We start from the raw sequence: 64,049 nt of genomic DNA on the forward strand, positions 1-64,049 counted from the left end.
TGTGTGTGTGTGTGTGTGTGTGTGTAATCTTAAAGTATAGTATATCTCTATAGAGATTCTAGAGAATGAGAAAAGAGAAAGACCTAAAAATTAAGTGATATTGAAGGAAGAATATGTCTCTGTGAGTCCCCAAATGAAGCAGGGGACTTTGGAGTGAGTGAGAGCCGGGATCGTGTCTCGTGAGACCGAAGAATGGAAACACGGACCCAGGAGAGACAAAGAGTTTTAAAAAGAGGATAGTTTATTGAAAGCAAAGTGTCAGAGATCCCGAGTGGGAGGGGGTCCAGAATGGGGGTGCCCCGGGACTGAGGAAAAAGCTCTTACTTTTATACCTTCCCTTGCCTGTTTGGGGAAGGGGAGCTGTTTGAAGAAGGGAGCTGGCCCTCCTAATGAAATTCGTCTACCAGGTTTGTTCTGCTTGCCCAGCCTGAAGGAATTAGCAAAATAACCCACTCTTATCTATCAGATCTCCTCCGTTTGTCAGGCCAAAAGGAATTTTATGATTAACCTCAAGGCCTTGTTACATTATGTCCTGGAGCTAAGGAGTGATTTCAAAACCTGGAGTTTCAGGATGTGGCTGCCTTTGTGTATTCCACCAGGGACCTCCCAGTCTACCTAGGGACATGCTAGCTAACCTGTCTCAATATGAGATTTTGTTGACATCCAAGAAAGAGCTATCAAAATAACATTAAGAGAAAAAAGGATATAAAATTGTATTAATACAAACAGCAAAAACATTAAACACATATATGTAGACGAAGAGTGGAAGGAAAAAACGTTACTCGACTGTCTCTGGTGAGTTATGGATGATTTTTATTTTCTCTAATTAAAAAATCTTTATCAAATATAAATGAAGCCTAAGCTATTTAAAAGGGGTGGAGCTTCTATAACGAGATAAATGCCAGGTTACAGCAAATTAAAAATGAGAAGGTTGGAGAAGACAGAATGGAATATAGCAAAGACCCTGGTGTAAAGATCAGATGGTCTCCACCCAAGGTAGAAGGGAATCGTACTCCTATAAGATCCAAAATCAGAATCATAGTTTCTCTGAACTTCCTCATTCTGGCTTATTCTTCATCCCTTTTATCTTGGTATCTTACCCTCTTTTCTAGAATAATATAGTTAACCCTTGAACAACACTGGTTTTACAACTCTACCTTTAATTCCAGCCTGCATCTCTCCCACGGCCTTTAGGCTAATAGCTCCTGCTATAGATAAGCTAATTGCCAGGAGGAGTTCTGCCTAAGAAGAATATTCTTTAAAAACAGCCCCTTATCAGAAGGTGCCTTTGCTGAAAAGGTGGGGAAATGCGGGTAAAGCAATGGCTGTTTATCAAACATTTACTGGAACTTCAGGCCTGACCAGCTGGGAACAGATTTGGAGATTTCTGCTCTACCTTGGATCCCATCTCTTCCTCCGCCCCTCCTCCCTTCCCTTGTGATAAAAGATGCTTGAACTTGAAGGGCCCTTACGATGGATTTGAGGTACCACTAGGGCTCCCATCTTCTCATTTGGAATCTTCTCGATAAATAAATCTTTCCTTATTACAAACCCTCATCTACTGAATATTGGACATTTGAAGTGCCAAGCACAGGAACCTTGTGAAGGCAACAGTTTGAATTGTGTGAGTCCACTTATCTGCAGATTTTTTTTTTCAATAAATACACGCAGCCTTCCATATCCACAACTTTCACATCTGTGGATTCAACCAATCATGGAAGAAAAAGAGAATTTCCCCCCCTTTCTTCTGCCTCTCCCCCTGCACCCAGTCCCATTCAAAGCTTTGCTTCTCATTCTAGTTGTGCAGGACACAGCTCCTTGCGTCCTACACAGGAAGCCCTGCGCTCCCCCCGCCCCCAGGCAGTAGGTCGCCGGTTGTCAGGTTGTCAGTCGGCAGTTCACAGCAGCTACCTCCAGCTCTCGGCCACTCATGCTGGCCACCAGCCACTCATGGCAGCACATGGTAGCACGCGGCAGCACACAGCAGCCCGCAGCAGCACATGCCAACCTCCAGCGACTCACGGCAGCCCAGCTCCAGGGAGAACTGTTTTCACAATCCTAGCTGTAGAGGGTGCAGCTCACTGACCCATGTGGGAATCGAACCTGCGACCTGGGCATTAGGGGCACGGCGCTCCAACCATCTGAGCCACCCAGCCAGCCCGAAAAAGAGAATTTTTTATTCAAGATTGGGATCTGCGGGTGCAGAGGGCTGACTGGATGTATTGTTCGACACCATTTTACACTTGAGGATCCTCGGATTTTGGTATCCACAGGAATACCAAATCCTGGAACCAATCCTTCAAGGATGCCAAGAACTGTAGTTAAGTTTTGGGGGCGTCAAAGGTTATACATGGATTTTTGACTGTGTGGGGTTCAGTGTTGTTCAAGGGTCAACTGTATATATACAGAGGGTGCCAAAAAAATGTATACACGTTCTAAGAAAGGAAAAAAACTGTATTAAAATTTTAATACTCAATATATACCGATAACAAAAGATGACTACAAGTCATGTTTGACTTCCGCAATTACAAGTGGTGCCCCAAGTGGTTACTATCAGCGTAATTTTAATAGAGATTTTTTTCTTTCATAAAATGTGTATACATTTTTTTTGGCACCCTCTGTATGTAGCAGGAGAGGAAACTCTGTCTGCCTCTCTTCATTTTCATGCTTGGAACTTTCAGGGACAATGTTTCTAGAGCAAGAGTGTATCTCGGTTACGCTATGAGATGAGCTCATTATAAGCAAGAGAGATTGGTTTTGGTTTTTTATTTTTACTTGTAGGTGCTACAGAGTGAGGAATGGAAGATACAGGATGAAGTGGGACTTTTGAAAATATATTCAAGTCTCAACAGCTTGGAAAAGAAAGAAGGGTGGTAGGAAAGAGAAAAAGGAAGATGGAAGAAAGGCCCCCTGCAGGCCAGCCTGGGCATGGACTGAAAGGGCAGTGGAAGGGGAACAGAGAAGAAATGTTAAAGCACCATCTAGACTGTGAACACGTTTGCAAAACTAAATATCGAGTCTTTTTGAAAATTGTAAAGTACCCTGTTTTCTTATATCATTTCATAGGCCCTACTTTTAAATTTTAACAGAGATTTAATTACAGTAGTACCTCGGTTTTCTAACATCTCCATTGATGAACATTTCGGTTTACGAAACTGCCGTAAATTTTATGGATCTATGGTATCGTTAGATAGTAAAATTCATGCTAAATTTGCAGTTTTAGGTGTTGATTTTAAAGGTCTGGAATGGATTAATCCATTTTGCATTGCTTTCTGTGGGGAAACTGTTCCTCGGTTTTCGAACATTTCAGAACTCAAACGGTCTTCCGGAATGGATTACATTTGAAAACCGAAGTACAACTGTAACTCCTACAAATGGGAGTATACCTGGAGAAGAGCATGAGAGAGCCATGCCCTTCACCATCACACTTTGGTCAGAGAAACATTTTAATGGTGTGGTTAAGCATTGGTCCCGGGGGTGTTGAAGCCACTGCTTTTCTCCCAAAGTCAGCTCCAGCCTGAAGCATCAGTGCTTCAGAGTCCAGCATTCTGCCCCACTGGAAGGCAGATCAGACTTGAACACATAGGAAACACACAGGAACAAATACAGAAAACCAAACTTGGAAAGAAAGTGGCACAGGAAGACTGCTCCATTGCACAAATCTAAACTCAATGTCACTTAGCAATAAAAGACATAATGCTGGGGAAATACTGCTAGGCCTCTGCGAATATTCCACTTTCAAAGACAAGTTTAAGCCAAAGAAAATGAGTCTCAATACATTCAGCTAGGATGCTTAATGCTTTGGCACAACGAACAATTCCCTCTACAGAGAACCAGAAACCAAAAAGGTCAGGCCATCCTGTGTGCCAGGAATCTTCTCACAGATCAATGGAAACTTTCTGTTTCCAGAGAGATCTGATTCAAGCCAAAATCCCTTGGTTAGAAACAGCCTAGAAAGCCAGGTATAGCTAAGGTGATCTCACATTCTGACTCTCCGTGAAACTCAGATCCTATCCATTAGCAGGGAGGATATATCACAAAGAACAGGTCCCAGAGGAGAATCAAGACCTAGGAGAGATTTTAGGAAGAATCCAGGTTCGGTAATTAAAACTGGACCCAAATTGAGCTGTGTAAAGAGGAACGAGCATTCTCCCCTTCAAAGTGAACAAAGCAGAGGCTGGAGGTGTAGGTAAAACTCCTGAGCAAGATGGAGATAAGTAGTAGTCTAGCGATGACTTTATAAGGTCCCTTCATTACAGTGTCCCTCACCCCAACCTTTACCTTTCTCATCACAAGTTTAAGGTAGCACGGCAGAGTGGGAACTTCCGAGTTAGGCAAATCTGAATTTGAATTCCAGTTCTGTCCTGTACTGATTCTGTGAACTTGAGCGAGTTTCTAACCCTCTTGCCTCTAAATCTCCTTACCTGTGAAGTGGGAGAATGCCCCCTGTACACTGCAGGGTGTCGTGATGAATAGATACAGCACGTATCAAGTGGTTGCTCCTAAATGTAGCGACGGGCATTAGGCAGATGAAGAGATACGAGGATTCTGACTGGAAGAGACCCTGGAGATCATCTAGCCTGTCTTCCTAACTTTATACTGGAGGAAATCAAAGTCTAAGTGTACGTAATAATCCCCAAATCTGACGATAAGTTAGAGGTTGAGCCAATATGAATAACCAGTTTGTTTTCTACCCACAAATACCATGCTTTCTTCCCACACCCAGTTTAACATGCTACCTAGAAACCCCATTCCAACAAAAACCACCCCCCAAGCTCTGGATGTGACATTATCAACCAGCACTTTCTGTACAAATCAGTGTGCCAGACACACAGCCATGACACGAGTCATACCCATAAGAGGCTCACAGACCGTTTCCATGGGAACCAGAGATGGTTATAATAGTCTCTAGAGGTGAAGAAGTGACACATGGGAAAGACAGCCAGAAGCCCACCTGGGAAAGACAGCAAGTCTCCCACCCCAAAGGCTGAAGGAAACAGGAAGCTGGGACTGAAGTGGTGTTAGTTTATTTGAAGCCTAGACATTGCTCTTCCTTCGAGCCCAGGATCTCACAGCAAATGCTTATGATGTTGGCCACAGCCCTGGGACATTCCAATTGGCAGAGGCCTCCTGCAGCCTAGGAGGTGTCTATAAAAAGATGGAATCAATTCTAAAATTCGGTGCTTACGTCATTTTTTGTTTGGTCCAACATTTTTCCTTCATCTCTCGGGGGCCCAACCATGGGTATCAAAGCTACATGCCCTCATGTCAGCCACTTGAATTATTTTTAAGATCCGTCCTTGACCCTTCAAATAACCCTCCAAAAAAGAAATTCAGTTCCTTGACCAACTGAATCTAGGTAGGCATAATCAGAGCTTTGGGAGAGGGAACTTCACCACATATTAACATCGAGGAGAGATCTTAAGCCTCAGTTGTCACTATTCGTGTGATGGCACTTGGATGAGTCATTTTAAACTCTTGGGCCTCAATTTCCTCATTTGCAAGCAGAGAGAAGAAGACTAAGTGAGTAATTGTGAAATGGTGCTCCAAATAGCCCTAGCATTTTTACAAACGTGCCTCAGATCACAGCTCAGAGCTGGAAGGTATAGGAAGATGGGATTCATGTCTCTAGTTCCCCCTCCTTTCCCCATTAATCTCATTTCTGCTCTCATTTTTTAAATATTGGTTTTCCATATAAGATTTTTAACAGAAGAGAGGGTTTCACTGCTTTAAAAAGACCTACTGTTCCCTAAACATTCTTCCAATCTGAAAATTTTCTTACTTTCTGATTTTTTACAAAGGACGTGAACACACACTGGTGGCTACTCTGATCCAAGCCCAGCATAAGAAGCCTTTTTACTTGTGAAGGTAAGTTCAAAAGACTGATTGATTGTTTGTTTGTTTGTTTGTTTGGCAACATGGGTTGGAGTGAATCAAAGCTTACAAATGCTAGCATTCTTACAAGACTGTAATGGTCGCCTTCCCTTTTTAAAGACCTTGGAGAGTGTTCTCCAAATTGGAAGCTCCTACTTACCAAACAGTAACAATGCCATCTTTTATAGCCTTACCAGCAGAACATCTTATAGGAAATCCTTTTATCTGATTCTAACATCCATAGCACCTTCTTTGATCTTTCCAAGTTCTCCCCCTCTTCTTTCTTCCCTTATCCATTTTTGGTGCTCCACTTTTTTCCAGAATATAAACTTGAAATGTTTTATTGTTTCTATTCAGAGAGAAAGATTTCAAATGGAAAGTCTTGTCTTTGATTTCAGGTAGTGTGTTTTGTTGTTATTTACAAAAAAAAGCTTAAAGTTCCTCTATACCTACTGTGAGTCATTTGTTCTTCTTAAGTTGAATGTAATTTGAACAAGTTCTTGTTGAGATTCCCTGCCCCTCCCCTCTAATCTTAGGACCACTGACTACCTAGCCATATGCCAAAATGTTAATGGTTGAAGGGAGCGATGATGGAGTCTCTTGGAGTGGAAAGAGTTGGTGGAAGATAGGCAACTGATGAGACAGGAAGACTTGAGTATATCCTTGAGACTAAAACAATGTCCTATTCATCTTGCTATCTGTGTCCTGCAGGGTACTTAGAACAGGGTCTTGATGCTACTGAACATCATAATTGTATAGCAAAGGTAGGTTAAACTTTCTCCTTCGTACATTAACAGGAGGTGTAGACACTTCTTGAGGATGGAAAGTTGGTACAAAGTTTAGTTGCATGAACTTGAATGAAGTTCTTGATTTTTCTGCCATGCAAACATTTGCTTTCATTCCTATGATTTCCTCACTTTTCTCTCCTGAAAATACAATATTCTCTCTCATTTTGAGTTGATATTTATTCAAGTACTCAATAATTGTCTCCTTATAGAGTATGATACTAAGTTTGAGTCCCTCTTGATACATTTCTTTGCTATCCAAATATGAGTACATTGCAGGGGTTATATTTACATAAGAGGCATAAACAAATTACTTTGGTTATAAATTGGGGATGGGTGGGTGGGTTTTGCAAGATTTACATTTTAAAAAGTACACTAGCTGCGGTATAAACAATAGGTTGGAGGGAAGTAAAAGGGCTACAGGAGATGAAGTTAGGAATTTATTGTAGTAGTCTAGGTAAGAAATTATCGTTTAGGTTAAGTGGGTGGCAGCAAAGAATGAGAAGATGGATGAAATTAGAGCGTATTTAGGAAGTAAAAATAATGTAAGTTGATGATGAAACATGAAAAAATGAAGGAAAAGGAAGTATCAAGATTGCTTCTTAGATTTCAGGCTGGTGCAACAGTATGCACAATAGTGCCATTCTCAGGGACCGTTAGAGTAGACTGTGTATGAGAGGACGAAGAAAAGATCAAGAGTTTTTGTTAAGGCTGGGTGGTGCGAATGGCATCTGATGGATAGGGACCAGGGTGCTCTGAACATCCCACAATGCACAGGGAGCCCCCACAACAGAGAATCATTCGGCCCTGAAGTCCATGGTTCCAGGGCTGAGAAACCTTTCTAAAAAGAACGAAAAGCAACAGAAATGATAACTGTGAGACAAATGCATAATTTTTTTTATTAGTATTTAACATCCTTCAAGATAACTGTTTAAAAAATAATATGGATTGCAGTATGGGTTTTATAACACAAGGAAGTGAAATGAATGATAATAACAGCACAGAAACTCAGAGGGGAGAAACTGAAGTGCTCTGTTGCAGGGTTTTTACATTAAACATGCAGGGGTATTATGTTACTAGGTGACAGACGGAGATAAGATTAAAATTTATACTATAAACCCAAAGCTACCACTGAAAAACAAAAGATTATTGCTAATAAGTCATCAAAGTAGAAAGGTTATTGCAAATTAACTAACATACTATAAAATGGAATAAAAATAATACATAATCCAAAAGAAGAAATAAAAAAGAGAATAATATAATTTAATAATATCATATTTAATTGTAAAAGACTGACTGCTTCCCCACTAAGATCAGGAAGATGGCAAGGGTGCCTATTCTTACCGTTTCTATTCACTACTGCACTGGAAGTTCAAGTCAATGCAATAAGGGAAAAAAAATGTTCTTTATATTGTAATGAAAGAAGTCAACCTGTCTTTACTGAGAGACGACATGGTCATCTATAAAGAAAATCCAGTGAAATCTACAAAAGGCTACCAACACTAATACATGTGCTTATCAAAGTTGCAGGATATGAGATCAAAACACAAAAACCAATTGTGTTTCCATGTATTATCAATGAGCAATTAAAATGAAATATAAAACACATCCTTTAAAACATATCAAAAAAATAAGGAATACTTAGGGATAAATCTGACAAAATGTGTGCAAGAAGTTTATACTGAAAACTGCTTGCTGGGAGAAATTAAAACCCAAAAAAATGGAGACACATACTGTGTTCATGGATCAGAAGACCCAATATTGTTAAGATGTCAATTCTCCCCAAGTTGATCTATATATTCAACACAATCCCAAGCAAAATCCCATGACATTTTTGTGGAAATTGAAAAACAGATTATAAAATGCTACAGAAATGCTGACAACCTAGAACAGCAAAAACAACTTTGAGAAAGCAGGACAAAGTTGGAGAATTAACACTACCTGATTTCAAGAATTATTATCAAGTTACACGTATCAATACAGTGTGATACTAGCAACCAGATAGACAAATAGATCAGTGGAACAGAATAGAGTCCAGAAATAAACCCATCCACGTACAATTAACTTTCAACAAAGGTGCGAAGGCAATTAATTCATTGGGAAAAGAATAATCCTTACAACAAATGGTGCTGGAACAATTGAATATCCACATACAAAACAGTTTCAATCCAAACCTTATGCCATATGTAAAATTTTACTCAAAATGGGTCACAGATCTAACTATAAAACTCAAAACTCTAAAACTTCCAAAAGAAAACAAATTTTTTATGAAGCCACGTTAATAAACCTACAGTGAATAACCTTGTACATATGTATTTTGTATTGTTGATGTGTACCACTTTGCATTCCCACCAGCAATGTATCCAAACATCTGTTTTACTTGGATATTTTAATATATATGATTTTTATGTAAGGATGGCTGGGCTTTACCACCAGAGATTCATTTTGAAACAGTCGGTAGTAAGGACGAGGCCTCAGTAGTTACTAAAACCTCCCAGATGACTTTGTCGTATAACCAAAATTGAACACAAAGGGCTTTCATGAACTCCAAAATGTAGAAGCAGCAGGGAAGAAAAAGGAGATCCTGAAAAAGAGACAGAGAAGATACACATGGAGAGATAGGACAAAGAGAAGAGAGTATCAGAGAGGCAAGGGCAAGAGAAAACAAGAATAGTTAGTGGCAACAAATGTCTGTTATATTGTGACTTATAATAAGAAATATACATTTGGTCTTTGACTCTGTTCCTGATACAAAATTTCCAAAACCCTTAGGACTTCCTGAGTATTGAGACCAATAAAGGTGTCTTTGTTAAATTAATGAGGTGATTTTTCAAAAACAACTAAGGATGGGGGGTGGTGACCAGTGGAGGCAATCATGTGATCAGAAGGTTGGAACTTTCCACACCACCCCTTGACCTCAGGGGAAGGGAGAGGGGCTGGAGATTGAGTTCAATCACCAATGTCCAATTACTCAATCAATCGTGCCTATAAAATGAGGCCTCCATGAAAATCCTGAAAGGATGGTGTTGGGAGACCTGGGTTGGTGAACAGCAGAGATGTGAGGAGAATGGTGTACTGGGAGACACCATGGAAGCACCCCAGGTTCCATATACTTTGCCATGTGTAACCACTTCCATCTGGCTGTTCCTGAGTTGTATCATTCTATAACAAACCAGCCGTCTAGTAAGTAAAATGTTTCTCTGAGTTCTGAGACCCTCTAGCAAATTAATCAAACCCAAAGAGGAAGTCCTGGGAACGTCTAATCTATACAGCCAGTCGGTCAGGTCAGAAGCCCAGACGCCAACGTGGATTTGCAACTGGCATCTGAAGGAAGGGCAGTCTTATAAGACTGAGCCCTTAGCTTGTGGAATCCAATGCCATCTCTGGGCAGATAATGTCAGAATTGAGTTGAATTGTAGGACATGTGGCTTATGTCTGAGAATTGTTTGGTGGCCTGGGGGAATAAGCCCACATGTTGGAATTGGGAGCAGAATCCTAATGTCACTTAGAAGTAGAATGGGTTTTAAAAAGCGCCATGCGATCTAATACCATGGAAGTTACTAGTGACATTATAAGAGTAGTCATAGTGAAGGGATGGGACCAGAAGCCAGGTTGAAGTGAGTTGAGAAGTGAATGGGAGGTCAGTCAGTCAAGATAGTAAGTTCAGAAAACTCCCAACAGAATCTGGAGGCAAGATGATTCTTTTAAGAGAATGGATTTTCTTTTCTGTTTTTTTTTTTTTTTATATATAACATAGATTTTTATTTTTATTTTATTTTTAATTTTTTTTTAAGGAGGGCCCAGCTCACAGTGGCCCACGCAGGATGGAACCAGCAGCCCTCATGTTATCAGCACTATGCTCTAATCAACTGAGCTAACCGGTCACTCCTGGATTTTTGTTTTTAATGTTTACAATTTGAGGCAATTGTTTGAGGTTGAGAAGAAGAGATTGGATGTTCAGGAGAAACAAAAGGCAATCCGTACTATAAATTTCCCAAGAAGGAGGAAGGGGACAGGGTCCAAAGCCCACTTAAGGAATTGGCTTCCATAAGGAAGAGAAACAGCTCCTCCATGTAAAAGGCAGGAAGGAAGACCAGACAGGTACAAATGTGGCTATATTGGTGGGTTAGTAGCAGGATTGTTGAGGATTTTTTAATCTAATAATGTTTATGCTTTGTAAAACATGGAATAAGGGCATCTGCTGAGAGATGGTAGGGTGGAAGGAAAGTTGAGCATTTGAGAAGGCAGGGAAAAGTTTGGAATAGCCACTGTGAAGAGTGGGACTAGGAGTTGACCAGAGATACTTGAAGGATTGTCTAGCACTTTTGTATCCAATAAAGACTGACTTTCATGAAATTATGATGGTACAATCTGCCCTGTTGTGTGTTTCTGCAGCTGCTCAAATACAGAGGGAGAAAGAAAGCATATAGTGGGTTGCTCTGGGATTGGATTTCTGCCTGATGGAGTATGACAAAAGCCCAAGGAGGCAAGGGAGGTGACAGTATCAGCAGCAGTATCACTGAAATAATGGCCCCTCCAATCTCCAATCTCAGCGAGATTAAGGTTGCAAAGTGAAGGATGGAGAAGGCTGAAGGGAAAATAGACAAAAGGGCTAGAGGTCACCGTGAGATCCCAAACTGCTTTAGTGATTATAATTTAAAAACAGAGCTGGAAAGGGAGACAGTTATAGTCAGAACTAGGGCACTTGCATTAATGACATTGGAAATGATCCTAAGATTCAGGAAGTATGAGTCACAGAAGTCCCTGGAGATGGAAGATTAAAGACCAAAAATGTCAACATGTTTGATGACTATGTTTGATATGTGAAATTTGTTTTCTTTGCCCATCTCTTTTGTAATTTGGAAAGTATGCATACTGTCTTTATCTCAACGAGTTCTTGTTTTAAGGTTTAAAACTACATCCTGGAACATCTATTTCTTTAGTTATCCTTATTAAGAATGAAATAATACCCTCCTTATGAATAATGCAGAAATTGTATTTTCTGCAGTTGGTCTCAGTTTTTGTTTTCATATGACAACACATGAGACCCACATTATTATAGTTAAAATGTTATTTTTTCAAGAGTTGTTTTTTCACATTTTCATTCTGTTCTATAACCACATATAAAACAATCATCTAGACCTAATCTTCTTTGCATTTGTCTCAATGTGGTAGTTGTAATGATTCTCACATTCTAGAGTTCCGTATTTTGATTTAATTTCATCATCAGTTAAAACAGATCTTCAAGTAACTTTGCTTAGTTTAGTAGGTTGCACATTTAATAGTATTTTTTTCATTGCGTTTTCACTTGAACAAGTTTCCTGAATATAGATTCATTAGAATGCAGTCTCTTTTTTTTTTTTCTTTTTGCCTCCAAGCTCTTCTTGATGTCATTTTATTTCCTTTACCATTAGGTGTTGCACAGGTGAATTTGGAAAGCAGTTCAATTTTTGTTCCTATGTAGTCAACAGGTTTTCTATCCAAATGCCTTTTTAATTTTTTTTTTCTTGAAAGACAAGAGGCAGAGCCTTTTACATACAACTCCCTCCGCTTCCTGGATGCACGTAGGCATTAAAGTGGGCAAATGCTTGCTGCTTTGGAGAAAGGAGACAGCAGGCCCTGGAGGTGAGAGACCATAAACACACCCAGAAACTCCAGCAGAGCTACAGCTCAAGTCAGAGTTGGGTACCGAGTGTGGTGCAGGACTCCAACAGCATCTGCCACCGGGCTCCTCCTATGAGCTAAGCAGTAGTTAAATGACTGTGCATGAATTTACTCCTTTACACCTTATAATAACTGTATGAGGCAGGTAGAAAAACAACGGTTTTTTCAAGTTGTCTTTATACAAAGTCCTCTGAGTTATCATCCCTTTTTCAAAAAGGGTCCTAGGACCCTCTATGCCCCTAAGACAGTTTCCTTTACTTCTCAACCTTGCCTAGATGATACTATTGACCATCTGAAACTTTGTTTCACCATCACTTGTAGCGCCTTGCACCCCTGATCTTGTACTAAACACCATACATCAAGGCCACAAATCTCACAACTGGCCATTATTGAGGCTGCTGAGCATTGCAACCAACCATTCCCATATCTGCACTCCCAGTTCCAATGGATATTCAGCATAATCCAATACGCCATTGACTCATCCTTGGATAGTTGTCTTCTGTTTCCATTAGCAATCTACGAAACTTACATTCATCCCAGGCCCCCTACTAAAACCTAACTTTCTACTTGAAGAAGATCATTTTTCCACCTTCAGCAATACAATTGAGGCTATCAACCTCAACTATCTGTCCTCATCTGGCAAGCAAATCTACACATTCAGATTCCCTCCACATTCAGAGAATGACATGTCCCTTCTCCCCATCAAAGCAATACCCCTCCCCATCTTCCTAACTGTGTCTCTTCTCTATACTGTCTGATCTCCTTCATTAATTATCCCCTTCTATCTATATCTTCAACTCTCCCTATTTTTTCTTTTCCTAATACTATAAATACTCTCAATTCTCTCGAGCTTATTAAAATCTACACCAAGTCTCCCTTGAGATATCATCCTAAGTATCTCCTCCTTTCAGCCAGCTCTTTGAAAAATAATCTGTATTTAGACATAATTCAGATCTGGACACTGGCCTCTGTATTCCACTGAAACAGCTCTCAATAAATATGTCTACATTACCAGATCATGAAACACTTCTCTTTTGGCTTCAATGACACTGAACCCCTCTGGTTGTCATCCTATACCATTGACTATTCTTCCTCCTCAGGACCCTTTGCCAGTTCCCTCCTTGCCCAACTTCTAAATATTTGAAAGCCCTAAAACTTGACCTTCAGCCCTCTCCCACTCCTTCTAGATATGACCAGTTTTTTTGACCGGGATAATCCACACTCCATTAAAGCTCAATAAACTCCATGAAGCACAAGAAACAAGAAAAAGTATACCAAGGCAAAGGATAATCAATTTTCTCAGTACCAATGATAAGTAGAATATCTTAAAAACATTTTTTTAAAGGCATGTTATATACAGGAAAAAAGGAAAGGGCAGTGGAACAATCCATTTCTACATAGTAGCCAAAACAATCTTTTAAAACATAAATCAAAGTTCCATTGGTTTTCCATCATTCTTAGAATAACATCTAAGTATTTAATATCTCATAGACACTATATCATGGCCCCCGTCTCCTCCTAGACTTCATCTCATATTATTTTGTACTATTCTCTCTGTTCTAGCACATTGGTCTTCTTCATCTCCCTTAAATCCCCAAGCTCATCCCATCGCTCTCCAGCCTTTACAGTTATTGTTCCTGATCTCCAGCACTGGAGCAGCAGCTCAACAGGTGCCAGCGACATACAAAAAGTAATTGAACTATCTGGCTTCAGGGTGAGGGATGGACGGGGCAGCTTTCTTCCAAACAGAAGTGTTGTAAGAATACATTGTTTCTTTGTTGAGCCCTCCTCCCACTCAGCATACAAACACAGGGGGGTGCCACATCTGAGTCTCCATCCACCTGATTAACCCTGGTGATTATCTGAGACACTGCCCCACCAAAACTGTGGACCCATCCAAGCTGTGTCCAGTGGCTTTTCCATACAGCCTGTCTTGGCTCAAGCTGCAGAAATTTCCTAAAATTTCTCAAAGGTTCACAACTCCAAACAAGCAGGATCTGGCCTCAGTGTGTCCCACACTTCTTGTTGAGCAGCCCCAAGCTAAAACATATGAATAATAAAATGGTAATAACTATGTACCTATCAATAATTACTTTAAATGTAAATGTATTAAATGTTCCAATCAAAAGAGATATGGTGGCTGAATGGATAAGAAAATAAAATCTTTACATATGTTGCCTACAAGAGTCTCACTTCAGATGGAAAGACACACCTAGACTGAAAGTAAAGAGATGAAAAAAGATAACCATAATCACGAAAATGAAAACAAACACAAAAGTTGGGATAACAATACTTATACCACACAAAATAGACTTTAAAACAAAGCCTATAACAAGAGACAAAAAAGGACCTACTAACCCCATCTGGGTATTTACCGGACAAACCCAAAACACTCCTTTGAAGGGACATGTACATCCGGATGTTCATTTCAGCCTTACTTACAACAGCCAAGATATGGAGGCAGCCTGGGTGTCCATTAGTGGATGAATAGTTAAAGAAAAGGTGATATACACACACACACTCACACATACACACACACAATGTAACATTCCATTGTGTGTGTGTTTATATATACATATATACACAATGGAATGTTACTCAGCCATAAAAAAGAATGAAATCTTACCATCTGCAACAACATGGATGAACCTAGAGGGTATTGTGCTGCATGGAGTAAACCAGACAGAGAAAGACAAATACCATATGATTTCACTTATATGCGGAATCTAAAGAACAAAATAAATGAACGAACAAAACAGAAACAAACTTACAGATACAGAGAACATTTTGATGGTTGACAGACAGGAGGGTGGTTGGGAGGGTGGGTGAGAAAGGGGAAGGGATTAAGAAGTACAAATTGGTAGTGACAAAATGGTCATGGGGATGTAAAGTGTACATAAAGAATATAGTCAATAATATTGTCATAACTATATATGGTGTTAGATGGATACTAGATTTATCAGGGTGATCACTTTATAAGTTATATAAATGTCTAATTATTATTTGTACACCTGAAATTAATATAATATTGTATGTCAACTGGAATCGAATTTTTTTTTCTTTTTTTTTAATTAAAGTTTATTGAGGTGACAATTATTAGTAAAGTTACATAGGTTTCAGGTGTACAATTCTGTAATATGTCATCTATATATCACCTTGTGTGTTCACCACCCAGAGTCAGTTCTCTTTCCATTATTTTTAAAAACTGTAGTGTTCACTTATTGGTTTCCTTTTGATTTTCTATCTTCCCTACCTCAGGGTATAAGTTCCAATAACCCAAAACTTTGCCTTTCTTCAGATATTGCAAGTTCCTTAATATCTTTGCTAAATTGTGGTCCCTCAAATTACAAAAATGAAAAGAAATAGACAATGTAGTCAAACCCTAAGTATTTCTGCACCAGATGTAGTAAAGGGATAATTTCAGTATTTAAAATTGAGAAAGAAAATAAGTGAGAGTTTGCAAATAAAAATTAAATGAGAAATGTCAAGTAGAGCCTTGTCATAAAAGACCAACAAGTTCTTCAGACATTTTGTGGGTTCTTGGTCCTCATTTGATATACCCAATTTTTGTGCACCCCAAAAATCAAGGGAAATATGGACATACACCCCACAAGTGTTCATTAAATAAAAGAAATACAAATGTCAATATCAAAAAGCTAAGTTCCTCCAAGACTCTCATCAGATGGGTTATGGTTTCTCTCTTTTGCTGTTGTTTCCCAAATAAAATATAACCTCCTTGAGCCCTCCTACCTCCTCTTACAGGTAAGTGGTACTATGATTGCCATGACCACAAGACTGTTAGCCATCACTCACTCCATTAGCATTTCTTATCTTCCCTTGAAACTGAATGACTCTTTGGCCTACAATGAAAGTATTTTAACTGATTTTATAATATTATAAGTTATCTTAGCCCTCAGCTAAAGGAACTTTAATATTTTTTCTCTTTTCTGAATATTTTAAAATATCATATAGTATAATATAAATATAATATAATATAAATATAATATAAACTATACTATATATATTATATATATATAAAATATACTATAGCATAGTATAATATAAACATAATATAACAAGAGTAGACTAGTTAAAATCCTATGACTTTGTATTTGTTCACAAAAAAGACCTGGATTGCTCACTGGAGCTGTGAGGCTGACTTACAACATATGTGACTCTAAGGCAGCACTTTCAAAATCCTTGGTGATAAACTAAGAATTATGAGAAATTCAGGTTGACTGCTAACACGAGGGAAATAAAAATTAGAAATCTTTTTCTATCATGTATAATAAATATACATTATGATGTGCTGGCTGAGAAGTATCTCCTAAATTCAAAGTACAGACATAACTATAAGAGTAATAACATTGACTTTTCATGACAAACACACCAGAATTTATTTTTCTAAATAAATGTTTTCATAGTTTTGCACTACTTGTTAGCCTTTCCCTCACTGGTAAAATATTAGGAATCACCTTTGAAAATAGTCTCAAAACACGCAAGAAAATCATTCTCTTCTATAACAGCACATGGTTTTAAACCAAAATTATGTTATCCACGTTATTTACCATACTTAGCGCTAAATGATTTTTCCAGCTTCCAAAAGTCAAATCTATCCTTCAAAGATGAAAATCTGCTTTGAATGAGGTTATTCCAAAGAAAGGACCACAGACTGAAGTTCACAAAGAAAACCAGGTTTCAGTAATTTTTCCACAGGAGGGGGCATGTATTTCACAGTGTTTTTTAAGTTTGCTGGGGCAGCAGGAAGCAAAAAAGAGAGAATATCTAGCTAGGGAAAGTGAGGAGCAGAAAGGCCATCAAGGTCGACAACTGCTCTTCCTCTGTCTGATATTTAAATATATTGCTTTTAAAGATGTTTCTATATTTTAAAAGATAGAGAAACATCTTTAAAATGTTGTATTTTGCATCATCACATCCTACAATGTATACAGTGCCAGAGACCAGGGAAGTGGTCAATAAATGTGTGTTAAACAGAGTCATTGTATTCATTGTGGAAAAATAAAAGAAAAGAAATATTCTATCCTGTTCTGCATTTTTAGAAGGCATGTATGGAATTTGTGTGAGACACTGGGTTGAGGAACAATTTTTTTTTTTTGAGGCAAAACATTTAGATTTATTTAGAGAGAAATATCCATTCCTCTATATCTCATTAAAAGATTATCCTCATATTGAATTCTGAAGGCAGAAAAACGGCTCACACTTTGAGCAAGTCATCTCTGGGTCTCAATTTCTTTACAGCTAAGTAAGGAATAATAACACCCAGATTGCAAGATTGTTGGAATTTCAAATGAGATCTTGGATAACTGCAAGAAATGGTGAACATGTCTGGGCCCCCACAACACTGAATCAGGAGCTACAGGAATACCAACATTTGGGGATCACCTTGGCCACCCACATTCTGTTTCCAGGGATCATGATGCAGGCCATTGTCTTCTAGTTTCTTTCGGCTCCTCTCTTCTCACAATAGATATGGTGCACCAGCCATGACGCTGTTCCTCACAGACACACCAGCACACACGTCCTTGCACTGACCCCTGCACTGACCTAGGTATACAATGTGCCAACTACCACCTATGTATGATGCCATGTCACCGGCAGAGTGACCCAAGACTCAGATCACAGCTGCATGTGCTGGCATCTCTCACTCGATCAGTGAAATGCCAAACATCCTCATTCTCCAATAAGCCATCACTGAGCAAAATGCCCAACAAGATAGGGAAGTCCTCTCTTTGTGTGCAGAATCACTTTTCAGGCATGCAGAGAACAAACTTAGGGATTACCAAATCCGTTAATGTCAAATTAAGTCCAAGTTCAGTTCCGTGGCTTAACAGAACTGCTTTGTTACTTGCCTGCTATCAAAATGGCTGTCGTGAATTTGACTCCCCTGCAGTGGCCCTTTAAGAGACACTTCCAAAAATAACCAAATCCAGAAAACTGGGATCTCTGACCCCTGGCCTTCCCAGGAGACATTCTCAAATGCCTCTACTGTTGCCTTATGCCCCCATGGGTAGGGCTATTAATTGTGCCCCCCACTCAAGTACAGGTTCAATTAAAAATCAGGATTTGGCAGAAACAATCTGTTTACTTGTCAGACACGTTGTAAATTGTATAAAAACTATTTTGGTGCAATTTACAACTTTGGAAATAAAAACACACTCATACAGCAATTTGTCTGCTGTAGCACTAGGAAGTCTGGATGCCTGGGCTCCTGGTCAGAGGCTGGAAAAAGGCCAATAAAGGGAACGTGTTAGGGGGTGGAATGCATGCAGTAGTGACCACCAACAGTTATGTGTGGATAGAGAAACACATTCCACCTCCTCTGGGTGCTGTGTAAAGATGAAATGGATAACATATTAAAAATATTTAGCACAGCGCCTGGCACCGTGTATTTTAATAGGAGTTCTGGGGGTTGGGTGATGATGACATTAGTAGTAATAATACAAGATGTCATCATAGTACTAATCATAGTGATTAAGTCCTAAACTGGAGTCAGGAAAACCTAGGTTCCAGTCAAAGCTCTACCACGAATAACGTATCCAATCCCTTCTCCCAGGGTCCAGGAAGGATTGATAAAAACTCTGAAAAAGCAGATCAAAAACAGAATAAAGTGTTCATTAGTAAAAATCCAGTAATTCCTTGAATCAGCCAGAGGTAGACAGAGCCAAAGGGAAACATTAGATCTCAGGACCTGAGAATGCCACAAAAGAAAAGCACACCAGTTATTATTCCATCTTGTTTCCCTGACGGAAGGAATAGGCAGAAGAGTTCTGAAAGAGATGCTAAGTTTTCCAAATATTAAATACATATATGTTACAGAAATTGAAATTGAAATTATTCCTGAAACCAGGACAGGAATAGACAGATAAATGAGTCAAATGGAAAATCCAGAAATAAACCCAAATACATTTGAGAATGATAAAGGTACACAATAAAGGCGGCATTTTAAATAACTTGAGGGGAAAAAAGGTAGATTATAAAATGTCATGCTGAGAAAAGTGGATGGCGTCTGGAAAAAACAGATAAATTTAGGTCTCTAACTCATATCTTATAATAAAAGAAATTACAGATGCGTGAAAATTAGAAACATGTGGGGCGGCTGGTTGGCTCAGTTGGTTAGAGCGCGAGCTCTTAACACCAAGGTCACCGGTTCGATTCCCACATGGGCCAGTGAGCTGCGCCCTCCACAACTAGATTGAAAACAACGACTTGACTTGGAGCTGAGGGTCCTGGAAAAACACACTGTTCCCCAATATTCCCTAATTTTAAAAATTAGAAAAGAAAATTAGAAACGTGAAACAAATTCATAAAATTATTAAAATAAAATGAGACCTTTTTCTTAGAAAAAAGAAAGTTTTCCTAAAATATTATGTAAAACCCAGAAGCCATTAAAAATTATTAATAAATTTGACTACCAGGAAAAAAAAGAAAAGCTATCAAAAAAACATATAAAAAGCAACAAAAAAAAAGTCAGACTAGGAAAAACATATTTGCAGGTCATATCACAAAAGGCTACTTTTCCTGATATATAAAAAGTCCTGGCAAAGCAATACAAAATATTCGCAAATATGTAAACAATTTTTTTTTCACAGAATACAAAATAGAGATGCTCTGAAACATACCAGAAGAAGCTTAACTTTGAAATAAGAGAACTAAAATTATGAGATACCACTTTTTTACCTCTCAGATTGGCCATTAAAACCAACAGACTTTGAAAAAATGTGGTTAAGTAATAAAATCAGATATATAGTTAAGTAATAAAAGCAATAATGGTATATAAAATATTGCCATCTGTAGAGAAACACATTTATATTATAAATTCATAAAATATTCCTGAAAGTATTAACAGGAAACTGGTTCCTAGGGTTGTCTCAGAAGCAGAAATGGATGGCTAGGGGGCAAAGGAGAAGAAAGACATATTTTCTATTTTATGCTCTTTCATACCTTTGGGATATTGTTATGTGCATATATATTGCCCATTCATAAAATTTAATAAAATAACATGTAAATCAGGAGGAAGGAACTGAAAACAAAACCTTCCACCAATCCTGTCCCACCTCATCTCAAGCTAATTCCTTTTAATTCTTCAAAGGGTTATATCTCTGCATTTGCACATTTCGGCTACTTTTCCCTGGAACACTGCTCTCTCCACTCCCCATCATCACTCTTGTACCGAGCTACCTTCTATTCCTCTTTTTTCTCAGATTTGGTGTCAAATTCTTTGGGAATCCTTAATATCTGGTATTTGAAGTTAAAAGCCTCTAGAACAACACTGTTTACTCATCACACACTTTCCTATTATTCCATTGGCTGCTGCTCTCTCTAGACTCCATGAAGACAGAAATCTTTCTGACTCTGTACCTGCACCTCAGTACCGTATATTGCATGCAGTCACACACTTTCCTATTATTCCATTGGCTGCTGCAGTCTAGTGGTCCACCCGCTTTACCAATTTTATAAATGGAGCAGTAGGCAAAAAAGGGGCCACATACCTAACCTAAGCTCTTATGGCTGTTTGGTGGCAGATCATGACTGAAGACCTTCTTCCTTTGGCCCTGCATTCTCCTCTTGCCTCTGTACCACTTAGGTGCCTGCTTATTCTGATGGATAGCCAAGTGCAAGCCTTTACCTCCGATCCCCTACATGGTATACCAAGTGTATCTCGGGACTCACGCCTGACTTCCTTTTCTATTAATAATGCCTTTCCTTCTGTTTAGAACACAGCTCAAAACTTCCTAGCTCCCCACCTGCCATTCCTCACAGGCTTACAGACAAAAATCACACACCATTATTGTGCTCTGGTTATTGAAAGTTCAAAGCAGTGTCATGAGTGGAAAGAGCCCTGGCCTGAATGATCCTGAGGCCTTCTAATCACATGTCCTAGCTCTCATTCTTACTAGATGGACAAGCCATATAGCCTCTCTAAGCCCTGATCACCCCACCTAGCTCTCAAGACTGTAAGAGAATCAAATAGATGAAAATGTTCTATCCTTCCAGGACATAGTCTTTGCTGTGAACATTTGCCCCCTTAAGGAAAGCCCATTATTACTGCGGGCAAAAACGTGTTAGTCCCCAATCTGTGTGCTTACATCGATCAGATCATTTTTTTCTCCTTCTAGACTAGTCACTTTCCAAAAGTAGGAAGCGCTTGGAAATAGGAATGGGATGAAACATCTGTCCTACTGAGAAAGTTGTTTCACATAAGAAACACTGCAGAATTTTTTTCTTTCCTTCTTAAAAAAAGCTTCTTCTCCTTCCCCTCCTCATTCTTCTCCTTCTCTCTCTCTCTTTTTTTTTTTTTTTTTTTTTTTGCTTAAATAACAGACATTTATTTCTTCCAGTTTTGTTGGCTGGGAAGTCCAAGATCAGGGTGCCAGCAGATTCAGTCCCCGGTGAGAGCTCTCTTCCAGGCTTGCAAACAGCCACCTTCACCTTCTCACTGTGTCCTCACCGGCTGCCACCAGAACTGTAATGCTTGCGTAGGCAGGGGCCCCTCCCTCGGGGTGTACACAATCCAGGATGCCCTACCTTTCTCCCCAAGACTCCTGCCAGTTTCTCTACAAAAATCAAAAGCTTCTTGATGCAGTGGAGCCAGAAGACATAACAAGGCCACAGAGGCTGTTGACTTAGTTACCTTCAGAGCTACCCCATAAGGGGCAAAGTCAACAACTGGGTTCATTTGGGTGATATCTGAAGACTGAAGCATTAGGGAGAAAAAAATGGGTTTATTATTTTATAGGGTACCAACAGAACTGGTTTTCCTATCCTGCTCTACCAATAAGCAGCTGTGTGATCTTGGGTAAGGCATGGACCCTCTCTAAATCTCAAAATTCTAATTCACAAAGATGCTATGAAGGCTAAACAAGATAAGGAATTTAAAACAGCTTTGACAGCTAGCTGCCTATGAGTACAAATTACAGTACTCTAAACTGGCATGTCCGAACTGGTGTTCTGCAAAGCTCTGTTAATACAAGGGCCATGAGGCAAGTGTGTGTGCGCACGAATTGGGGAAATTAGAGTTTTCAAAAGAGTCTCATCACTGCAGATCTTCCCAGAGCTTTTAATAGGCTGCTTTTAGATGTACTGTGAGTCTCCAAAATCAAAATGTGGGCTAGATGTTGCAATGTGTCCCAGCATATTCCAAAGAAGGTTACTTTAGGAAACATTACTCTCAACCAAACTTCATTAGGAAGGCAAGACCCTCATCGTTTTCCATTTCCTGGTATGGAAGCTCAAGAGAGAGCCACATAGTAGTCTTTTGGTGATTGTGTTGGGTGTTCTCAGTGTGCCAACACCACCAATTCACCTCACCCTCATTCCCTTCCTTCCACTCCACATCCCAGCCATGATTCAGTGTCTACCTTCCCTGCCCCATTCTGTGCCACAGGGGTCTGATTCCTATGCACTACATCATCCAGACTCCCTCACTCTCTGTCTACCAGTTGATTCCAGTCAGTGGAAAACAGTGCATGAGTTTGGAGGACAAAGGACGAGAGAGGCTGGGGTATTTCTTCCCCTGATCCCTCCTTCTATGGATGTTCTAGTTCTGGAAGGAGCTGTATTTAACCTAGGATCCATGGACCCCTCACCAAGGGAGACATAAATAGAATTCCAGGGGTCTGTCATCTTGGAAGGAAAAAAATATTACATTATATTTTTCATTAACTTTAACTGAAATTTAGCATTTCCTTCAGTTATGAGTGTAGGCAACAAACCTCAGTAATATCAGTGCTGTGATTCTGCCGCCAATCAAAATCAAATATATTTTTGCAGCTCATTTCAATTGTTGCAGATATCTCCAATATTGTTACAATACTTATTACTACCTTCAGATTATGGCATTAAATCTGCTTCATAATTTTATTTAACATGCTAGTAAAGAGATTTTAAAATGATTACTGTGTTTCCCCGAAAATAAGACCTAGTCGGACCATCAGCTCTAATGTGTCTTTTGGAGCAAAAATTAATATAAGACCCAGTCTTATTTTACTATAAGACCAGGTATAATATAATGTAATATAATATAATATAATATAATATAATATAATATAATATAATATAATATAATACCGGGTCTGATATTAATTTTTGCTCCAAAAGATGTATTAGAGCTGATGGTCCGACTAGGTCTCATTTTCGGGGAAACACGGTAAATGACAAATTTGATTTTTAAAATATATTTAATAACTTTATTTCAATATAATTGGCTTTCTTTGTAATTAGTTTTAATCTGAGAAGGGACCCATAAATTTCACCAGACTGCCTTAAGAGTACATGGCACAAAAACGGTTTAGAACCCCTGCCTAAAGGATCTGAACAGGTATTTCTCCAAAGATGTACAAATGGCCAATATACATGCATATACGCGAACACACACACACACACACACACACACACACACACACACAAAACCCTTAACATCATTAGTTATTAGGGAAATACAAATTAAAACCACAATGAGATACCATTTCATGCTCAGTAAGATGGCAATAGTCAAAAAGTCAGATAATAAGAAGTGTTAGCAAGGATGTGAAGAAATCGAAAGCCTCTTACGTTGCTAGTGGAAGTGTAAAATGGTGCAACTGTTTTGGACAACACCGTAGTAGTTCCTCAAAAGCTTATACACAGAGTTACCATGTAACCCAGAAATTCTGCTCCTAGTTATATGCCCAAGAGAAACGAAAATATATGTCCACACAGACTCTTGAACATATAATGTGCATAACAGCATTTTTCATAAATAGGATGTTATTTGATAACAAAAAGGAATGAAGTTCTGACACATGCTACAACATGGGTGAAACTTAAAAACATTAAGCCTTTCAAAAGGACCACATTGTTGTGCGATATCATTTACAGGCAATCCTCTTTATTTTTGGATTCCACATTTGCAAATTCACCTACTTACTAAAATTTTATTTGTAACGTCCAAATCAATAGTTGGAGAGCTTTCCTGGTCATTCACAGACATGCACAGAGTAGTGAAAAATTTCAGTTGCCTGACAGGGATTTTCCCAGCTGAGGTAGAATAAGGTCACACTCTGCCTTCTTGTTTCAGCTCTCCTACTGTAAAAACATGTCTTTTTCACAGTCTATTTGGTGCCACAGTTTTGTACTTTTTTTGTTAGTGATTTTGCTGTTTAAAATGGCTGCCAGGTGCAGCGCTGAAGTACTGTCTTGTGTCCCTGTGTGCAAGAAGATTGCAATGTGCCCTATGGAAAAAACGTGTTGGATAAGTTCTGTTAAAGGTTAATAAATCAACAATAGATATCAAATGAGATGTCTTTAGACATAAACACACATAAAATAAGGTTATGTATGTGACCTGTTGATGAAATGTTATGATCAGAGGTTCACAGGAAACTGACCCTGTATTTCCTCCAGGAGAACAATGGTTCAGTCTTAATTAATTCGGTGTTAGTGGCAACTTTATAGAACATAGTTACTTCAAATGACAAAAATCGACTGTATGTGAAGTGTCCAGAATAGGTAAACTGATAGACAGAAGGTAGATTAGTTGGGGGGAAGGGAGAGTTGGAGAGAAATGGGTTCCTTTTGGGTGATGAGAATATTTCAAAACTGAAGGTTGTACAACTCTGTGAATACATTAAGAGCCACTGAATTGTACACTTTAAATGGGCAACTTGTATCGTGTTAATTATATCTCAATAAAGCTGTAAAAAAAAAGGAAGGAAAGGAGGGAGGGAGGGAGGGAGGAAAGACGGAAGGAAGGAAAGAAGGAAGGAAGGAAGGAAGGAAGGAAGGAAGGAAGGAAGGAAGGAAGGAAGGAAGGAAGGAAGGAAGGAAGAGGAAGCCCTGCTTTGGCGTGAGCCCCTGTAGGGCAGCCCCTCCTCCGTGGCTCCAGCTCTCACTGCTCCAGTGACATCACTGGCCTTAAGTGCCACGTCTACCTCTTCCCTAAAGCAGATGATGAAGAGAAAACATGCTAGTAGGAGGTTCCACTGGCCCCTCTGACTTCCACAGAAGGAAGGCAGGTGCTATTCACCATTATACCAAGAGACCATCCAGTGGTGGAGAAGTGATTCCCCAAAAGGAAACTTGGGCACTTCTAGGACAAGAGAATGAACGCCAATGTCCAGTAGTGACAAAAGCCCCCAACAGGCAGGGCAGGAGGAAGGGGGACTGTGCTGTGGGAGAGGTGACTGCAGGGAATGTCAAAGCCAGAGTCATGGGCCTTCACTTCTCACTAGTGGTAGCAGCCATAGGTTGAGAACACCAAGTCAGATGGACATATCTTTTTCCCCCCTAATTTAGCAAATATAGTGCTTTCCATTATACACACAAAAAAGGTTTTACTAGGAAAAAAAAGAAGAAATCACCAACCCAAACCAAACTTTGAGCATTTTAGTGTATTTCCTTTCAGACTTTTTTCTCTGCATATTGTTTTTTTCATAATTATAAACCATATCCATTTCCTTTCCAACATCACTGACCACTAGTTGGGGACATGCATGTCCAGACCAAGCAAGTTATCAGTAGGGGAAAAGAGCATGGTTGCAACTGCCAGGAGCCTTCTCCAAGCTCTGGAAACTTGCCCACATCGTGCCTACCTTAGCTTCACTCCGAAAGGCACGGGTGTCACCCAGCTACCGAAGCCCAGGAGGGCAGCCACGCAGTCCCAGCACGTACATGCACTTTTCTGTTTCCTTCAACTAGCTTTATTTCGTGCTTTTTCTCTCTATTAAGTTAAACCAGAATTCCATAGCTCTACAAAGACACCCTGAGTGTATTATGTTCCATGTCTCAAATTTATTTTTTTCTGTTTTGACTGGACGTGTTGTTTCAGATTACTTTACCTTGCAAATAGAGACTTGCATTATCTGATAGTAAGTTCATTTTACTAAAAAACAACAATAACAACATTACATCCAGGGGATCTATCTTTAAGTCAGACCTTTTACCGACATGAAGACATTAGCTTTTACAGTTACTTTATACCTTAAATCTAAAACTTAATCCATTATTTCCATTTGGTCAATTTCTCCACAGTTATGTTTGGTAACTCTCCTATTTGTTCTCTGATAAAATCTAAACACCTTGCAAGGTGTTGTGAGGGTAGAAAAGGCTGTCTCTGCCTACATGCCTCCCAACAAAGCAAGCATGAGAGAGAGAGAGAGAGAGAGAGAGAGAGAGAGAGAGAGAGAGAGAGAGAGAGAGAGAGAGAGAGAGAGAAAACAAAATCTGTCTATAATAAAGACCGGGAAGCTACTGAAGGTGACTACCTTAGGCTATGGTGCTCTGGTGTTCAGATTAAAATATCAAGACTCATTTTTGAAACAGCTAAAATCAGGATTCAAAGATATCTGCACACCCATGTACATAGCTGCATTTCTCACAATAGCCAAAAATGGAAGCAACTCCAGTGTCCATCCACAGATGAACAGATGAACAAAATGTGGTTTATACATACAATGGGCTATTATTATGCCTTAAAAAGGAAGAAAATTCTGACACGTGATACCATATGGATGAACCCTGAGGATGTTATGCTAAAGAAATAAGCCACGAAAAGACAAACACTGTATGATTCTACTTATATGAAGTACCTAGAATAGTTAAATTCATAGAGACAGAAAGTGGAATAATGATTGCCAGAGGATGGGGAGTTAGTGTTTAATGGAGACAAAGTTTCAGTTTTGCAAGATGAAAAGAGTTCTGTGTATGGATGGTGGTGATGGTCACACAACAGTGTGATTGTACTTAATACCACTGAACTGTACACTTAAAAATTGTCAAGATAGCAAATGGTATGTTATGCGCACTTTGCCACAATTAAAAATAATTGTTTAGAAATAACTAAAATTAGAATCAGCTTTCCAAAAAGTAGCCTGCTTTCTTAATTTAAACTATCTGGATCCAGTCTCTAGGTGAATCCAATACTTTCTGCCAATCTTCATTTTTACCACCGGGGAAAGTAGGTGGGAACAAATAACAACATGCCAGCTTCTCATCCTGCCCTTCTTTAAATAAAAATATTCCTGGAATTCTTGATTTTAGGAGTCTTTAGAATGTATTTCCCATTCTGAAGGCCATGGCTTCTGAAGGCCATGATTTTCCAGCATCAGAAGTAAACAGTATTCGGTTGCATGGAGAAAAGTTCAAAGTTTTGATTCTAGGACCCAAAGCAAAACTTGACAAATAGACTTTCAGTTCTGTTCACATGTAATGAGAGTGTAACTGTGATGCATAAAATGTGAGTTGCTTGGAGCTCAGCTTTCACATCATCTTTTAAACAAAAGGACAAAAGCCCAATAATCTCGGCAAGGCTACTTTGAGCCAGGGCTAACAGAGTGACAAATATATAGACCCTTTGTAAAGTCTCTCTCTTTGTTTCATATCTTAGAGCATGCTAATTTATAGACCTTAAATCATCCACAGTTTGAATAATTTTGCATTTCTGGTGATGTCTGTAGTCATTCATTTATTCATTCAACAAATATTTGTAGAGTGCCTGCTAAACAACAAATACCATCTTCATGGAGCTCACAATTTGCACTCAACTGAACAAAACCGCTGGAATGAGCAATAACCATTTTCCTCCTTCCCCCAACCCTGGTCACTTTTTAATTGGGAGCCCCTCTCATCTTCAGAGATAGATGAGGGCAAGAATGGCAATTTGGAGAGTCAACAATTAAAACTCTAGAGATCACATCCTTATCAATTAATTACAAGCTCAGCCTTGGCCCCATTTTCTCATTTCTTTAACTCAACCGTTCTGTAACTATCTCAGTTCAAAAGAGAGTCACAATTCTAACTGGCCCTGCAGGACCGTGCTGGTTGTTTCATTCATGTAATTATTGCTGTTGTTATTGCTATTACTGTTGTTGTTATTGACACTTGCATAGTGTTACTATTGATATATTTATCTATCCCACATATACTCACATATTTGACTAGTAGGTATCATTCTCAATTAATAGTTGAGGAAACTGAGTCACAAAAAAGTTAGGTAAGCTACCTCAAATCACCCAGTGGCAGAACTAAGACTTGAACCCAGGCAGTTTGGTTCCAGATTTTGTGCAGTAAACCAAAGCTATGCAAAGTAGCTAGACTTCAAACTTTTTAAAACTGGTCTGTGAGAACATAGGTGTTTACACCAGACTGTAAATTTGTGCAGTCTTCCTTCATCGAGAAAGTCTTACTATGAAAACATATCAGTTGAGCTAAACAGCGTGCTTTGTTACCTAGCAGATCTACCTTATGGTGAGAGCTCTGGATCTCCTTGGGAACCAGGAACAAACTGGTTCTAGACCAACACTAGTTGAAAGAAAACAGTTTGAGTAGCACTGCTAAACCACTATTCTCAAACTACTGCTCATATAAGACACAGCATCCACATTTTTTTTGTAACAGTAGGATTATTAATTAGAGGTGTTAGGAGAAGTCAATACAAGTCAAACGTTATCAAAGAGTACCTCAATTACAAGGAAAATCTTACAGGGATGAAAAGATTTCTGAGTCCCAGCCCACCCATCCAAGCAGCATTTAATATCTGTAAGGTATAGGAGCCTCCATGGGAACAAATCCTTTCCAAACGGATGTACAAAAAGGCACCTTCCAGAGTGACAGCTGGAGCCCTTTGTAATTTAGCTTAGCTTTGAACCTACTCTAGTAGGATACAAAATGAGCCAAATTATCCTTACTCTCTCAGAAAGAGATAAGACTTCAAGATTTGTCTTTTCTTTTATATGGATGACCTGAAGCTATGGCCAGAGAAGAGTGCTCAATTACAAAGCAAACTTGAAATAGAATCCTGTTTCAATCAGTCAATTAGTATGGAATTTGGACTGGATAAGTGCAATTTCATGTGCCAAATGTGGAAAGGTAAAGAACGGCAAACACATGCAACTCTTTGATGCCCCTGAAAATTGGGAACAAAAGTTCCCAAGGGCTCATATAGTCAGGAACTGCAACAATTTCTCTAGGGAAGCACCAAAAAAATCCAGTAAGTCGTCATGAAATCTTGCAAAGATTCCAGTCCCCACTGAATGTATGCTGCAAGAGCACAGTTCAGTGGTCAAATGTGAGCTCTGGGTCAATTCCTGGTTCTGCTGCTTATAGATCTTTGAGCAAGACAACACTTACCTCTTGTCTTTATGTTTCTATTAGGCAATGATATCTCCCTAATAAAGACCTTATGAGGATGAACTGAACTGTTAAGCAGAGTACTTGGTATAAAGTAAGTACTCTTTTAGGGTGGACCCTTATTATCAATGCATAGATCACTCCATTTTAGCTTTTGCACTTTAAATTTGGGAAAGTGTGTGCCTTTCAGACGCCTCTGTTTCTTCATCTTTCGAACGGTGGTAGTGGCACCCTCCACTCCTCACCTCACATTGCTTGTCATAGGATTAGATGAGACAATACCTGCAAAGTTTATTATAATACAATAACCGGTACTTAATGGGAGTGTGGTACGAGGTAGCTGCCATAACCATGACGACCATCATCATCACCACCATGTCAACCATTATAACCACCACCATCACCACCACCACCAATACCACCAACTCCACTATCACCACCACCTTTACCTCCATCACTAGCACACAATTACACTATTGTCATTTTGTTATTACAAAGCCAAATGCGTGCCATTCGAACAGCCCCTACTCTCATAATAGCAGAAGCTAGTTAGCTTCCCCCAACTTCCTTTCAGGATCAACTTTCCCCAGAATATTTGAAAGAGATTCTTGTCTCACATCCATTGTGGTACTGATCTGCACTGCCCCTGCTTCTCCACTGCTACTTGTTGATTGCTGCTGCACAGGACATGCACATGTGGGGTCACTGCCAGAGCCCCAGGCAAGACTGTGTCTTCCCCAAGGCTATAAACTTATCTCTACTTTGCATTGTGAATGCCTCTGTCAGGCATCTAGTTTCTTAACACTGCACAATGCATTAGAAAAAGCACAGGCTTTAATGTCAGGCCTGGGTTCAAATCCTGACCTTGCCTCTAGTTATGTGACTTTAGGCAAGTCAATTTACTTTCTTGACTTCCACTTTTAGGGAAAATGTGGCTTACAATATTTACCTCACAGGAGGTAAGAGTCATAATTAATAAATAAGGTCATGAATATAAAGTACTTAGGACTTTATTTAACACAAAGTAGCTACTGAATAAATGTGAGTTTCCCTCTTCCTTTTCCTGTCTCTGTAACAATTGCCTAGTCCATAAAGCCGTGATTCTCAAACTTTAAGAAGCAGCAGAAACACCAGAGATCTTCTTAAAACCCAGATTTCTAAGTCAGACTTCCAGAGTTTCTGGGTGGAAACCCAAGCGTGCATTTCTAACAAGTACCCCCATAATGATGGTTCTGCTGGTCCCAGGACCACACGCAGAGAAGCACTGCTGTGAAGCGACAGCCAAATAAAAAACTTAATAACTGAAAGTTGAAGATAAAACACTGTACACATCAATAAATTTTGCGTTTTTTTTTTAAAAACACACACATGAAACATTCAACCCATCTGCTTTTGAAGAAAAAAGGTAATAAAACATCTCAATAAATGACACAAATACAAAGAGTATGCACAGACCATTTTCACACTGCTCTGAACGCTTTCGTTGCTCCACCATGGCCGTTTTCCATTTGCAGGCACACCAGCTGCCTATGTACTTTCACTCCCAAAAGCCAGCACCTGGCCTACTTTGCCCACTTTGCCTTTGAATCCAGAGAGCGGGTTAAATCTTTGACCAGTGACTGAGACATGCCGCTAACAGATACTCCAGCTCCTTGTCGCTGCCCCAGCAAGGAATGACTTTCCAGTGTGATCTACCCTGCCCCCTCTAAACTGAGCCAACGTTACCCTCCTGGGACTTTGCTTGATATTGCCATGTTGCTTTGGCCTCCTTCCCTCCCCACACCCATTTTCTTAGTTCCCTACAAGTTTTCCCTTGTAAGACTTTCAAGTTATTCACTTTTGCACCAATCTCCAGCTTTGTCTCTGCTTTGGGGGGAACCCAACCTAAGATACAAACTATGATTAAATAAGGGAAAGACGTAAATCAGAAGAGAAAGATATCCCAAAATGAATCAAAGGGAATCAGAGCAGAATACAGAGACTCATGCATAGATAGGCAGAGAGGGAAGCAGAGAGATACACACAAAGAAAGGAAGAAAGAGGATGGCAGAGGAAGGCCAGAGGCCCATTCTACCTGAGCTCAGGTCAAACCTCCCCACCCACCTGGACTAGTGCCTGACAGCCCAATATTAAATTTTTTGATATAGTGACGAGCCCCTTCTTACAACAAAACAATTCTGATTTCTAAGCTTCTAGAGACACCGATTTTAGCAGCCCACCAGGGAAATTATTCTCTGCGCAACAACTTACTGATCAGGATAGCTTTGTTCATTTGTCCTAATGATGGATTGCTAAAAGATACTTCTGGCCCACTCTGAGAGGTCCAAATGGGTTTTCCTTTAGAGAACTAGAAATATCTGAATGGCGGCTTGCTTGCTTTTCACTCAGACCCAGGCAAGCCACATTGGGCACAATAATCCTTGTTTTGCCAGGGATTATGAGCATCCCAAGAGAGACCCTAGAAGATTCTTCTCAACTGCTTCCAGTGCTCAGGTTGATTCCAACTCACATTTACCTCTAAGGATCCTCATTTACCTAAAACTGGGGGTTTATAGATTTGTGGGCTCCAAAGGCTGAATGACACTTTAGGAGTGAGCCCAGAAACGGCAGGCCCAAAGGATCTCTGTTCTGAGATTCATGGTAGAAACTGTAAGATATGGTGGTTTGGGGCCTCAGTACCCAAGGGATCCATAAAATCTTCCATCTGCTTCAGTGGACACCACAGGACACAGGGGACAAACAATAGGATTTGGAATTGGTCACTCCTGGATTTTAAATCCCACCCTAGCCAGGCTGGCCCCCCAAAGTGCGGTGTTCTGTGTTCTCTCACAACCAGTTCTCATTCTCTGTCATAATTGCTTCTTTTGTTTTTCTCCCCCACTAGATCATGAACATCTGTCTTAGTCACTATTGTTGAACCTTAGAGCCCAGCACTATGCCTAGTGCAAAATTGGTACCAAAAAGTAACATGTTGAATGGATGAGCGAATGAATTCCAGTTTTGCCACTGACGAGCTATGTGACCTGGGGCAAGTTTTATTGTCCGTAACATAAAATAAAAATATCTACCTTAAAGTTCTACTGTGAGAATCAAAATCAAAATGTAAAAAACTATATGAAAGTATTGGTCCATAGTCCCCTGTACTTGCTAGGTGTTCAGTAAGTTTTGTTCTCTTGTTCTACCAACATTTTACACTCCCGTGGTTAAGCACTGTACTTCTCACATGTACCTAAGAAATAATCTGAGAACCCTGGAATCCATCTCAAATAAAATGGAATGGAAGAAATTAAACATTTCACTGCAGTCTTGAAGTAATAATCAACAAACCAACCTATCAGTGTGGGAAGCCCACCCACACACCTCTTCCCAGAGGTGCCATTTTTTCCCCATGCCCCCAGCAGTATGGAAACCTCACCTGCTTTTCGCAGAGGCCACGCACGGCTTTCAAGAACTGCAAAAATCAAAGGCAAGGTGAAAATCACTGTCATTAAATGGTGAAAGAAAAAAATATTTGAACTAAGATTCTTACAGGGGAAAACAATATTAAAATATTTCCTGAAATGTTTCCATGCCATTAATAAAAGGGGGAAACTCCATTACCATATTTATTACCAAAGCAAATTCCCTTTTAATCTATTGCTTTTTTCGTTTCTGATTTTCAGCAATTCACTCTCCCCGATGAAATCTCATTTCCATTAATGCTTTACAGAATCCAAAGAGAACAAATCTTTGAATCTTCCTAATATTATTAATAAATGCTAAAAGGGTGTAACACAAAATTAATGGGGAAATTTAATAGTCCTCCTATTGGAATTTCCTTTCCATTTAGTTCCCAGAGGGAGAATGTTAGTGCATACTTTCTGTAGACAATATTGTTTAATGGAAACTTTGCAAAAATTAGAATTAGTCCTTTGGTGAACAGGGATCTTTAATTTAATTTGTTTTTACTGCCAGAACACAGGGAGTTACTCACAGCATATTGCACCAGCAGGCAGCCCATTAGAATTCAGTTTTGTTGTGATCACCAGGGTAATGGCTTCTCCAAGGCCTGGTGTTGGGAGAACAGCATGGTTTACTTATAATGGGAATTGTAAATGTCATTAATAAAGTCCTGAAGGAGCAATTGCAGAGGAGACTTATAAACACAGGAGTCCAGTCACTCTTCACACACTTGAGAGGAGAGAGGGGGTGGCTGGAATGTTTTGGGGAGGGGAGGAATGAGGAGAGAAGGGAGGAAATGGGTGCCTTGCTTTTATTTGGATGTTTTCCCCTTAAAGTCTGTCTCCAGTTTAAAACACAAAATAAAAACACTTTGTTGCCAACTTTTGGTTTGCTTTCCCCCATACTGACTGCTGCTTCCACGTCTGCAATGTAGGTCAGTCTATCTAGACAGAGCACAAGAAGGTAAGGTGTAAAAGGAAAACTGCTTCTCTGAGGTATACACCCAGCAAAATTGAAAGCCGTGACTTGAACAGATATACTTGAATGCCAATGTTCATAGTAGCATTTACAACTATGGAAATAGTGGAGAAAAAAAGTGGAAGCAATTCAGGTGTCCATCACTGGATGAATGGATAAAAAAAATGGATAAACAAAATATTCATACAATGTAATATTGTAAAAGGAATGAAGTGTCCACATATGCTACCACATGGGTGAACCTTAAAGACATTATGCTAAGTGACATAAACCAGACACGAAGGGACAGGTATTATATGATTCTACTTATATGAGATACATAGAATAACAAATCTATAGAGACAGAAAGTAGAACAGAGTTTACCAAGCGCTGGAGGAGGGGGAATGTGGAGTTATTCCTTAATGGCTACAGAATCTCTGTTTGAGGTGATGAAAAGTTTTGGAAAGAGGTAGTGGTGATGGTTGTACAACATTGTGAATATAATTAATACTGAACTGTACACTTAAACATGGTTAAAACGGTAAAAAGTTATGTTATATATTGTTATATAGTTTATCACATTTTTTTTAAAGGTGGACTTGAGGAATCTTTCTTTCTCTTTGTCATTGCTCTCTTCTATTCCTAACCAGTTTCTCCCCTCCTCTCATATGTAACTCTCAATTCCCCATTCCATGATTGAATATGTTGAGATCAGTAGAAGTTCCTGGCTCACATAGAATGGGTGAGCCTTTCCTCCGTGACTCTATGTGTGAATAAGACTGGAGACGCAAGTTTAGTGTCACTCTGTTCTTTTATTTCATTAATTTTATTTTTTTTCATTTAAAAAAAGGAGATTAATTGCCTCTGTTTTGTTTATGGTTTCTTTTGCTGTGAAGAAGCTGTTTAGTTTGATATAGCCCCATTCATTTAATTTTCCTTTTACTTCCCTTGCTTTTGAGGTCAAATTCATAAAATCCTCTCTAAGACCAAGGTCCATATATATTTTCTTCTATGCAATTTATTGTTTCAAGTCTTATATTTAGGACCTTGATCCATTTTGAGTTAATTTCGTTGTATGGTGACAGATAGCAGTCTAGTTTCATTCTTTTGCATGTGGCTTTCCAGTTTTCCCAGCACCATTACCCAAAGCAATACAAGATTTAATATAATCCCTATCAAAATCTCAATGGCATCTTTTAAAGAAATAAAGCAAAAAATCATCAGATTTGTATGGAATCACAAAAGACCCCGAATAGCCAAAGTAATCCTATGAAAAAAGAACAAGGCCGTGACTTCAAATTATACTACTACAAAGCGTAAGGAATATAGTAATAACTATTTATAGTGTCAGATGGGTACTAGATTTATCAGGGTGATCACATTGTAAGTTATATTAATGTCTAATCACTGTGTTGTATACCTGAAACTAATATAATATTGTATGTCAACTGCAATTGAAAAATAAAACAATTGTGGGAAAAAGAAAGAAAGAAAACAGCATGGTATTGGCAGAAAAACAGATACACAGACCAATGAAACAAAATTGAGAACCCAGAAATAAACCAACATATATATCGGCAAATAATTTTCAACAAAGGAGCCAAAAACATACAATGGAGAAAAGAAAGCCTCTTCAATAAAGAGTGCTAGGAAAATTAGAAAGCCACACACAAAAGAATGAAACTAGACTGCTATCTGTCACCATACACCAAAGACAAGTAACAAGTGTTGGAGAGGCTGTGGAGGGAAAGGAACCCGCATACACTGCTGGTGAGAATGTAAATTGATATAGCCACTATGGAAAACAGTATAAAAGTTCCAAAAAAAATTAAGAATAGAGTTACTATATGACTCAACAATCCCCCTTCTAGCTATCTACCCAAAAAAATTGAAAATATTTCTCTGCAAAAGTATATATACCCCTATGTTCATTGCAGCATTATTCACGGTGGCCAAGACATAGAAACAACCAGTGTCCTTCGACAGATGATTAGATAAAGAAGACGTGGTACACATATACAATGGAATATTACTACTCAGCTATAAGAAAAGATGAAATACTGCCATTTGTGACAACATGGATGGATCTTGAGATTATCATGCTAAGCGAAATAAGTCAGACAGGTAAAGTTAAGAACCATAGGACTTCATTCGTATGTGGATATAAAACTGAAAGCAACAAAGGAACAAGACAAACACACAAAAACTCATAGACACAGACAACGGTTTAGTGGTTACCAGAGGGAAACGGTGATGCAAGGAGAACTGACTCTGGGTGGTGAACACACAATGCAATATACAGATGATGTATTATATAGAATTGTACACTTGAAACCTATATAATTTTATTAACCAATGTCACCCCAATAAATTCAATTAAAAAAATAAAAATAGGTAAATAAATAAAAAACTTTCTAAGTGTTTAAATTATATTTACTGAAAGAGAGCCTAGTTCTTTCAGAACACATGTTTTGGCCTTCATTGAGATGTATTAACTCAGTAGTGTAACTGAGTGTACACTAAGTGTTGGGACCAGGCTTTTTAAATAGCCACTTGTTAAGAGAATGATTTTATTTAGAAGTCAGTTCATAAGAAATAGCAAAAAGCCAAAAGAGATTCAACTCATTTCACCCTCAGCCTCAAAGGGAGGTCATCTTCTGATGTTCAATTGTCACTGCAAATGCCTCGAGACTGAAATTGAACCCGACCTGACACCTAGACACAAATTTCTGTACCTCTTCAACGTGAGGAGTTAATGTGAAACGTTAGCAATAAAAACTAGGATTTTGCCTCACACTTGCAAAAAGTCAGTATCAAGTAAATTCTCACTCCTAAGAAAATAAAGGCCAGGATACTTGGAGGATTTTTATTTCTGGATTTAGATCTGTGAAAAAGCCTTTTCTCCAAATTAAAGAAGATTCTAATAAAATTTTTGCATACAATTAAGATTAGAAAGACATCAAATTGTTTGTACCTAGATGCTTTTTAAATAATTTACTCTCAATTTTTTTTATTTTACAAAGAGGAAATAATCCTAAAATACAGATTTAATTTGAGTTATTTTTACCTGTCTCTTCCCCCCAAAATTCAAAGTGGTAATAACAACTTGGCTAGTGTGATAGACCGGAGATTTTTTTCTTTTGTTTCCTTTATTTTCCAAATTTGGCGTGGTTATTTTCTTCCAGTATGAAAAAGCATTACTATAATGCATAATATGTTATTTAACATTGCTAAGATTAACTGTTTTTATAAAAGTCTCTATTTCCAATTGTAGACTTTCAAGGAAAAAGCCAGCTCTGATCTGTTTCTCAGATCATCCTGCGATGCTTATTATTTAACCACTGGCAAATAGCATAGCTCTATCTTATGCCTGGTAGTACTTTGTGACTAAATTTTAAGGAAATTAACCAAGAATTTCTTAGGCAATGAGCTTACAAGAAGGTGCCCACAAAATAATGACAACAAACATATATATCACTATTTTTACAGGACTGACTTGGAACCTTAAGAGAACCTAAACTCTTAAAAAGATTACGCTACCCTTATCCCTTTGTGATTCAAAATACAATAAAAACAATAGTAAACTACACTTACTGCTATTATTATTGAGGCAGATTGTTTGCATTGCCTGGGCTTTCTGGGGATTAAATGGCACACTTTGGAAGCCCCAGTCCAAACTTGGGCCACCCAAGTGCTAAAACAAGGGACGCAGCATGAAGACCACCACTACAGCCTGCATTGAATGAAAACACTAAACCAGAAGCAATTGATCCTGTATTTTCAATCATCTTACATGCCTAATTGGATCGACCATTTTAATGGAACTGTCTCATCAATTCAAACAGCCAGTCAATTAAACCTAACAATCAGTTTAACTGATCTTCCCCCTTCGTGCCCCCCACTGAACAGACCAAATATGTGAACGTATGGAATTCACAGGTTGTTTTCACATCATGTACACATGGCCTTAATGACGAAATTGGACCTGTGCCACGGCTGAGCTCATCGATTGCACAGAAATCACTCCTTGATATGTGGTCTCCCCCACCTTCTTTCAAAAAAAATATTTATATATATCAGCTAAGAATCTATTGGTCCAGTGGCCAAAAAGCACCTTGGCCTGGGGCCCTAAGGACAACAGACCCAAGCTTCTGAAATTTCTTAGTACAAATTCTGCCAAGATGTCCTTTAAACAATAGACACCTACTCAGTAAATTACAGCGGCCTACATGCATTTACATGGATATCTGAGCTTGGCAATGTGACTATACATTCCAGAAAATTCACAACACTCTCAAGTATAAATACTCTGTCCTGTTTTCCCCATAAGCAGGCTTGCCTGGGTCCTCATTTTTATTCTAAACTCCTGTCCCCTCAATTCAGAAAGAATCCAAGTCTTCAGTGCCTTTCCCAGGCCCCTCCAGACCACAAAGGTCCCAGGTACCCATTAAAGAGTGGTTACAGGGCCCACTAATCGATTGCTGCTATGTAAATTGATACATCTACAGTAGGCAATTTGGCAAAATCTATCAAACTTACAAACACATAGACCCTTTGTCCAGAAAGTCCACTTCTCAGAATTCATCCCACAGATACACATACTCTCAGATTTATGGAATAACCTAAATACAGGATGAGATATTGCAGCTTTGGTTCTAATAGCAGAGGACTGGAAACTACCTAAATGTCCATCAATAGATAACTAGTAAAATATATTATTGTAAATCTATACAGTGGAATAAAGAGCAGCATTAACAAATAAGGAAACTCTATATGCATTGATTGATATGGAGCAATCTTTTAGATATAATATGAAATATTGAAAAATCAAGGTGAAAACTATATACAGAGGGTGCCAAAAAATGTACCCACATTTTAATAAAGAAAAACACTGTACTAAAACTGTAATACTTAATATATACTGATAATAAAAGATGAATACAAGTCACGTGTATGCATTTTTTTGGGACCCCTAGTATATAGCATACTTTCATTCATTTATTTTTAAAGGAAAAGTTTATCTATGCATTTGCTTTTTATGTTTTTTATGCATAATGTAGCTTACTTTTAGCTGAAAAACTTCATTTTTTCTTACTGAAAATAGAATATTTTGTGATGGTATATAATATTGTTGAATGATAACCCTATCTCAATCTATTAAAATATTAACATTTGTTTTATTCACTCGTTTATTTACTTAGGTGAAACATCATGCAACAGCTAGTTATTTGGTCGGAAAAAAACGTTCTCATGTCTGGCAGATATGTAGATAATCTTAAGAATAATAGGTACCATGAGAAACTTTAAGAATGTTTCTCTGGAATTTGACAAAATTCCCTGTACTTCTGTCTCTTCTAAATTTCTATAATAAAGCCTAGTACACTTAATGGAGCCTTCCTTTAAGAACAAACATATTTACTTTATCACAAATACATAATATCAAAAAGCATTGCATTCATTCAACAAACATTAAGATAACATTGCCGTCAGATGCTGAGGAAACAGTGACAAACAAACAAGGTCGTGCTGCCACAGGAGAGAGTGGATGAACACACGAATAACAGTCACACTGTGCTAAGTGCTATGGAGAAAAATACAATACGGTATATATGGTGAATAACAGACACCCAAGGTTGTTTTCTCCTTTCTGCCACAGAAAGTACAAAAAGGAAAGAAGGGAACTAAACTGCTGGCCATTCAATGACACTAAAATCAGCCACACTGAGCATTTGTCATGGCTGATAAAATCATGAGAGAGACTGGGTTTTCAGCAGAAAGGAATATTCCAGTGGAAAGATGGATTAATTCCATTCATAATCTAATTGGAAATGGACAATGCCTATCAGTGGCCCAGGATAGACATTTAGATATTAATAAAATAAACAAAAAGCCTGAAGATAAATATTCTTTGAGATTTAAAAACATACAAAGCCTGACAGCCAGGAATACGGTGAGAATGACAATAGGAATGAACAGAGGCCCTCTGCCTAGAACCAGAAACCTGCGAAACCAAATAGTGTTATATAGGTACAGTAACCCCCTCCCGCACCCCCAATGTGGCTAGTGGCAAATTAAACACACACCCACACACACACATACATACAGACACACCCTGGTAAAAGAGAGCTATTAAAGGTCAATGTGATATCTGAGGGCTCTATCCCGGTAGGTGAAAGGTGAACAATATGAAAAGGACATTGCTTCTCCCATATTACACACAACAGTCTCAGAACAGCATGCCAAATTTAATTTCTGAGAGTCAATTAAAATTTTTTTTGCATATCCTTCCCATTTTCCCCTTATTGCCAGGGTTGTTCCATACCTGCATTGCCAGATCATATAACAGCCATCCTAAGCACCGCCCTGTCTCCTTGCTAACCCTCACTAAATCTTAGTTCTACAGTAACTTGATGTTGAGAGCTCAACACCAGCCATAATGGTACTGTCTCTAACCATTTCAGTTGTCTGTTAACTCGTCCTCTGGAATATTCCTCAGTAAAAAACTGTCTTCAGGATGTTAGTCCATTTTCCTCTAACATAAAGCAGTGTTGTCAAAAATCTGATGATAATCCAATTCATTTTTTGAGTGACTTTTTTTACCTCTTGCCCAAAGGATTTCTTTCCTTTGTTTAAATCCAAAACTTTTACTAGATATGTGTTGGTATTAGTCATTCTGGGTTGGCACTCGTAGGGACATGGTAACTTTCAGTGGGCAGTTTCCAGTCTTTTTGTATTTCAGGAAAGTTCTCTTGAATTGTAGTTCTGTTCCACTGCCCTGTTTTCCTCTTTGGAGACCACTGTTACGCTGATATGAAACACCATCCGTGCACCACCTCCATCTCAGTCACCTGCTTCCCACCACAATCCCTACTCTCTCTCTTCCCGGCACTCATACCACCGTTACTACAACACTCACTTTTCAATTTTCTCTCTCACTTCCCTGCTTTCTCTTTATCTCCTCTCCCTGACGACAATGAACTCCTTAAGAACTATCTCATTGTCTTATTCATCTTTTCTGTATCCCAAAACTGTCCTCAATTACTACAGCTCTGAGCTCCTTGTAGATAGTCATCGAGTATTCTTGTAATTGAATAAAATAACCTCTTTGCCCTGAGACCCCTCTGATTAGCGCCATAGGGATTGTCATAATCTACTTCTGGTAGTGAAGTAGAGGACATGCTAGAGATCTGAAAGCAGAAAATTCCTTTAAACTTCCAATAGGTGGCTGGGAGCCCTAGAACCAGCTGTCTCCTCCCGATGGGCCTTTCATAATCCACTGTCATAATCCTGGATGAAATGCATAGGCTTATTCTGCTAGGTTTGATTGCTTAGTTTAAAAAGTAGTGCATAGCTTCATATATCATTATTAACAAGAAAGAAAGGCCATTTAAATTTTTGCTTATACTTGCTGGGTTTGTGGTTGTTTGGGTGTAATTCACTTTGCCTACCTTTCACACTTGCTTTGTTTCATGTTTTTCTCAAAACGGAGTTTTTCCTGATTCTCTTTTTCATAAAGGATGTAATTTTCATGCACTAATTAAAAACAGCCTCTTACTTTGTCTTTTACTAATACTGCATTGACGTATTCCAGGTCGTTAAACTGATAGTCCAAGTATTGTTTTACTTCTATTAGTTTTAAATAACTTTTTATCACTTTTTATTTCTAGTCAAATTAGATTATGATCCTTGTTCTCTTCCAAAATCAGCTGTAAACTAGAACAGAGTTTTCCAATGCTTTTGCTTGCAGAGGCCCCCAAAATATTTTCAAAAACTACTTTAAAAAGTTTCATTATGTTTACATAATCACCAACGATATCACTTCCAGCACTTAATACTTATTAATATTTGTAAATAAAACTGTTACATCACTTTTAAAAGGTTCCTTCCTCAAGAAATCAGTCTAATCAATACTCAGCAGTCTGTTGATAGACGAGGAATCTTAGGGTGGGTTTATGAAGCCCCTAGACTCTAGACCTGGACTGCCTGAATTCCAATCCCGCTCCGACATATACTGTGATTTTAGCAAGTTATCTATTACCTCTGCCCTGTTTCCTCTTTCACAAAAACAGCCCTGAGAATAAGCACCTCACAGCACTCAATGCGCACATGCATGGCACAAAGCAAGCCCTAGCGAGACGCTAGATACTACTGCTACTAAAACAAGTATTCTTCAAAATATACAGTGTTGGGGCCCGCCCCCCACGCTCACGCCCACGCCCACAGGCGAAGCCGCACCCACCGCCCACAGAGCCCATGCGCCAGGAGAGCTGCGCGCCCGCCCGGCCCCCGCCCCCACCCGCGCGCTCCGGGCCCGAGGGGCTGTAGCTCCAGTGAGCCGGTGGGACAGGACACCTGCACAGTACCTCGTGCTGAGTCCCTGGGGGCAACATGACGGAGTATAAGCTCGTGGTGGTGGGCACTGGCAACGTGGGGAAGAGTGCCCTGACCATCCAGTTCTTCCAGAACCACTTCGTGGAAGAGTACGACCCCACCATCGAGGACTCTTACCGGAAGCAAGTGGTCATCGATGGGGAGACGTGTGTGTTGGACATCCTGGACACGGCGGGCCAGGAGGAGTACAGCGCCATGCGGGGCCAGTACATGCGCACCGGCGAGGGTTTCCTCTGCGTGTTCGCCATCAACAACACCAAGTCCTTCGAGGACATCCACCAGTACCGGGAGCAGATCGGGCAGGTGAAGGACTCGGACGACGTGCCCATGGTGCTGGTGGGGAACAAGTGTGACCTGGCCGCTCGCACCGTGGAGACGCCACAGGCGCAGGAGCTGGCCTGCAGCTTCGGCATCCCCTACGTGGAGACCTCGGCCAAGACGCGCCAGGGCGTGGAGGACGCCTTCTACACGCTGGTGCGTGAGATCCGGCAGCGCAGGCTGCGCAAGGTGAGCCCGCCCGACGAGGCCAGCCCCGGCTGCACGGGCAGCAAATGCGTGCTCTTCTGAGTGCCCGCTCGTGCCCTGTGCCGCCTCCACGGCGCGGGCCTGGCGGTGCTGGAGGCGGGGGGAGGGGAGAAAGGCGGTGCGGCCACAGCCCGGCCAGCCCAGGGTCTGTGGACAGACTGACCGCAGACCGCCCAGGACGCTTTGCATAGACTGTCGTGAACCGATGCCGTTCTTTAGACTCTGCTGATAACTTAAATTAACTTTAATGAAGAATTGGGAGATCACTCCTTTCTGTCGGTGGACGCTGGACGCCACCGAGGAAACATTGTGGACGTCTCCCCTCCTGTGGTCGTCACTTCTAAGTCAGAGTCTCCCCAAGAGTCTGAACATCAGCAGAAGGCCTTCATCGGAGGTTTGAGCTTTGAAAGGACCGATGAGAATGTGAGGAGCTATCCTGAGCCATGGGGATGGCTCACTGACTGTGTGGTGATGAGAGACGCGGACACCAAGCGCTCCAGAGGCTTTGGGTTTGTCCCTGAGGCCGCCATGGAGGTGGATGCACAAGGCCACGCGTGGATGGAAGAGGTGTGGAACCAAAGAGGGCTGTCTCAAGAGGAAATTCTCAAAGACCTGGTGCCCACTTCACTGTGGAAAAGATTTTGGTTGGTGGTATTAAAGACGACGCTGAAGCACAGCGCCTAAGAGATGGTTTTGAACAGTGTGGGGAAACTGAAGTGGCTGAAATCATGACTGGCCGAGGCAGCGGCAAGAAGAGAGGCTTTGCTTTTGTCACCTTTGATGACCATGACTCTGTAGACAACATTGTCATTCAGGAATGCTATACTGTGAATGGCCACAACTGTGGCATAAGGAAAGCCCTAGCTAAGCAAGAAATGGCTAGTGCTTCAGCCAAAGAGGTCACAGTGGCTCTGGAAACTTCGGCGGTGGTCGAGGAGGTGGTTTTGGTGGGAACGACAACTTTGGTGTGGAGGGCACTTCAGTGGTTGAGGTGGGTTTGGTGTCAGCCATGGTGGTGAAGGATATGGTGGTAGTGGGGATGGCTATAATGGATTTGGTAATGATGGAAGCAGTTTTGGAAGTGGCGGAAGCTACAGTGATTTTGGCAATTGCAACAATCAATCTTCAAATTTTGGACCCTGAAAGTGGGAAACTTTAGAGGCAGAAGTTCTGGCCCCTGTGGTGGTAGAGGTCAATACTTTGCCAAACCACGAAACCAAGGTGGCTGTAGTGGTTCCAGCAGCAGCAGTAGCTATGGCAGTGGCAGAAGGTTTTAATTACTGCCAGGAAACAAAGCTTAGCAGGAGAGGAGAGCCAGAGGAGTGACAGGGCAGCTACAGGTTACAACAGATTTGTGAGCTCAGCCACACACAGGGGTGGCAGAGCCGAGCTGCCACAAAGAAGACATGTTTTAGACAGTACTCGTGTGTGTGGGCAAAAAACTTGAGGACTGTATTTGTGACTAAATGTGTAACAGGTTATTTTAGTTTCTGTTCTGTGGAAAGTATAAAGCATTCCAACAAAGGGTTTTAATGTCATTTGGGGGGGGGTGGTTTGCACTCATGCTGTTGATTGCTAAATGTAATAGTCTGATCATGACACTGAATAAATGTGTCTTTTTTTGGTTTTTTTAATGTGCTGTATAAAGTTAGTCTGCTCTGAAGCCATCTTGGTAAATGACCCCAATAGTGTGAAGTTAGAATTCCTTCAGGGTGATGCCAGGTCCATTTGAAATTTATTTACAATCTGCTTGGGCTCGGAAGCCTTGTCTTCAGAAACCTTGGTGTAGTTGAATTGACGAGTACTGTGTTGGTGACCTGGAGCTCACCATTACAAGAGTGACCCAAGCAGAGTCATGGAGTTTATTTGGTTATTAATGATTGTTGGCACATCCTATGCAATGTATCTAAATTGAATAATGGTACCAAATAAAATCATAGATGGGAATGAAGCTTGTCTGTCATCCATTATCGTGTAATCAGTAAACGATTTAATATCCTCTTTAAAAAAATAAAGAATTGGAAAGTAACTTGAGGGTTTGAATGCTTGTACCCAAATTTCCACGAAGATAAGCCTAACTCTGCAACATTCCATCAAAACCAGAACAGTAGATCCAAACTAGCCTTTGGAAGGAGGAGTCTTTCCATTTTAGAGGAAAGACAGTGAAGTCCCAGTGATTCTGAAATCCTCCTGGTCCATGATGGTGTGCCCCTCACCTCAGAAATGGCAAGAGGAGAAGGAGCGGGAGAAGGAGGAGGAGGGGAAGGGGGAAGAAAAGGAGGGGAGGGGGGAGGAGGAGGGGAGAGAGAAAAGGAGGGGATGGGGTAAGAGAAGAAGGGGAGGGGAGAGGAGGAGAAAAGAGGCCAGAAATTCCAGTTTTGTGGTTTAAATCAATAGACTTTCAATGAAGCCTCATTACTTGTGATGCTGTTCTCTCTCTTCTGAAAACGCATTTAGACAAATTATCCCTCAAGAGCGAGAACTCTTGTTCATGCATCCCCTTTCCTGACCAAATTTGCGCAGGAACACGAAAATCCTGATGTTATCTGCTTGCAAACGCTTGAATTGAACCATACTGGTGCTGTCAGCTAGGGGCTCATAAGAGCAGGCTGTGGAAATCAATAAGCCAATTATGCTGAGTGAAATAAGCCAGTCACAAAAGGACAAATATTGCATGATTCCACTTATATGAGGTACCTAAAGTAGTCAGATTCATAGAGACAAAGTAGAATTGTGGTTGCCAGGGGCTGGAAAGTTATTTAATATGTACAGTTTCAACTGGGAAGATGAAAAGTTCTGGAGATGGATGGTGGTGACACTAGTACAACAATGTAGATGTTCTTAATGTCAATGAACTATACACTTAAAAATGCTTAAACCGGCAATATTTGTGTTAATGTGTGTTTTACCACAACTTAAATAACTTTTTTAAAAAATCAGTGGAGGGACAGCCGGTTAGCTCAGTTGGTTAGAGCAAGGTTCCAATAACACCCAGGTAGTAGGCTTGATCCCTGCATGGGCCACTGTGAGCTGTGCCCTACTTAAAAAAAAAGAGAGAGAGAGAGGGAGAGAGAGAGAGAGAGAGAGAGAGAGAGAGAGAGAGAGAGAGAGACAGAAAATTCAGTGGACCATAATGAACTCCATTCTCTTTGAAAATTTGGAATACAATCAAATGTTCAAGCCTGCAAATGTAGGGGAAGTCAGTTTGGGTTTAGTTTTCTTCAAGTAGGATGACCTCAGTTCTCCTATGCACCAAGTTATTACGCAGCCAGATGCAAGGCCTTACAGGAAGCTACATAGTGGGGGATCTTGCCTAGGGAGCGTGTTCATGGAGCAGAGAGAGGAACAGAATCTGAAGTCATGCCTACTGGAAATTTTACTCTTTAGTGTCTTTTATCAGACTAGAGTATCAGAAACTCAGACTTTGGAACTAGGAGATATTTCAGTAACACAGAATGAATAAGTAAGTTCTGAGGGAAGCGACCTGGGCGATGTGCACATCAGCTCTGCCCTCCTGCAGATCAAGGGGTGTGTGTGTGTGTGTGTGTGTGTGCGCGCGTGCGCATACTCGCATGCATGAAGAGGTGAAGTAAGGATTACACAATTGGATAGAGAATGGGCCAAGGGCAAACAGTCTGAGCAGACCCTCCATCCTTAAAGAATGGGAAGAGACAAACACTCCAACACAGGGACCAGGAAGATATAATGTACATCAGAAGTCCAACATCTGGCAACTGGGCATTCTCCTACAGTCCTATGAGACAGCAGGATGATACAACTATTTGGAGGACAATTACACAAAATCCATTTTTATTTTAAAACATAAAGACTCTATTATCTACCAACTCTACTTCTACAAATTTATACTAAGAAATAAAATATAAATTCATATATAACACTTGACATGAGAATAGCGGGTGGACATTTTTATAATAGCAAAGCAATAGAAAAGTTACATTTGCAACAACTGGGTTTGGTTAAAATCTTGAGGTAGTCATAGGATGTGAGGCCTTTTGTTTTATATCTGTTTTGTATCTTGTATATGTATTTGTGTAAGAATGTTTAATGGCATGGAAAAATATGTATGCCATAACATTATACAAACAACACAGGTTATATAATTGTTTAATATTATTCCATTTTTAAAAGGTATATATCTAGGTAGATGTATGTATACACCTTTATCTGAAAGCATAGAAAGCAAATTATTAATAATAGTTGTTCTGTGGATGATGAGGTTACTGGTGATTTTAATCGTTATATATTTGCTGTCATAAATCTGTGACATTTCTGAAGAAAAATAAAATATTTTAAACAAATGAGGAAGGTACACACTATACATATGTGTTTAGTATGTCGTATTTGGATTTTCAACCAAGCAGTATCATTTTTAGCAGTGGTTCTCAAAGGACAGCCTGCAGACCCAGACTGTCCTAGAGAAAACTTTCAGGAAATCTGTGAAATCCAACCTATTCTCAAAAAATTTCAAGCTGTTATTTGCCTTTTTCACTGGGGTGATACGTGCATTAATGGTGCAAAAGCAACAGGGAGTAAACCTGCTCGGGCCTTAGCACAACTAGAGTCAGTAGCCAAACTTAACTAGTAGACATTCTAGTTTTCACTCTCAACACACAGGCAGTAAAACAAGGCAATATCACTAAAGAATGTCCTTGATGAAACAGTAACAATGCTTAATTTTGTTAAATCCAGACTGATCCTTGAATACCTGTGTTTTTAATATTCTGTGTCACAAAATGGAAAGTACACATAAAACACTTCTGCTGCATACCAAAGGACGACAGTTGTCTCCAACAAAAGTACTTGGGCAGTTGCTTGAATTGAGCTTTCTTCCTTTATGGAATATTATTATTACTTGAAAAATGACAAGTTATAGTGATTCAGACTTAGATATTTAACAAACTTGTTCTTGTAAATGAACAAAGTGAACCCATCACTTCAAGGAAAACAACTGACAGTGTTGGTTGCCAATGATAAAACACAAAGCTTTCAGGTGAAAATTAGAATTTTAGACAACTTATATCCATCACCATGAACTTGACAGCTTTGAAATTCTTAGACTTTTCTGATGATAGCAACAGTGATATTAATGAATTTGATTGTTTTATATTGTATTAAAAATGAATCATTATTTGGAAGATCTTCAAAACTCACTGAACCAATATTTTCCAAATGACCCATGCACACTACTTTAAGAATTATGCATGGGTTAAAGATCCATTCAAAGTGCAAGACAGACTAATAAATCTTGATGCAACAGATCACAAAAATTTCATTGATAATTCTTTCAGATGCCACATGTAACTAATTTTTAAGAAACTATTACATAATATGATAGTTCCTCAAAAACTTACAAATAGAATTACCATACAATGCAGCAATTCTGCTTCTGGGCATATACCCAAAAGAATCGAAAGCGGAGCCTCAAACAGATATTTATACACTCATATTCATAGCAGCATTATTCACAATAGTCAATAGGTGGAAGTACCCCAAGTGTCCATCCATAAATGAATGGATAAACAAAATATGGCGTACCATAGAATATTATTCAGCCTTAAAAAGAAAGGAAATTCTGAAACATGCTACATATGATTGAACATCGAGGATATTATGCTGAGTGAAATAAACCAGACAGAAAAGGATAAATACTGAATGATCCCACTTATGTGAAGTATATAAAGTGAAACTGATAGAAACAGAAAGTGGAATGATGGTTGCCTCTGTCTGGAAGAATGATGAGGAGTTAGTGTTTAATGGGTGCAGAGTTTTAGTTTTGCAAGACCAAGAGTTCTATAAATGGATGGTGGTGATGGTTGCACAACAATGTGAATATTCTTAATGTTACTGACCTGTATATTTAAAAATGGTTAAAAGTGCAAAAGAAAGAAAGAAGAGGAAATGAGTGGAGAGGAGAAGTGGAGGGGAGGAGAGGAGAGGAGAGGAGAGGAGAGGAGAGGAGAGGAGAGGAGAGGAGAGGAGAGGAGAGGAGAGGAGAGGAGAGGAGAGGAGAGGAGAGGAGAGGAGAGGAGAGGAGAGGAGAGGAGAGGAGAGGAGAGGAGAGGAGAGGAGAGGAGAGGAGAGGAGAGGAGAGGAGAGGAGAGGAGAGGAGAGGAGAGGAGAGGAGAGGAGAGGAGAGGGAGGAGAGCCATCCTCAGTTCATAGTGTGGCCTCTCCCATGCACCTCCAGGGTAAGCACAGGCTGCAAACAACCATGGATCATTTTGTACCTCCTACCAGGTAGCCCCTGACCAGTCACAGGCAGTGGGTGACCTGGGCCTGCATTAAAGCCTCTTCCAAGAAACTAGAACCAATATACCTGAATGTTGGCTTCAGGTCACAGCAGAGTACCACCCAATTAGCCCCACAAGTGGCATGCACAAAGGGTGGTCTCAACAGGCACCAGAGCCTGCTGGGGCGAATCCCACTCAATGGGGTAAGCTCCACACACAGCAGCCTGTAAGCTGTGGACATGGCCAAACCCCACAGCCAATCAGCCTGAGGATCAATCCTACCCACTAATGTGCCAATAACAATCAAGGCTCAATTACAACAGGTGGAAACACACAACAAACACAAGGGACACTCCTGGAGCACCTGACTCAGGTGACCAGAGAGACTGTGCCACGGGGCCCCATAGGGCACCTACTACATAAGCCCACCTGGCCAAGACAGAGAAAAGGGATTAAGAAGTACAAATTTGGGAGAACATGGCGGCTCTCAGCTGTGCCCGCTGGTTGACCCGAGCGCTGGTCACCGCCCCGAACCCCAGGGCATGGAGGAGCCTTTGTACCTCGGCAGTGGCTCACGCCGCCTCGTGGAACCAGGCCGAGGACATGACGGTGGAGGGCGCCTTTCCTGTGACCATGCTGCCAGGAGATGGCGCGGGACCTGAGCTGATGCACGCTGTCAAAGAGGTGTTCAAGGCTGCCAGTGTCCCAGTGGAGTTCCAGGAGCATTACTTGAGCGAGGTGCAGAATATGGCTTCTGAGGAGAAGTTGGAGCAAGTGCTGAGTTCCATGAAGGAGAATAAGGTGGCCATCATTGGAAAGATCCACACCCCGATGGAGTATAAGGGGGAACTAGCCTCCTACGATATGCGACTGAGGCGTAAGTTGGACTTGTTTGCCAATGTCGTCCATGTGAAGTCATTTCCTGGGTACATGACTCAACACAACAATCTCGATCTGGTGATCATTCGAGAACAGACAGAAGGGGAGTACAGCTCTCTGGAACATGAGAGTGCGAGGGGCGTGATTGAGTGCTTGAAGATTGTCACTCGAACCAAATCTCAGCGGATTGCAAAGTTTGCCTTCGACTATGCTACTAAGAAGGGGCGGGACAAGGTCACGGCTGTCCACAAGGCCAATCATGAAACTTGGGGATGGGTTGTTCCTGCAGTGCTGTGAGGAAGTTGCTGAACTGTACCCCAAAATCAAGTTTGACACAATGATCATAGACAACTGCTGCATGCAGCTGGTGCAGAATCCTTACCAGTTTGATGTGCTGGTGATGCCCAATCTCTATGGAAACATTATTGACAATCTGGCTGCTGGCCTGGTTGGGGGAGCTGGTGTGGTCCCTGGTGAAAGCTACAGTGCAGAGTATGCAGTCTTTGAAATGGGCGCCCGGCACCCATTTGCCCAGGCAGTGGGTAGGAATATAGCCAACCCCACAGCCATGCTGCTGTCAGCTTCCAACATGTTACGGCACCTCAATCTAGAATATCACTCCAACATGATTGCAGATGCAGTGAAGAAGGTGATCAAAGTTGGCAAGGTGCGGACACGAGACATGGGCGGCTACAGCACCACAACCGACTTCATCAAGTCTGTCATCGGCCACCTGCACGCCTATGGGGGCTAGAGCCCTTTATTCCCTCCAACTTCATGAGGACCATACCACCTACACCTCCCTTCAGTACAGTGGACCAGACAAGAGCCCTTAAACCTGTAGACCATAATTACCTTCTGGGCAGAGCCTAGGTTGTCCTGGGGCTGGCTTTCTTAAGGGACTGTTATGTTAGGGAAGGGTTAGGGATGGGCCCAGGCCACAGGATGATGACAATTCTCCCCCACAGGTTCGAACTCCTGACATGGGTGGCTATGCCACCTGCCGAGACTTCACTGAGGCTGTCATTGATGCCCTGTCCCACCCATAGGTCCCACCCACACCCGTGTAAGGTGTCCAATAAAACACGTTATATCATTAAAAAAAAAAAAAAAAGAAGTACAAATTTGTTGTTACAAAGTAGTAATGGGGATATAGGGTACAGCATAAGGAATATAGTCAGTAATATTGTAATAACTATGTGTGGTGTCAGATGGGTACCAGATTTTTGGGGGGTAATAGGTGGGAGGGGGTTGGGGAAGGGTGAAACAAGTGAAGGGATTAAGAAGTAGAAGCTTGCAGTTACAAAGTAGTCATGGGGATGTGATGTACATACAGCCCAGGGAATAGTCAATAATATTGTGATAATGTGGTACAGTGTCAGATGGTTGCTGCACTTATCGTGGTGATCACTTCTTTAGGTATATAAATGTTGAATAACTATGGTGTACAACTGAAACTAATATAATATTGTATGTTAGCTATATTTTACTAAAAATCTTTAAAAAAAAAAAAAGAATCACTGGCCTGGCACGTAGTAAATGCTCTATAAACATTTGTTGAGTGATACTCTCCTCCCCACTCCTTATTGGAAGTGTACCCTATTGAGTAAGAAGTCACGATTTCTCAGTCTCCATGCTAATCAATGTGTTAAATTTTGAGGGAAATCTGCAGAAGGATTCTCTGACACCGTGGGTCCCTTCCCAGAGGCACGTGTTGAGAAGCTTGCTATGTCCTGCTGTCTGTCAAACACACAGATCTACTCTCGTTATAACCATTTGCCAAAACTGTTGTCAAACAACTAACTGCACATAATTGAGCTTCTGAAAGAACATGCCCTCAGGTGAGTTTAAAAGGAATGTAACAAATTAAGATAATAGATGATTATATGAAACATAAATCAAAATTTTCAGAAGGCTGCTATCTCGTACATTACAAACTTGGCAAACAGATATACATAGTCCATGGCTGTCCACTGACTTCTCTCCTTGATTGCTTTATCCAGATTTTTGCCGCTTAGAAGTTGGTATAATTCATATTGCATTGCATTATAATCCTGGATTTGCACAAAGAAATGATTAATGAAAAAAACAAACTCATTACTTGAGACACATTCCTGAGGTTCACAATAAAAGCCACCAAACAGATGGAAAAGCTGGAGACTAGCTGATGGAGGAAGAGTATTCTTGCCTCTTTTGATCAATGAAATTGAAGGAATGATCATTAAGGAGGACAGTAAGTAGTGAGGACTTTCCTGGCTGAATCTCACGTGCCTCTCTGAGTGGAATGTCGAGTTCGCTTGATAACTGAGCACACCCACCTACCTTTTCTTACACATACATTTGGGAGCTTTGCTTTGTCCCTTTGCACCCAACCATTGCCACGAGCACTGACTGGAATGGCTTACACTGCCCACACTCCAACTCCTTGCCCTTGACCTCCATCTGGCCACTGGGAACCCACTAAGACGGTGAGAGGGCAAGCCAGGGATACAATGCCTCCTGGGAAATTTCTCAACCAATGACTGGAAAGATTTGACAGATAAATAGCTCATCTCCCCTTCCTCTCGGGTGGGATAACTGCAGTTTGCTCTATACAATCTCTCAGGGTTCCCCAGAGACATTGAGCCCAGTTGTCCATCATGGTAATCTGCTCAATAATGCATACTTTATTGCTTTCCTTCGACATCTCAATTTACCACTTCCCTTTAGGTGTTTCCTACGATCACCTCCCAAATAGACTACTTGCACAAAATCTTTGGCGGACTGCCTCTGGGAAACCCAATATAGGACTTGATTTAAAGAAGCACATATCAAAACTTGAGTCTTCAGTTAACTTTTTTTTCTTTTGCTTGTTCCTTTCCTGTTAGATTTGATGGATGGGCAACCTCTCATAAACTGAGAACCTGGCTCCCAGCACCCTGTACAAAACATAATGTGGCCTCATCAAAATGAAAAGGCAATCCACTGAATGGGAGAAGATATTGACAAATCATACATTTGATAAGGGCTTTATATCTGAAGTACATAAAGAACCCATACACTCAACAACAAAAAAACAAACAACGCAATTAAAAAATGGTCAGAGGACCTGAATAGACATTCAGCAAAGAGGACATACACATGCCAATAGACATATGAAAAGATTCTCAACATCACTAATCATCAAAGAAATGCAAATTAAAACCACAATGAGCCATCACCTCACACCTGTTAGAATTGCCGTTACCAAAAAGACTAGAAATAACAAGTGTTGCAGAGGATGTGGAGAAAAGAGAACCCTCATACACTGCTGGTGGGATTGTAAATTGGTACAGCCACTATGGAAATCGGTAGGGAGATTCCTAAAAGTTAAAAACAGAACTACCATACGATCTAGCTATTCCACTGCTGGGATTTACCCACAGAATACAGAAACACTAACTCAAAAATACCTATATGTAAGTCCCTATGTTCATTGCAGTATCAATTACAATAGCCAAGATATGGAAACATCCTAAGTGTTCATCAATGGATGAATAAAGAAGATATGATATATATAATGGAATATTACTCAGCCATAAAAAAGAATGAGATCTTGCCATTTGCAGCAATATGGATAGAACTTGAAGGTATAATGCTAACTGAAAGAAATCAGAAGGAGAAAGACAAATACTGTATGATTTCACTCATATGTGGAGCCTTAAAGAAAAAGAACAAACAAAATAAAACAGAAATGAAGTCATAGATACAGAGAACAGACTGGTTGATGATTACCAGAGGGGAAGGAGATTGGGGAGTGGGCAAAAGGGGTAAAGGGAGTCAATTATCTGATGATGGAGAGTAACTAGACTTTTTGGGGTGATCTCTTTGTAGTGTATACAGATGTCAAATTATAATGTTGCACACCTGAAACATATAATTTAAAATAAAATCTCATCGTGTTACCTGGTCAATAAGCAATAAATCCATGATTGTTCAAAGTAATATCAGTGCTCTGCCTTTGTAGGAGATCTGTATTCCCTCTGCTTCGCACTTCTACCTGCCAGCTGCTTTCAGTTTTCAGCACCTACAGGGTCCCCAGGCAGAACTCAAGGAGGGCTGGTTCTCACCAGGGTGAAAGGGGAGAAAGTGCAGCTGGGCTGGGCAAGCAGCTGCCTCCACAGCAGCAGCCTTCCGCAGGCAGCCATGTACCCAGCCTGCCTGTGATGCTCTTCAGCCTGCCATTCTCCCAGAGACCCAGTGTTTGCATGTGCTTTGCCCCAGTTATCTGAGTCCCTTGATCCCTGTTTGCTTTTCTGGCCTCTGACCCCTTTGTCGGCCAAAACTTCAAGTGTTATCTGCTCTTTTGTCCTAGTCACCACTCCGTCCTGGATGCCTCAACTGGCCGTCAACACCACACAAACAGAATGAAAGGGAAAGAGAGAATTTCATTTGGTCAATTGAGTGGTTAAAAAGCAAGAAGGTTGCTTTTTCTTTTTTTGGCAAGTAACTTGTTTAACTTGCATTGGTCAACCATTTGACCTAATCGACTCATTGGTTCCAATGGTCAACCTGAGAGAATTAAGTAAATAAATGTGAAAAAACAGAGGGGTTCAAGGCCTCCTGTCCTTCCTCCTACTTCTGAGAGGAAGAGAAATAGCTATTAAAGATACCAAGTTTCCAAGCTTGTGTTGTCAATAGGCAGGTTTTATTTCATGAAAGGGAATCGTTCTTTGAGGAAACACCATGTCTCATGCCAAAATTATCTCCTTTGGAGTTTTAGAAACAGTCTGTAAACCTCTTGTAGAAAACAAAAACAGATTCCTTCCTAAGGCATTCATGCTTTGGCTGGTACATTAGGTCTTCAAAAATAACCTCAGTAAGGATAGAAATGGTCATTCTGAAACCACCTCTAAACTCCTGGTTTTAAAAAAAAAAAAAAATCAAAGAAAAATATACCAACGGCGGAAGACAAAAAATGGAGGAAATGTCCAGCATTGTGTTGCCCCCCCCACCCACACACATACGCAGGCACATATGTACATGCTTTTCCATATAGACTCACAAGCAAGGCTTACTTTAAAATTATATATTTTGGTTAAATCTATATAAAAAATCTTGGTGAGTTTTTTATTTTCTCTTTTCCCACTATTATTTAATGAATTCCTATTCCTTTTATAATAAAACTAAAGTATCTAAAAGCTGTTTACATAACAAGATTGATTATTGTGACAAAACATATTAATAAATATAATTCAAGAGTTTGAGTAATTTTCTGAAAAGTTATATGCATAGTTCAACTTTTCTAGAAAGTAATTTGACAACAATTATTAAAAGCCTTCAAAATATTCATTCTCTTTGACTCAGAAATTGCAATTTTAGAAATCTATACCAGGAAATTACCAAAAATTCAGACACAGATTAATGCTAAAACATCCACTGTAATATTGATTATAATAACACAAACCTGGAAGTAACTTATATTCCAATAACAGAAACAAATTATGATGTATTTATGCCATAGAATATCATCCAGCCATAAAAATTATCATGATGAGGAAAATTGCAATGCTTAGAAAGTACTGCATATTTGGTGTAATTTCTACCAAAAACATGGGAAATACATATATGCATACACACACATGCACACACCACACACACCTGATCTTGACATTCACAGACAACGTATCTATGATAGTCACAAAAGACAAGAGGCCTGGAAATTTTTGCATATCTCCAAATTTAAACTACCACCAGAGAATAGAACTTTTCTCATAAAATGAGCCTGCTCAATAATTGGCTGACTAGACTCATTCACTTATTTAGTATATGATTCAAATCCACACCTCTGCAGCTTTACAACTTACTACATGCAATGGATTTTTAGGATCATCCAAAGATAAGGGAAACTGATTATTAAATACATGACCATCAAAGGCTTACCAAATGCATGTGAATAAAACATACAGGAAGGAAATTACCCTTAAACAATGCGTTTTTTCTCTGCACTAATTATATATATGTATAAAATCATTGTATATACAGAATACATAATATTTACTATTTATAGTATATTCTATATAATTGTATTGTATAGTATATAATGTATACTACATGTTATAATCACTATGTATAATATATGCTATATATTATATATTTCCTTGTTTTCTCTAGTAAACCTATATCGTTCTTATAATTAGAAAACACGTATTTGTTTTTTAAATGTATCCATGTGTAAACCATTCTTGTAAATGCTCAGTCGAACAATCTAGCTGCAATCAGTTTGCCAAAACCTCCAAAAGTTTCCAGAAGTAGCTTGTCATCTGGTATCCTTATACTTTGGTAGCTCTTTGGATGATCACAAAAATTTGTAGGAATTAGTCACAACACCAAATTTAAAACACAGCATATAAATAAATACTCGATGAATCATACTAAGAATCCATTTATTTGGAATTTAAAACAAACTTCTTTCCAAGATGAGGTCATGCTCCCTGTTATGAACTTACCCCGGACTTCTTCTGTGTGGCATTTAACACCGTTATAACCAGTGTTTATGGGTCGCTTTGTTTAAAGTCTGTCTTCCGTCATAAAGGAGATCAGAGAAGGTGTCTGTTTCGTGCACCACTATATCCCCAGCACTAGTCCACGTTAGTATAGCAGACACTGTCGATGGGATGGCCGGGACCCAGCCCCCTATCGCCTGTACGCCTCTGAGAACACAGGTTCCCACAAGCTGACAGCTCCCCCACCCCCACCACAATAAAAAGTTTGTTTCCATTCAGGAGTTTGCTAGAGATATGTAGACAAATGAATGCCCCCAGGGTAACTCTCAACCATTGATGGACATATGAAATGTCTTTGCCCTGTACATGGACAATTCTGAGATGTCCCACCTGGTTTCTCAGGTACCCACAGCAGGATAGAGCCACACTCATTAACATGCCCTGGTTGTCTCTCCTTCCTTATCTGTTGCACTGTGCCCCTCCCTCACTCCCAATTCCTAAGGTTATCTCACAAATAAACTACCTATCTGCACTCACATCTTTCCCTCAGGTTCTGCGTTGGAGTGAGCCCAACCAAGACCCTTGGCTCATAGTACACTTCCAAGAAATATTTGTTGAATGGAGAGACAAGTAAATAAAATCTAACTGTGGCTAGTCTGGAGTTAACAGAGTGTAGCAAACCCTTTTCTCTTAAATAATGTGAAATTGTTAGTATAAACAAGCCTGTGAGAGGAATCAGTAAACATAAATTTGAGGACAAACTTGCATCTCCTTATTTTCATAAAACAATTTGATGCCATTCACACTGCTAAATAAAACAGGTCGGTACCATTAAAATCCAGGCTTTGTAGAGTGTAGCAAACCCTTTTCTCTTAAATAATGTGAAATTGTTAGTATAAACAAGCTTGTGAGAGGAATCAGTAAACATAAATTTAAGGACAAACTTGCATCTCCTAATTTTCATAAAACAGTTTGATGCCATTCACACTGCTAAATAAAACAGGTCGGTACCATTAAAATCCAGGCTTTGTGTTGTGGCCATATTTTTCAGTAACGGAAATACTCATCTCATCCAGGAAGAAAACCACCATTTTCAAAGGGGTTCAGTAGCCATAGCATATTTTTGAACTCCCTCCTTTCTGAGCAAGTAAAGGTCATGGATTAAACTAAATTTGGGGTGGAAACCAAATAGTTCATTTTTGACTAGTTACACATCATTAGGAAAATACACTCAGCTCTACTCTTCACGAGCCTCCTAGATTTACATGATGGCTCCTTTCAACATCTGTGAACAGCTGGACGAGCTGGCTATGCTGGGATCGGTTCTTATATGGTCTAATGTAAACAATCATTGGGACACTGATTAATTTCTCAAGACTCAAAAATAATTAAGGTAACAATAATCTCTTGCCCACACACTCCCCCATTTTTACAACCATTTAAGGGGAAGGTGGCAGAGGTCAGACATAACATTCAGCCCAAAGTTCCCATTACTGCCCTATACATTGTAACAGTGCGCCCCCTTGGGAGTCATTAGGGGGAAAGGTCTTCCTGCTGCCTGTACCTACAAAGGGGAAAACAAAACACCCATATCAGTCCTAAACATCCATGTAAAACCTGGAGAGCTGTCCACCCCAATGTGAGCCCCTTCCACCTCTAGTTTGTGAATTGGGAGCAGGGAGCAATATACCTGTGAGTCTCTCCTTCAGGGGAAAATTTTTCATTGTGAACCTACACAAGAGAGTATTTAAGGGCATATACTTAAAATAATTGAAAGCGGGGACTCAAACAGATATTTGTACACCCATGTTCATAGCAGCCTTATTGACAATAGCTAAAGGGGAAAGTAACCCAGGTATTTCTTGCTTTTTGTTTGTTTGTTTTGTTTTTATTTAAAGTTTATTGGGGTGACAATTGTTAGTAAAGTTACATAGATTTCAGGTGTACAATTCTGTATTACATCACCTATAAATCCCATTGTGTGTTCACCACTCAGTCAGTTCTCCTTCCATCACCATATATTTGTAAAGCAACCAAGGTGTTTATTCACAAAGTGTGGCATACACACACAATGGAATGATATTAAGCTACATGCTACATAAGGGTAGAAAATTTTGATATGTGCTACTACAACATGGATGAACTTTGAGGACATTGTGTTAAGAGAAACAAACTAGTCACAAAGGTTAAATATTGTATAATTCCGCTTAGATAAGGTACCTAGAATGGTCAAATCCATAGAGACAGAAAGGAGATGGTGGATGTAAGGGGCTGGGGAAGAAGAGGATGGAGAGTTAGTGTTTAATGGGGACAGAGTTTTAGATGGGAAACATGAAAAGTTCTGGAGATGAATGGTGATGATGGTTAAACAACAATATGAATGTATTAATACCACTGAACTGTACATTTAAAAATACCGTGTTTCCCTAAAAATAAGACCTAACTGGAAAATAATCCCTAGCATGATTTTTCAGGATGACATCCCCTGAACATAAGCCCTAATGCATCTTTTGGAGCAAAAATTAATATAAGACCCGGTCTTATTTTCAGAGAAACACAGTAGTTACAATGGTAAATTTTATGTACCACGATTAAATAAACAAGAATATTTAAGCACATGCCTCCGTACTAGGGCTTAAAAACGCACTGTCTCCAGGGACCAGGTGGGCATCTCAAATGATGAAACCAGAAGCTCAGGCTACTGCAACAAAATACCACAGACTGGTAGCTTATAAACAACAGAAATTCATCACTCACAGTTCTGGAGACTGGAATTCCGAGATCAGGGTCCCATTGTGATTGGAAGAGGGTCCTCTTCTTAGTAGCAGACTTCTTGTTTTATCCTCACATGGTGGAAAGGGACTAGGAGCTTTGTGAAATCTCCTTTAAAAGGGCACTAATCTCATTCATGAGGGCTCTAGCCTCACGATCTAAGCACCTCCCAAAGACTCCGTGGCCTAATACCATTTCACTGGGGACTAGGATTTCAACATTCAGACCATAGCAGAGGCTACTGTGTTAACTGGAAAGCAGAGACATAGCTTGTTTAACAGAGCATTAAGCAATTGCTCCTGCACAGGGAGGCCAGCCCAGAGTATCAGAAGTGGACACTGTTTACAACCCAGTGTGAGAAACATAGATAACTTAGAGCAAAGAGTCACCCAACGATTGGGGATTTAAACATCTGGCAATGGCAAGTGCCAAAGTCATCTGATAAATGTAAAGATGGAGGAACAAGAATAATCATGGAAGGATCAGACAGGAAAAAATGAAAGTTTAAAATCATCCATAATTAGAGAACTTCCAAAGCCATGCTGAGGAGTGTCTTGATGGGCAGGAACTAGGAGCTTAGACCCTAATGACCATCGATGTATTAGATATAGGCCGTATTGCCAAGACAGAAGGATGATGAACAAGAATCAAGAAGCTGTTAGAGGGACCTGAGACAAAGAGCAGGTAGAGATCTTAGAGGAAACAATGATGGATCAGTGAGTATCAAGAAAGCATCCACATTCCCCTTTATTCTTCAAGTCTCTGAAGTCCTCTCACTTACTGCCTGTCCCAGCTTCTTATAGCTGCTCTGATTCAAGACCCAGTTTAAAGTCTACCTTGGCATACTCTCTAAGGTACCTGTCTGCTCCCAGCTATGGTAGTGCACCCAACCCTCAACTGCCTGTCCCTCATTCTCTGTGCCTCTTGCTTGGTAAATGGTGAAGTGTGCTCTATGACATTGCCCCATCATAGTATTAAGTGTTCTTTATTTCTGGTACTGTGATTCTGCATTGTAGTGGAAGGTTCTTCAGACAAAGAATCAAGAGGACTGGTTTTCAACAGCTCTGACATCACATTCCCCCAGTCTTCTATCCTGTATATCTCTGAGCCTTAGCTCCTTCATCTGCAAAATGGAGGATGCGCTCTGGGATCTTGGAGAGCAAAAGTTCCAACATCTTATCATCCCGGCTGTTCCTCCAAAGAATATACAAATACCTGAATGGATCACCAGGGCCTTGTGCCTCTGTGTAATGTCTCCGGAGATTCCCATATGGTTGGCAGCAACTTGCTAATTGATGGGCTAAAGTTTACTTACAGAGCTGGTGAAAGCCCATCCAAGGACATTTAAATGAAGATATTGTTACAGGTCTGCCCTGTGAAAGGGCAGCACTTCAGTTGTGGCTGCCCAATGCCAGCAACCAGTCAGCTCAGCCCATTCCAACTCCCCAATTCAAGGGGAAAACAAATGTTCTTATTAAATTCCAAATCCCATCAATTGATCTTATAGTGCCATTTAGAGATTTCAAGGGGATTGGTGAAGCAAGCCATTTGATATAATGGAGATCGAGTGGCTGGTTTGTTTGATGCCGTTCTCTTGCTTTGTTGTAAGTATTCCTGCTGACATCATGCATAGTCTCACTCCTTTTAGTTCTAGAGTACATTAAGTTACAGCTGAAAACACAAAGGAATAGTCCGCTTGATGAATGAAGACCAACTGTCTTTGACAATAGAGAACTGAGGCAAATCTAGAAAACAACCCAAAATTTCTAACATTTCCAACACACTCATCAAGTTTTCATTTGAAGTGTGTGAACTGAGAGCTCACTTGAGGGAAATAAACCAGAAGGGGAGGGGCCTCCTTCAGGGCTGGGAGGGAACTCTTAGGAACTAAAGAATGAGGATGTGCCTGCCATGGGAAGAGATGGAGGGAAACCACTCCAAAGAGAGCACAGGAAGTACAAAATCCTAGAGGCATAAAAGGATTTGACCTGTTTAAGGATCAAAATGTGCGTGGCATGTGTTAGTGAGCAAGGGAGAGAGGGGAACAAAGTGAGGCTGGAGAGGCTAAAGAACCAATTACATAAGGCAATAGAGGTCAAAGTAGAAGGCTCAGATTGATTCTGAGTGCAATGGAAACAAATGCAAAGTTTTAAGTCAAAATAGAGTCTGGCAGCCAGACGGCTCAGTTGGTTAGAGCGCGAGTTCTGAACAACAGGGTGGCTGGTTCGATTCCCACATTGGCCAGTGAACTGTGCCCTCCACAATTAGATTGAAGACAACAAGCTGTGGCTGTTCTTCTGGAGGGCCGGCTGAATGGCTCAGTTGGTTAGAGTGAGAGCTCTCAACAAGGTTGCCAGTTAAATTCCCATGTGGGAGGGTGGGCTGCACCCCCTGCAACTAAGATTGAAAATGGTGACTGGACTTGGAGCTGATCTGTGCCCTCCACAGCTAGATTGAAGGACAACGACTTGGAGCTGATGGGCCCTGGAGAAACACACTGTTCCCCAATAAAATTTATTTTAAAAAAATAGGACATAGTCCTATTTCTGTTTCAAAAATATCACTGTGGCTATGTTGTGGCAGTTACACAAATATTAGCAGAGTAGAATCTTTGAAGAACCTGTCCAACTCTGCTAAGTTAAGTGTTTTCCAAACTAGTGTGATCATAGAACCCTTTGTTTCCCCATGGAGCTATTTGAAGTTTTATGATTCCATTCCGCTGAGAGACAGCATGATATAGGGCAGATCATTTCTCAAAGAATTCTTGTTGCTATAAGCGTTTTGAGCATCCAAACTGAAATCGTGAACCCTCTTCACATGATAATAACTAATAACAAGAAAAAAATAATACTGTCTAATACTAAATGAATATGTACTTTGTATCACTTGCTAAGCTGATTATGTTTGTCATAAGTTTTCAGAGGAGGAGACTGGGGCTTTAAAAATTAATTTCCTAAAAATCATGTTACTAGTAATTGGTGGCATCAGGATTCTTAGCCACCATATAATAAATATGAGTATATCCCTCATCATTACAACAGGCAATCTCAAAAGCCTGCTTCTCTCTACAGTTTTAACTGAGATTCATGGAGGATAATTATCCTCCTACCGCACTATCTTAATTTTCTTCTCTGAAAAGAGTCAAATGTCCCTTGCTGGTGAGCTTACATGAATATATTTCAGTGCAACCTTTTGAGTATGTTACTTAGACAATTATGATTTACTCTTTGCCCTTAGTTAGAGAAGAACACCAGCAGAGAAAGTAATGAGATCTCACCAGTGTTGCCCTTTGTGACCTTCAGAATAATCTCTTGGTAGCAAGATGACTGGTAGGTCATGTATGAATTCCCTTGAGACTGACAAACAGCTGGATGCCTTGTTCAAGTGCACTAGTTTACAAATATGTCACTGTGCCGAAGCTGTGTGGTCAGACACTGTGAGAAACCAATGTATGGCTAGCCTAAAAATCCAGCTATGAAAAAACACATACTTCCAAAAAGAACAAGATATCTGAATAGAGAAATCATAAGAGACAAACTGGGAATGGCCAATAAAGGCATTAAAAGATGTTCTACCCCACTATTGATCAATAATAAGTAAATATAGTGGACACACATCATTTTTCCTGCATAGCAGAATAACCAAATTCTACTGGAAAATGGTATTACTGATTTTCGCATGGCACCAGAATGGTCATGTAACCCATGCTGGAGGAATCAGATTCTTCTCAAGACTTTTTATTTTAATGGGAACTGGCAGAGAAGATCTTTGATCTCTGTTCATGTCATAAAGGTCTTGAATCTGGAACTTCTCTCAGCCACATCTCCACACCACCCTCTCCATGCCAACACAGATGCCTTCACACCCTCACTCCCTGGTCAACAGTGGGAAAGAATGACGCCAATACAGTTACATGCCATGTTGAGGAACCATAAGCTGGATGACTAATCGATGATATTAGTATTGCTGATTCCAGTTGTCCACAGTCCAACTCAATCTCACAGTCCAACATCATTCCCTTGCTTTTGATAGTTGAGCCAATAAATATCCCTGCTTTTCTATATGCTAATCAAGCTAGTGTTCTGTCACTGGTAAATACAGTCCTGATTAATATAGAAAATAAACATATTTTTCTTACCTCACCCATTTATATTTACCAAATGAAAAAGATGAATAAAAATAAACACTTGATAGGTCAGATAACAGGTCATCTGAAGGGGAGGATAGCCAAGAAACTTCACAACAACCCACTCTATAGATCAGCATGGAAAAAAAAAAAGAATGTGTTTATTAGAAAGCGTTATTAGAATGGAAGAACAGAAAAAGATGAGTGAGAAGTCAGAGTGGGGACAGAGCCCCAGAGAGCAGTTTCCAGGCTCTCGGCCTCACGTGGAGGGGTGCTGGCTCAGTTAGTAAATGGCCATCAACTGTGATTGGCTGGCCATCAGCTGGGGCTAGTTGGACGTCAGCTGTAACCAGTGAGCCATTGGCCACTAATATCACTGCCATGGCTACGCTAGCAGAAAATGGGGGGCTAGCAAAAAGATGGTGGCTGAGCCTGCAAGCGGCGGAGTGAGGGTTGCGGATCGTGTGGCTCTTGTTTCCTGTGTCTCCAACCCAGCCGTCAGTGAGAGTATTGTGGTATGACTCCCCTATCTATGGCTCTGTGGGTGTTCCTTTTTGGCCTCGCCATGTCCTGAGTTCTTATGTGGGGAGCGGGAGCTGAGACCCCGCAGGCCGCCGTGCATGACACACCCCGCGTGACAGTCAGTGTTAGCAATGCCATCCAAATGCTGCCCAGGGTAACCACCTACTGCAAATATGCCCTATCTCAATGGCAGGGCTGTCCTTAGGATGGAGCTGAAGGTGTGAAGTTATGCTAACAGACTCCAAGTGTTGTTCTTTCTGGCAAATCAAACCC

At 40.1% G+C, this 64,049-nt stretch overlaps 2 protein-coding genes and 1 pseudogene across 3 annotated transcripts; all 3 read left to right on the forward strand.

Annotated features, from left to right (window-relative positions):
* Positions 1-42,234: 42,234 nt before the first annotated feature.
* On the forward strand, positions 42,235-42,804 carry LOC308488398 (GTPase HRas-like; the record flags this gene model as incomplete). Its single annotated transcript, XM_081028066.1, has 1 exon — positions 42,235-42,804. One exon carries the CDS (start codon positions 42,235-42,237, stop codon positions 42,802-42,804), a length of 570 nt encoding a protein of 189 aa, XP_080884192.1.
* A 264-nt stretch (positions 42,805-43,068) lies between these two features.
* LOC308489277 (heterogeneous nuclear ribonucleoprotein A1-like) lies at positions 43,069-44,039 on the forward strand (annotated as a pseudogene). Its single transcript has one exon. The product of its transcript is annotated as a heterogeneous nuclear ribonucleoprotein A1-like (transcript).
* A 5,451-nt stretch (positions 44,040-49,490) lies between these two features.
* Positions 49,491-50,962, forward strand: LOC308488396 (isocitrate dehydrogenase [NAD] subunit beta, mitochondrial-like; the record flags this gene model as incomplete). Its single annotated transcript, XM_081028062.1, is given in 3 exon segments — positions 49,491-50,149; positions 50,151-50,559; positions 50,861-50,962. Coding segments are annotated over 3 exon segments (1,149 nt in total). The 3' UTR covers positions 50,942-50,962.
* Positions 50,963-64,049: the final 13,087 nt, after the last annotated feature.

This window comes from Rhinolophus hipposideros (genome assembly GCF_964194185.1).
Source record: "Rhinolophus hipposideros genome assembly, chromosome: 20".
NCBI classification, from domain to species: Eukaryota; Metazoa; Chordata; class Mammalia; order Chiroptera; family Rhinolophidae; genus Rhinolophus; species Rhinolophus hipposideros.